This window comes from Gorilla gorilla, chromosome 12 (assembly GCF_029281585.2).
Source record: "Gorilla gorilla gorilla isolate KB3781 chromosome 12, NHGRI_mGorGor1-v2.1_pri, whole genome shotgun sequence".
In the NCBI taxonomy this organism is placed as follows: domain Eukaryota; kingdom Metazoa; phylum Chordata; class Mammalia; order Primates; family Hominidae; genus Gorilla; species Gorilla gorilla.
The window spans coordinates 109,639,683-109,711,522 of NC_073236.2; the positions used below are offsets into that span (position 1 = coordinate 109,639,683).

The 71,840-nt window shown below is 46.5% G+C and overlaps 1 protein-coding gene across 1 annotated transcript; it reads right to left on the reverse strand.

The window, feature by feature from the left end:
• Positions 1-6,354: 6,354 nt before the first annotated feature.
• LBH (LBH regulator of WNT signaling pathway) lies at positions 6,355-35,140 on the reverse strand. The gene is made up of 3 exons (XM_004029055.5): positions 34,615-35,140; positions 31,871-31,973; positions 6,355-8,938 (listed from the first exon to the last, which is right to left on the reverse strand). The coding sequence occupies exons 1-3, from the start codon at positions 34,638-34,640 to the stop codon at positions 8,750-8,752; spliced, it is 318 nt and encodes a 105-aa protein (XP_004029104.1). The 5' UTR covers positions 34,641-35,140; the 3' UTR covers positions 6,355-8,749.
• Between the last annotated feature and the right edge of the window lie 36,700 nt (positions 35,141-71,840).

Sequence of the window (71,840 nt, forward strand, 5' to 3'; positions counted from 1 at the left end):
AGTGACAAACATGCAGTGAGGTTTTCCTGTGTAGCTTCCGCCTCCTTCCCCATGCGCAGTTCCTCCCTCCTCCAGGGCTCGGCAGCGATTTGAAGGCTACCCAGAGCCTAATCCTGGCCTTGGAGGAGACCAAGGACATAGTGGCCTTCCCAGGCTTGTCCCCTACACACTGACCACACAGTCTCCACCCTTGGGTGTGCCAGCCCCATTTCCTCTGCAGAGAGATGTATTAAGCTACTTTTTCTAGTTGCCTCTCTCCCACTGCCATGACTCTACTAAGTAAAAGTACTGCTTTCTAGAAAGCCAGATTCCCCAGATCAGTGGCTCTCAAACTGTTTTGACTGTGACCCACAGAAAGAAAAATATTTTTTTCGTGACCAAGTACACACATTCATCCACATGTAGGGATGAAACAAAAAAAAATTCAGGGAATAACATTTATTCTTCCTATATCTGCTGTACTCTGATTTTTCCTCTTCTATTGTCGTCTTTTCTATTTGTTTTCTTTCTTTTTTAAAAAATTCTGGTTGCAGCCCACAAATGGATTACTTTCACAACCCCATAATGAGTCATGATTTAGCTTGAAAAATACTGTGCCAGATAACTTTCCAGAATGATTTCTCTTTTCCAAATGGAGGAAGGGCACTAGAGTTTATTGAGTCCCTGTGAATTAGGCACTGTCCTGGTTTTGAGTGATATCCATCTTATTGAAAAGGAGACTGAGGCTCAGGCAGGCTGAGCCCATTTTCTTCTAGCATAGAAGTGGAGGATCAGGGATTCCAGAGGTGTGCTGCTACAGGCTTGCACTGGCTCCCATCTCATCCAGTCCCACAAAATCAGCCATGGTGGGAGCATTTACACCATGGAAATTGGCAAACACTATGAATCAGGGCCTTTTTTTTTTTTTTTTTTAAATCTCAGAGGGCTGGTTGTTACACATTTACCAGCACACCATTTGTTCTAAATATACTGTTTTCCAAAGTCAGTATATTTTGAAGTCCTCTGACCTCAGCTTCCTCATCTGTAAAGTAACATTAAAAATGTCCATTTTGTAGGAAAAATTTATACTCATTGAGCCCATTCTGGTAAGTATGGGGGAACAGTGACTGGAAGGAAACCAAAATGCAAATAACTGATATGTTACCATGATGGGATTTGAAAGATGAAGTCCCTAAATTTCACCATCTTTTATAATTTCCATCATTGCTAAATGTACTTTGTGCTAAATATACTTTTCATTATATATACGAAAACCCACACTTTGCAAGAAGTGTGATGAGAATTAGAAGAAATGGAGGTAAACCAGTGCTCTGTAATTGGCAGCCGCCAATAATAGAAAAGTGTGAATTCACAGTTTTCTGACTGAAAACGGCAAAGGAAATATTGCAAATGAATTGCATGTCAAAGTAGGACCTTCTATCCAGGTAAACAGAGAGAAGGGAGTAGTCTAATGAATATTCTGATTCCAAGACTATACTGATGATCATATCACACACAAATCACTAATTTTTGAAATTCTAGAAGAAGGGATCTATAGCCTCAAATTTATCTAGTCCTAGGTCAGTCATGGCTCCCTCCGTCTGAGAGATACCTCTAGCTAGTGGCACCAAGAGAAGACTGATCCTTAGGAAGCTGTGGGCTCCAACTGCTGGATGGTGGCCTTAGCCTGACTGCAACCCCTTCCATTCATTCCCTCATCCCTGTTCTCTGAGGCCATGCGGGAAAAGTCTATCATCATCATTATCACAGTTGTGATGATAAAGTCTGCATTTGCTTCCTATTGTAGCTGTTAGCAAATTACCACAAACCTAGTGGTTTACAACAAATTTATTATCTTACAGTTCTGGAGGTCAGAAGTCCAAAATAGCTGTCACTAGGATAAAATCAAAGTGTTGGCAGGACTCCATTCCTCTGGAGGCTCTAGGGGGAATCATGGCCTTGCCTTTTGCTGTTTCTAGAGGTGCCTGCATTCCTTGACTGGCAGGCAGCCTCTTTCTCTGTCTTCAAAGCCAGCAGCATTTCATCTTCACATCTCTCTGACTCACTCTCCTGCCCCCCTCTTTCATTATGGGCACCTTTGTGATTAGATTGGGCTCAAATATAATCCAGGATCTCCCCAAGCCAAGGTCAGCTGATTGGCAAACTTCATTCCCCTTTGCCATGTAACATTACATATTCACAGTTCCTCAGATGAGGACATGGACATCTGTGGGGGTGGAAGACATTATTCTGTCTACCACAATGGCTAACATTTCTTTTCTTTTTTTTTTTTTTTTTGAGATGGAGTCTCGCTCTGTCGCCCAGGCTGGAGTGCAGTGGCGTGATCTCGGCTCATTGCAAGCTCTGCCTCCCGGGTTCTCGCCATTCTCCTGCCTCAGCCTCCCGAGTAGCTGGGACTACAGGCACCTGCCACCGCACCCGGCTAATTTTTTGTATTTTTAGTAGAGACGGGGTTTCACCGTGTTAGCCAGGATGGTCTCGATCTTCTGACCTCATGATCCGCCCACCTCGGCCTCCCAAAGTGCTGAGATTATAGGCGTGAGGAACTGCGCGCAGCCAACATTTCTTTTTCTTTTCTTTTTTCTTTTTTTTTTGAGATGGAGTTTCATTCTTGTTGCCCAGGCTGGAGTGCAATGACACGATCTTGGCTCACCACAACCTCCGCCTCCCGGGTTCAAGTGATTCTCCTGCCTCAGCCTCCCGAGTAGCTGGGATTACAGGCATGCACCATCACACCTGGCTAATTTTGTATTTTTAGTAGAGATGGGGTTTCTCCGTGTTGGTCAGGCTGGTCTGGAACTCCTGACCTCAGGTGATCCGCCCGGCTTGGCCTCTCAAAGTGCTGGGATTAGAGACTTGAGCCATCGCGGCCGGCCTCACAATGGTTAACATTTCTTGAGCACTTATTATGCATCTAGCAAAGTTCCAAGCATGTTACTTGTAATATGCATTTAGGTGTCGCCACAACCCTATGAATTAGGTACTCGTTTTACAAATGAGGAAAGTGAGGCATAGAAAAGAAAAGTAACTTGCTCAAGGTCACACAACTAGTAAGAGGAAGGGCTCAGCTACAGATCCAGGGGTCTGATCTCGGAGCCAATGCTCTTAGCGACAATCACCCTTCAGTAATTTAAGGACAGATGTACAGACTGAATTCTACCTAATCTAACCCTCCTCTGATGATCCAGAAGCGCTTTCCGGATGTGACAGTGCCTCAGGTCCCTCAACATCGATTGCCGTAGGCCACCAGTTGGGCAACTTTAAATGGGCTGACCAATGGATTTCAGGGGCTGGGATGCCTGGTGAGCCAGTGTCCTTCCCTGAAGGCTTCTCACAGTGGGCACCAGTGATTCTGAAACTCACCTTCATGAGGACCCATGAGGCACTGCTCTGTGGTGTTTGCTCTCAGCTTTCTCTTTTTCTCTACTGCAGACATACTAGCTTCATAGACATTCCTCAAAAAGATGGAGACAATCTCTACCCCAGGGCCTTTGCACTTGCTGTCTCCTCACCTAGAATCTCTTCCCAGTCTAGCCAAAGCTCAACTGTCATTTCAAAGAGGTTTCTGCCCAAGGATCCTCTCTTTAAAGAGGAGTCAGGCAGAGGTATAGACCCTCCCTGATGAGAGACCTCCCTCTCTTCCCTCTCCAATCTTTGGTGGGCAGAGGCATTACAGTTCCCTTCTCCTTGCCTTTCCCCTCTCAAGGTGATGAAGAAAAGGAGGCAGACAGAAGGAGTTGAATCTTGTCTTCATTTTGAAGCTACCTTTGTATCTGATGTCCACAAAGGACCCAAAGCAAAAAGCAGGAGAGAGAAGGCAGAGTTAGTTCCTTAGCGACTAGGCCCTCAAAAGAGAGACAGAAAATATCCTGACTTGTGGAACACCTACTGGGTGCTCAATCTGCACACCCCTATGCGGGAGTTATTAGTCTTATATCCATTTTACAGACAAGAACACTGAGGATCCTAGACATTAACAAAATGGCCCCACAGCACCTATGGAGGGGCTGCACAGGACTCGAATGCAAGTCAGCTCGAATAACACAGCAAAGTCAGCCAGGTGCCACCCAATCCTTCTCCTTCAGGGAAGAGGAGGCAACTTGGGGTGAAGCAGGAGGGTATTGAAGCAACTGGCTAACCATGAAAAAGAATAACGAAACTTTTTTCCAAACAAATAATGATTTTGTTTAAAAGTCACATGGAGACAGTGGGAGACAGAAGTGAAGACTCATCTTTCATCACCAGGGGCTATTTTCCTATGGATATCTAATTGTTCCAGTACCACTTGTTGAAAAGACTTCCCTTCCTCCACTGAGCTGCCTTGGCACCTTTATCAAAAATCTGTCAACCACACATCTGTGGGTCTATTTCTGGACTCTATTCTGTTCCACTGATCTATTTGTCAATCTTGATGCCAACACCACACTATTTTGATGACTGTAGCTTTGTATTAAGTTTTTGAAACTGAGAACTGAGAGTCCTCCAACTTTAGTTTCCTTTTTCAAAGTTGTTTTGGCTAGTCTGGGTTCTTTCCATTTCCGTATGAGTTTCAGAATTAGATCATCAATGTCTACAAAACAGCTTGCTGAGGTTTTGATTGTGTTGAGTCTATAGATCAATTTGGAGAGAACTGACATTTTAACATCGAGTCTTCAGATCCATGAACATGGTAGAGCTTTCATTTATGTAGGGATTCTTCGATTTCTCTCAGCAGTGTTTTGCAGTTTTCATTGTTTTGGAGGTTTTGCATATTTTGCATCAGAGTTACTCCTAAATAGTTTATATTTTTTGATGTTAATGTAAATTGCATTTTAAATGTCAATGTTATTTTTCTTTTTGAGTTCTGGGATACATGTGCAGAATGTGCAGGTCTGTTACATAGGTATGCATGTGCCATGGTGGTTTGCTGCACCTGTCAACCCGCCATCTAGGTTTTAAGCCCTGCATGCATTAGGTATTTGTCCTAATGCTCTCCTTCCCCTTACCCCTCACCCTCCGACAGGCCCCAGTGTGTGATGTTCCCCTCTCTGTGTCCATGTGTTCTTTGTTCAACTCCCACTTATGAGTGAGAACATGCAGTGTTTTTTTTGTCGTTGTTACCAACATATAGAAGTGCAGTCATTTTGAATATTGAGCTTTGATCCTGCAACCATGTTAGACTCATTTATTAGTTCTAGTAGCTTTTTTGTGTAGATTTCATAGGATTTCCTACACAGATGATGTCAATGCAAATAAAGACAGTTTTCTGCAGGGGTGTGTTCAAGGAGGCTGCATTCTAATAAATTTCTCTTCAGGCTGCTGGAGAAAAATAAAGGGGCAATCTATATGAGGAGGGTAAAGTCCTGCCAGTTATCCTTGGGGCAGCAGATCCATAGATCTAGTTGTTTCACTAAGGCTAGTGTTAAAATGGGTCATTATTCTGTAAATCCTGGCAGACACCTTCAGCACAAACCACTGGATTCTCTACACTTACCAAGGTTAAGAAACCCGGAAGAGGGCTGGGTGAAGGCAAAAATGGCCTTGGGTTAGAAAAATGCCCCCAAATCCCTTCTACAAACCGCCATTCTCTCACTCTGACCTCCACAAAGCCTCCTTCCTGGTCTCTAGGCTTTTCATCTTGCCCCCTCCAATCCCATCTCCATTGAGCCAGGTTGTGTTAAAATGTGAAACAGACCATGCTAGGTCCTTCCCTTAGAATAAAATCCAAACTCCTAGCCAGGACTGAGTAGCCCTCTTGCATGCTTTCCTCTTCTATCACCCCACCCCACCTGCCAAGCCCTTGCCAAGCTGTTCTCCCTGTTGGAATCATTTTCCAATGCCCCCAACTCCCCTCTGCTCCCTGCCACCTAGTACCTGACTAACTTCTCCTTGTCACTGCTTCCAAAGACCTTCCTGACCCTCCCAACTGATGTTCACACTCAGGGCATCCCGGTTTGATCCTGCCTTGCACTCACCATATTCGTCATTTAATTTTTCACTAAGGCAGTGCCATGAGAACCAGGGCCATTGCCATTTGTGACCTTGACCTCTTACCAATGCCTGCCAAGCAGTAGGTGCTCAGTAAATGCTTTGCATGATAGCCTGAGCTTGCCACATGCCCACCCACTCACCCTCCAGCCCCTGTGAATGACCTTCCGATATGTCTTGGGTTTTTCTTCCTTTAGAAGGGTAGTTCACACTTTGGCTGTGGGTTAAATCTCCCCAGTGAATTCTCCCCAGACAAGCCATCAGGTGAGCTACATAAGGAGCCTCTCTTGGGACTCCCCCAACTCAGCCTCCTGCAGGACTTCATCTTGCTCCTGAGCTCACTCCATTCCAACGGAACAGGAAGGGAAAAAGGAAACCAGACCAGAGTGGAAAGCATTTTCAAACTTTATTTACAACTGTCACAGTGACAAAAAGTAGTTTGGAAAAAAAAAAAATGCTAGTTTCTCCCTGAGCCTCAAAAAAGAACAGATAGAAGTTACAGGAGGTTCATCTCACAACAGGCATTTTTACTGAAATACTAGGAATTTTTTCAATACAATCAGTTAGAAATACACACAAATTACTTGAAAAGAAAAAAGGAGGCCAGATAGGAGCTCAGCCACTTGTCCAAGAGCAGCTGGGTCCCCCCAGCAGGCTCCACCGCTGAGGGTCCTGACATTAGCTGTCAGCCCCTGGCCTGCTCAGACTGCAAACGGTCATACAAAGTGGTCTAGGGACCAGCAAAAATAATAAACCACCCCCATAAACAGACACATACACAAAGTAGATTTGTTACGCAGTTTACAAGCATGTTCCCATCACACAGCAAGACCAGGACAGGTGATTCAGGGTAGCAGATAAGGAAAGACACCAAAACACAGGAATTGAAAAGGCAAGACCCCCGTCCACAAGGGGAGGCGAGGGAATGAGAGTATGGATGAACCACTCTCTGCAGCCAAAACAGAACGAAGCGGGGAGCAAGAGAGAGGAAAGCCCCTCTCGGTGCAGGCTGCCGGCCTCTCCCACTTCTGCGAGGAGTTGGAAGAAGTTATTGCCATTGATGTGTGTCACACAGGCAGACAACAGAGGGAGGAAGCAAGGGGTGCCAGCGACCATCGGCTTCCCAGAACGGAATCCCGCGGACTGCTGTGTCCACAGCGCACCCTCGTCCTCCTGCCCCGGCATCCCCAGAGCCACAATGACCTTGAGGTATTAAATACAGCTATATACACACGTCCAGAACTGAGGGTCAACCTGGACTGACTGGAGACCTGAGGGGACATGCTGCGTGCCTTGGTTGGCCGAGTTTAGCTCAAGGAAGGCTCTGAGTCCACCTCTTGGCCACACGGTACTGCTCTCGGGTGGACTGAAGCATTTGTCCTGCAACCTGCTGCTTCAGATGGCTCTTAGCTACAATAAGAAATCCTAAGTCCAAAGGCCAACTTTCTCATACAACTGGTGCCCTTGCAGGAAGCAGTGGGAGGTGGGGAAGGATGAGGACCACTGTTGAGTAAGGACAGTGGAGGTCCCTTGCCATGCCTCCCTTCTGCCCTTGTCCAGGAACAACATGGGGAGAAGCCAGGGATCTCATGACATCCTTTAGTCTCAAACTCGATCCCAAGGTTGCCACGACAGCCTTGTCCCCACCATGCAAGTCACCTCCCCAACAAGACACAGAAAAAGCCACGTCTGCTCTCCACTAGGCTCCCACAAGAAAAACAGACCAAGAGCCCCCATGGGGCGTGAGTACTGCAGCTGGGCAGACTGGTGGGAATCCATAGCTGAGCTGGGGACCCATGTACCCATGGCTGCTGTGGCTGGGGCAGGGAAGGTGGCGGTGAGGAGAAGGAAGGGCCAGCCTGGAAGACCACGCCCACTCCATCTCGGGAGCAAGTGTTGGAAGGGCAGCAGTTAAGGGAGAGACCTTCATGCTGAGTGTCCACCCTGGGGCTACCAACAAGGGCAGGAAGTGCTCTCACTACTCCTAAAAGGTGCTGGGAAGCAAAATGGATATATCAGGGAGAAAAGCTGAAAAGCACTGCCTCTTAAAAACCGATCACATTGGCTATGTGAGCCTACCACAGCTAGGAGCAGAGAGGCCATGGAGAGGAATGGGGTGACCTTTCCTTTCCTGCACATCACCTCCAGCTGGCTTTTCAGGCAGCCAGTTGCTCCTGCTCTCCTTTACTCTCCTCCCTGTCATATAGACCAACACACCTGAAATGAAAGCAAAGGGTGGGGTGGGTGAAACTGGAGAGAGAGATGAAGACTTTGTTTTCTGATGTCCCAGCAGCCAGAGTGAATGTCTGCTGAGCGCATCCTGGCTGCAGTTCTCTGATCAATGTTTTCTTATTTTTTCTTTTGTCTCATGTTTGTTTTCTTACCCCAAATGTTCCTTGCTTGCTTTGCACATGCCCCACCTCCCACCCACCAAGACCCACTGGAATCCCACCACTGCCTCTACTAGGCTGCCTGAGTTCAGATAATGATCTCAAAAACAGCACTCGCTCCCCCCACCCCCTAACCCCCTGGCTCTAAGCAGCTTCCTTTCTCAGAGGGCCTTGCAAATTGTCAGAGGGCTCCACTGCTCGGCAAATTTCAAAAAAAAAAAAAGACAAGAAAAGAAAAGAAAACCAACTCGGTGATCTGCAGGTGCAAAACAGAAGCCTCGTTTGACATTTTCAGAACAATTGCGGCTCACTCTCTTCTTCCGTCATGATGGGAAAAACACAGTTCAGGAACAGATGCTGGCTGGTATGACCCATGGGAGTCCACAGGGACTCTACTGCTCTTTATTTTCTTTCGCTGTCTCTTCGCAGTTATCTTGCTCATCCTCCTGGACCAGGAACTCCTCAGGGGGCCACCGGAGCTCCCCGCTCTCCACCTCCCCTTCTGTGGGTTCCACCACTATGGAGGGCAGACGGTCCTTCAGTTTGCAGCAGCGGTCAAAATCTGACGGGTCTGGGAAGATCTGAAAGAAAAGCAGAGCAGGTGCCTGGTCACGTAGATATTTGAAAAGAGAAATTCCATTCCTTCTTTGCACATCCATGTGGCATACTGGGTGCATGCCATAGGCCAGGGACTGTGCTTTGCACTCGGGAGGCTGTGGAGTATATAAGGTGGGAGCCATGGGAGAATATTCTGGGGCAACATAGGAAACTGTCCCTCAGTCAGACTTCCATTCCAATCCTGAAGCTGAAAGTTTGGGGGCAGTGCCACTGAGTTTAAAGGTTGATGTGACTCTGTTTGGACTCTGTATTTTATTTTCAGATAAAATAATCCCAAATCATGTTATCCACAGTAAGTCTGGTCTCTCTCTGCAGGAAGTATTTTACTCCAGCAGTACAAAGAATACAACAGTTGCCACAGCATTATTAAGTACCTCCCGGAATAATTATTGGCACTAAGTGAGCAGGTTACCAGGTGCTATAGATATATCACTTCCAACTCACACAGTCATGCTGAAAAATAGGTGTTGCTAATGCTAGCTTAAAGAATCTCAGGCTTGGGAGAGTAGGTGGTCCAAGACCAGACAGCCTAGAAATGAGTGAGGGATGGGATGAGATTGAAAACTGGGTCTGGGCTGGGCCTGGTGGCTCACACCTCTAATCCCAGTGCTTTGGGATGCTGAGGCGGGTGGATCACGAGGTCAGGAGATCGAGACCATCCTGGCTAACATGGTGAAACCCCTCATATGGTGAACTACTAAAAATACAAAAAAAATTAGCCGGGCATGGTGGTGGGCGCCTGTATTCCCAGCTACTCGGGAGGCTGAGGCAGGAAAATGGTATGAACCTGGGAGGCGGAGCTTGCGGTGAGCCGAGATCACGCCACTGGACTCCAGTCTGGGCGACAGAGTGAGACTCCATCTCGAAAACAAAAAAAAAACCACAAAAACTGGGTATGTTTGATTCCCCTGCCCCAATACCAGCTTGTCCCTCAAGCAGATGGGTCCTGATCCCATTGCAAATGTAAAGTCAAAGCCAAATCCTGATGAACGGCATGGTCCCCAGTCACAGGCGGGCTGGGAACAAAATCCAACGATCCTTTTTCACCTGTGAACAATTCCTGGCTTCTTGCCAGCTCTACACCTGAAGGAGTCTACTTCTTTTTCCAGAGTCCCGTCAGCCAGGCTTTGTTTTTTAATGCCTACTTTGTGTCCTGCCCAGAGCTGGCAGAAACTCCAAACCCAGCTATAAAATCAGGGCCAAATCTGGCTCTGCAGATTCCCTCTGCATACACTGCCCTGTGACTACAGCTGACCCAATTCTTGGCCCAGCAGTTTAAGTACTTAATCCGCTGGGCTGCTGGTCCCTGCCATTCACAGCCCTCAGTGACACACCCCAGAGCTAGAGAGAGGAGCCTCTGTCTGGGATGCTGGGCTCCCAGAATCAGGCACTTGGCACCTTCATAGCCATCTCTTCCCACCTCTCCATTTCGTAGATGAGCAAATCAAGGCCCCAGAGGGGTAAGGAGACCTGCCTAAGGTCACACAGCTTGTTCATAGCACAAGAAAGGAAAGCAAAACTTTGAGTGGGTGGAGACACATTTGAAGAGATCTGGGCGGCTGCCTGCTCCTGCCTGCACCTCGATCCGGATGGGGACAGGCCCACGGCAGCAGACAGGAGTCACCCATTACCAGGACATAGAAGAAAGGCCCTTTTACAAACTCAGGCCTTCCCAACTTCTGTGGTGCTCTGAGGATACCTGGTCTTATTGCAACCCAACCCCATGCAGTGCTGCCCCAGCCAAGTCACACTCTCACCACATCACAGGCCACGTGGGGCTTCCAGGAATCACAGGCCTCAGTGAAGCCTTCCCAATCCCTGCAAACGAGTGATTATTAACCATTTATCCAATAAGACCTATTGCTGGGGATTAAGCCTTAAGCCAGCTGCACAACCAGGCATCATTAAAGACTTAACGAGGCTCATAAAAGGTATCATAATGGCAGCCAGGAGGAAAACAAGTCCAGGGAGGGGATGGGCCAGTGTGGGTCACGGAGGCAGAGGGACACGGACCCCGACTCTGGGCTTTGTCTTCCTGACCAGGCCGGCCCAGAAGTTCTGCCCTCGGACGGTGCTGTGCCTGGACGTGCATGTGCCAAGCGAGGAGCCGCCACGTGGGCTTTTTGGGTGCGTCCTCATTTCTTGGGTGGGGCCAGAGCCCCCCATGGGCTGTGAGGACACAAGGCGCCCTCCAAGCATGAGCTCTGAGAGTGGGTGAGAGGGACCCCGATGGAGGGAAGCCCACTACAGGTCACGAAGCTCTTTCAGATGTCAGCTCGTTCAGGGCTCACTGCCACTCTAGGAATAGTAAGACCCGGGACTCTGCGGGTCACATGGCAGAGCCAGGATTCAAACCTACATCTGCTGTTTTCAGTGCCTGAGCCTTCTGGAAAATGGATTAGGCTGCTGCTGGGTCTCCACCCCATTTCACAGATGGAAAACTGAGCAGGGAGGGAGAGTAAGACTCTGGGCCTTCACTGCCCAGGCAGCTGTGAGGGCCCCAGCCCAGGAGGTGAGCTTCCCAGTCCCAATGCTTGTTTTAAACCTTCAGGATCCAAGACAGCACCATAAGCTGTCAAGAGGAGAGGGGGACCTGCCCTGTGAAGAGCCTGGCCCTGCCTCCACCCTCTGACCTCACTGCCAGGATTGTGCCTACCTGTGCCAGGGCCACATTGTCAGGGCTGGGAGAGTGAAAACCCAGTTCTAACTATGACAGCCTAAGCCAAGGAAAAGCAAAAGGCATGACAAGCAGGGCAGGGCCAGCAAAAGGAGGAGGGGGGGAGGGGGAGGAGGAGGAGGAAGAGAGGAGGAAGAGGAGGAAGAGGATGAGAGGCGTGGGAAGCACTGGATTTCATTTCAAGCTGGAAACAGGTCTTTCATTAAAATAAGGAAAAAAATCTGATGATGATGATGGATGAAATTTTTGCTGAGCAGAATCTCAAACCTCACAAGAATTCTAGTTACCACCCCCCAACTTATCCACAGTTTTGCTTTTCTTGGTTTCAGTTACCCACAGTCAACTGCAATCCCAAGATAGGTAGGTACAGTACAATAAGATATTGTGAGAGAGAGACCACATTCACATAGTTTTTGTTGCAGTATGGTGTTATAATTGTTCTATTTTATTGTTAGCTATCATTGTTAATCTCACATTGAGTCTAATTTATAAATTAACCTTTATCACAGGTATGGATGTATAGGATAAAACATAGCATATGTGGGTTTGGTATTATCTGTGGTTTCAGGCAACCACTGTGTGTCCTGAAACGTATCCCTCCAGAGATAACGGGGACTACTGTAACCCTATTTTGTGGATAAGAAACCTGAAGCACAGAGACGGTATGTGACTTGCTCAAAGCCACGCACCTAGGAAGCAGCTGAACTGGGATCCAAACTCAGACCTGTAGGACTTCAAATGAAGCGTTCACTTGATAACATGGGTTAAGCCACACAACCCAGGTGCTCACTATGTCCTTGACCACCATTGTATAACTCCGGTCAAGTCCTCTCAACCCCAAACACCTCAGTTTCTCCTTTTGAGACATGAGGTGACCTTCTTGTCTCACTAGATGGGTACAAGTTCTTGGCAAATATAAAGATGATAAAATACTTTGAGGACATAAGCAAAATTGAAACTATAATGTCCTCTTTGGAGCAGTTTCAAAAGAACTACAGTAAGTATCCAATCTCCAAGCAAGAGGGAGTCATATGAACACAGTAATTAAAATAATTCCAAACAGCGCCATTCATACCAGGAGCTCCACAATTAAGTCTTTTAAGACCTTGGAAGAGGTCTGAGAATTGAACTTCTGATACTGCTTAGCTGCCAGAGGACTTTGCTCCCTGAATTGCTCGAAGCAAGCACTGTTTAAAAATTTTTTTTTGTTTGTTTACAAAGCCTATTAATTGTATTTTTAAAAATTACTATAATAATCAAACCCTTCCATCAGAGATCTTATTTTATTATCAGATTATACCCATTTGGGCCTCAAAATTGTAGCTCTCTCCAAACACGAAAAGTACCCAGAACCAACAGCTTCTGGTTTCCTTACAGACAGACAGAAAGCCTTGCAAAGTGCTGCTGAGTAATTTGCCAGCACAATCTTATCTCTGACAGCTGCTTCAGAGGCTGACCCCAAGGAGGTCAACATTTTTCCACTAAGTCATGCTTTTTAATCATCTAGGCAGCAGAAAAATGAGAGGTTGCAACTGCAATTTGACGGGTGGGGAAGGCAGTGGAAAAAAGGACTTGAGTCAGACTTGCCAAGCACATGACAGGTAGGGGTTGAGGCGGCAGGCCAGCCCGGCATGCTGCCTGCCTGCAGGAACTGGCAGGGAGTAAAGAACTGCCCCTGTTCCCAAAAGAAACTGCTTCTGGTTAAACCTCTTTCCCCAAAGTGCTCCTTCTCTCTGTACTACAGAAAGGCAAAAACAAACACAAATCATTTTCCCTTCTCTCTGCAGCTCTCAGAGGCATTTCTCACCCTCAGCCCAGGGTAGGGCAGGCCTAGAAGAATCCACCCCCAGCTGTGATTCTCCCAGCCCTACACCTTCCTCCCTCTGCCAGCCCTGGACTCCACATCCAGCAGCCACATTGGGCTGCCAAAGCCGATGGCTGAAATGAATCGAATGGACACCAAGTGTGTTAGTCCATTCTCATGCTGCTATGAAGAAATCCCCAAGACTGGGTAATTTATAAAGGAAAGAGGTTTTTTTTTTTTTTTGAGATGGAGTCTCGCTCTGTCACCCAGGCTGGAGTGCAGTGGCACGATCTCTGCTCACTGCAAGCTCTGCCTCCTGGGTTCACGCCATTCTCCTGCCTCAGCCTCCTGAGTAGCTTCGGCTACAGGCGCCCGCCACCACGCCCAGCTAATTTTTTGTAGTTTTAGTAGAGAAGAGGTTTCACCATGTTAGCCAGTATGGTCTCAATCTCCTGACCTCATGATCCACCCGCCTTGGCCTCCCAAAGTGCTGGGATTACAGGCGTGAGCCACTGCACCTGGCCTAAAGGAAAGAGGTTTAATTGCCTCACAGTTCCACATGGCTAGGAAGGCCTCAGGAAACTTACAATCATGGTGGAAGGGGAAGCAAACACATCCTTCTTCACAAGGTGGCAGGAGAGAGAAGTGCCGAGCAAAGGGAGAAAAGCCCCTTATAAAACCATCTGATCTTATGAGATCTCAATTACTATCATGATGAGAATGGCATGAGAGTAACCGCCCACATGATTCAATTACCTCCTACCAGGTCTCTCCCACGAGACAAGGGGATTATGGGAACTACAATTCAAAGATAAGATCTGGGTGGGGACACGGCCAAGCCATATCACCAAGTTCCATCCTTTGCAAATGGAATGAAGCCTTGACATTTACACACACCATGAATCTCCCAGGTCTTGCATTCTCCACTGTGTAGAAAAGTAAGCACCATTGTTCATCTCAGAAGCTCACCCTCAGGCCCAGGATTCTCTGCTCCAACAGCCTCTGCTGTTGGTCGGCAAACAAACGCCCTGGGCTTCCCTGAAACATCTTGCTGCCTTCATCATCCTCATACTAAATCATCTATCCAACAAAGCAGCCACTCACCACACAGGGCCATTTAAAGTTACATTAAATTGATGTTTATATTATATCACATATAAATTTCTGTTAATAAAAATAAAATAAAAATTTTAGCCACCTTTCTTATTTTTTATTAGTTTTTTTTTTTTTCTTGAGATAGGGTCTTGTTTCGTCACCCAGACTGGAGTGCAATGGCACAATCTCAGCTCACTGTAGCCTCAACCTTCCAGGATCAAGCGATCCTCCCACCTCAGCCTCCCAAAGTGCTGGGATTACAGGCATGAGCCACCGTGCCTGGCCATGGTGACGGTGAATTTTACAGGGGACACCTCTTCGGAGGCATCCTTTGCCTGGTGGCCTCCAGTCCCAACAGGCCGTGGCATTTTGGGAACTCAAATGAATTCACTTGAAAGGTCAAGGGAGCTTCAAGACTTTGTAACAGGAAGAGATGGTCTGTAAGATACTGGAATTTCTGGCTGTATAGATCAGTGCTGTCCAAAAGAATGTTCTGCGTATGGAAATGTTCTCTATCTGCGCTGTCCAATACAGTAGCCACTTGCCATGTGTGACTATGGAGCACTTGAAAGGTGGCTAAAATTGGCCAGGCATGGGTGGCTCATGCCTGTAATCCTAGCACTTTGTGGGGCTGAGGTGGGAGGATGGCCTGAGCCTGGAAGGTTAAGGCTGCAATGAGCAGAGATTGTGCCACTGCACTCCAGCCTGGGTGACGAAACAAGACCCTTTCTCAAAAAAAAAAAAAAAAAAAAAATTCTACTGACAATAAAAAATAAGAATGGTGGCTAAAATGTTATTTTTTATTTAATTTTTATTAATAGAAATTTATATGATATAATATAAATATCAATTTAATGTAACCTTAAATGGCCCTGTGTGGTGAGTGGCTGCCTTGTTGGATTGATGATTTAGTATGCGGACGATGAAGGCAGCAGGATGTTCCTGGGAATCCCAGGGCATTTGTTTGACAGATCAACAGTGGAGGCTGTTGGACCAGAGAATCCTGGGCCTGAGGGTGAGCTTCTGGAGACCAGGAATTCCTCAGCAGGCTTCTTGCTTAGGCATAAAAGTTGCTGGTGAGCCAGTTCCCATTTCACCCGTGGAGGGGAACTGAAAGGCAACACCAGGGCTTCAAAGGCCCCAAATTTGGGGACCGGGCTATCAACTGTCTGCCTCCATGCCAGGTGACCTAAACCTGGCTGCCCCTGGGGTGGGAGACGAGAGAGATGCCTGGCACCTGGCATGGAAAATGTGGGCGCTCCTGGTCAGAGCCACCCTCCCCTGAGTGTGCATCTCTCAGCCATCATCTGACAAACAACCCAAGCTGGCCACAAAGAGGCAGAGGGCTCTGCAAAGAGCCGAGAGATGCTAATAGGGAAAGCGGACACCAGCAGGTAGAGGAGATGAAAGGTGGTTAGCAGGACACAAAGGGCTAATTACCAGCTCTGCAAGCTGAGACCTCAGGAGCCTGGACATCTTGCTCTTTTTTTGCAAGGGTGGAAAGAGGAAAGAGGAAGGCCGGGAGTGGAGAGGGAGGGGAGAGAGCCTGAGATACATAACCAGGCCAGCTCCCTAAGGCACTGTGGACAAAACCACACAGTAAGCTTCTACCCTCTCTTGTTGCAGAGAAGTAAGAACAATCAGCCCAAACCCGCTCAGGAAAATCGCTCTTCCCACAGGCAGACCACAGAGTCCGAAGGATCTGGCTTTTTCCTCGCCTCCCTCTTTTATTATCGCTATGACCCTGGTCACGTCATTTTATCGCCTCTGAGCCTCAGCTGCCTCTGGAGTAAAATGAGAAAATCATTTCCACTTTACGGTATGGTTGGCATGGTCACAGTGCTGTGCCTTGAGAGCCAGCACAGTGCCTGACAGGCTCATCGAAGCGGTGGCCCATTCTCCTCCTCTACTCCTCTATAATTTGGGTCAGTGCTAATGCTGATCTTGCAGGGCTTTGGAGAGAATCAAATACAGGTATGTGTGAACATGCCCTGTAAACTCTACCTTCCTAATGATGGTTCTTACTAGGTAAAGCTGGGGTCCCCCAGCAGCATTTAGAGTGAGGAACCAAGGGGTCAACAGCTGTGGCTTGGGACAGGAGCAAATACGCAGCACTCCTGGGCTTGTGCCCACAAATCCTAGGCCGAGTTCTTAGGAGAAATGGCTGCAACTTCATTCATCACTTCCCTCCCCGTGGCTCTGTTTCCCCAGGGCGTGGGTTAGGGCCGCCAGAATGAAAACCATGCCCTTGTCACCACCCCGCCCCCAACCAGAGGCCTTCCTCTTCTTCTACCTCCTCCTTTCACTTACTCCAGGGGCCTGCCCCTCAGCTTCCCAAAGTCTGGATTTCTTACTTCTCCTGGAGAACAACAATGAATTGCCTTGTGTGTTCCTTCCTTCCTATGATGGGCTGGCTTATAACAATGGGCAGATCTCTACCAGCATCCTGCTCTGCCAAGGGATGAATGAACAAGCAGCAGCTAATTCAAATAAAAAATCCACCTGTTCTTTGCCGCCTAACAATGTGTGAAGGCAAGAAATTCTGTCTTTGAAATACTTGCCTCCTGCTATTTTATTATCATCATTATTATTATTTGCATTTTACTGGCTTTTCCATGTGAAATGTGGCTAATAAGAACAGAAAGAATTGTAGCAAAGGGGCAGCAGGGCTACTAACTAGATGCAGGGAAGGAAGAATATTCTCCAGTCTCTACTCAGAGACTGTCCATCTTTAAGACTCTCATCTTCCTTAAATCTCCCCTGGACTGGGGTTACAGAACATCCACCTCACTCTGTTCTGCCTTGCCCTGGTGCCTCTAATCCTATAGAGGACTTAAGCAAAGATTTGGGGCTTATAACAACTGCTGGACCTCCTTCCTTTGGATCAAAGATGCTTAAGCCTCCAGCCTTGAAACTTAAAAGAAAAGGAAATCCTTTGGATAAACACCATCTTTCATAAACATCTCTCAAACACACACCCATCCTGCGAGTCAGGAGTTCCAAATTCTAATTAATTGCACTAATTTCTACTGCTAACTCTGGGCCCAGTGGAATGAGGAGGCTTTTGGAATGTTAGAGAACTTTTTTCTCTGGGGCAGTGAGAAAAGACTTGTTATCAGGCACAGATGACTTCAAATATCCACGACTTTTTGACTGTATCATCATTACCTTCTGGAAAGAAGACTGGCCCCCTGTCACCTCCAGGCATCTGTGGGTGGCACATCCGTCTCTCTATCCTCCCCTCCACTAGTACTACCCAATGTCCCATGGTCACACCTCTCTCAGCTGCCATTTCTAACTATCCCTGCATTCTTTTTTTGGAAACACAAATCTTGAATATTTAGCCTGTCCCATTGCCTTCCATTTCTTGTTTGGGTTCCCTTCCTAACCCCCACCACGTAGCTTCCAAAAACATCCCTGGGTGGAAACAAATCTCGAAGGCCTTCCTTACAGCCCTGCCCCACGGCCTTTACTCCACTTTCATTCCGTCTCTACCCATTCTGCAGTGCACTACCAGGACAACTCACTTTGTCCTCCACAAAAAACTTTTTTGCCCCATGCAAGAAGTTTTCCTTGATAGTAGCTCCCATAAAAGAAGCTTGGAGATTTTAGTTGATCACAACTGCAGCATTGAGGCTAACAACTGAAGCAAATAGGGCTATATTCCTAGAGGTATATGCCTTTCAATGAAACCATCTACACTAACAGAGAGCTGATGGACCTGCTACCCTCTCATCAGGCATATTCTATGTAGCCTAGGGCAGCCATTCTCCAAGCTCAACTGCCAAGATCCTTTCAGTGAGGGAGCCTCCACGGAAGTAACATATTTTCATAGTAATACTAAGATGTCGTTTGCCTTTTTCAGTGTTAACACTTGCACTAAGGGTATAGAAAGCAACAGTGGAAGAAACTGCTGGCACCTTGGTGAGAATTAATGTAGTGGCAGCAAACCATACTTGGCATCATCAATTGTTCGCCAGCTCACCCTCACGATTAAAACGAAAGCAAGCAAACAAAAAAAATTAATGCCCTTGATGAAGCGGTAAAAAGTAATTTATATTAAATATTGACTCAACCACATGTCACTTATGTATGTGGCACAGTGAAATGGACAGTTAGCCTACAACATTTCTGCTGCTGACGGAAGTACAACAGCTGTCTTGAGGAAAGCAGTCATGTGACAGAGTTGCCAGCTGAACTAGCCGCTCATGCCATGGAGCACCATTCTTACTTGAAAGAATGACCAACAAATTGTAGTTATTCCAACTTGGGTATTTGGCAGGCATTTTCTCAAAAATGGACAAAGTGACAAAGTGAGCCTGTCACTTCAAGGAAAATGACAGTATTTGTCATCAATGATAAAAATAGAGCTTTCAAGTGAAAATTAGAATTTTGAAAAAGTTGTATCAGCCACCATGAGCCTGACAGCTTCCTAATGCTTGAGATCAGTAGAGACATTAAGAAATGTGATTTTATGATATTGTATAATGAAATGAGTCAACATTTTGAAGACCTGCATAACTTGGTGAACCTATATTTTCCAAATGATCAGAACATTACACTAAGCATGGGTAAAAGATGCACTCAAAGTGCAAAATAGACTAATGAATTTTAGTGTACAAAAAGGTCATTGATAAGATGTCAGATATCACATTGCCACTAACATTTAAGAAACTACCACTTGTTGGCTGGGCACAGTGTTTCATGTCTATAATCCCAGCACTTTGGGAGGCTGAGGTGGGAGGACTGCTGGAGGCCAGGATTTCAAGACAAGCCTGGGCAACATAGTGAGACCCCATCTCTACAATTAAAAAAAATAGCCAGGCATGGTGGCACATATCTATAGTCATAGGGACTTGGGGAGGCTGAGGCAGGAGGATCACTTGAGTCCAGGAGTTGGAGGCTGCAGTGAGCTATGACCATGCCACTGCACTCTAGCCTGGGTGACAGAGCAAAACGCTGAAAGAAAGAAAGAAAGGAGGGAGGGAGGGAGGGAGTGAGTGAGGAAGGAAGGAAGGAAGGAAGGAAGGAAAGAAAGAAAGAAAGAACGAAAGAGAAAGAAGGAAGGGAAAAAGAGAGAGAGAGAAAGAAAGAGGAAAAAAACTACTACTTGTTGAGTTTTAGTGAAGTACCAAAGAAACAAATCTGCATAGGCTAGATATCCTTCACTGACTTCAACCAACACATACTGCAACAGATTGACTGGAGAAGCACATGAGAGTCTAGCCTAGTCTTCTATTAAACTAGACTTTAAACAGACATGCAAAAATGTAAAACAATGCCTCTCCTCTCATTAAACATTTTCTGTTTTGGAAAATATATTTTTTACTAAAAACTGTTATTTACATTAACATGTAACGGTTTTGTTACTCTAAATGAATAAGTAAAAATTTTGAAAATTGTTTTAATTTCTGAAACAGTAAATATCAAAAGACATAATCAAAACAAAAGACATAATCATGAACAGAAGCTCTCTGGGTAGTCCTAAATAAGTTTTAGGAGTGTGAAAGGGACCGAGACCAAAAGGTTTGAGAATAGTTGGCCTGGAGAAATAATCCTCAGTAAGATGACTATGGGCCAGGTGCAGTGGCTCACGCCCATAATCCCAGCACTTTAGGAGGTAAGGTGGGCAGATCACTTGAGGTCAAGAGTTTGAGACCAGCCTGGCCAACATGGCAAAACCTCATTTCTACTAAAAATACAAAAATTAGCCAGGCGTGGTGGTGCACGCCTGTGATTCCAGCTACTTGGGAGACTGAGGCATGAGAATCCCTTGAACCCGGGAGGCGGAGGTTGCAGTGAGCTGGGATGGCACCACTGCACTCCAGCCTGGGTGACGGAGTGAGATTGTGTCTCAAGGAAAAAAAAAAAAAAAAAAAAGACTATGTAAGTCAAGGTTGAAAAACAACATATTTTAAAACTGGTAAAGATTTGACGGGAACATAAAAGGTGCCTTCTGATATCTGAAAGGCTGATAGGTAGGGAAAGAACAGGTTTTTGTTTTTGCTCTTGTTTTTTAAACTCCAACGGGCACATCTTAGGATTAGGATGGTGGATTTCATGTCATTATTCAACTTTTAAAAAACACAATAAGGATTAGCTCTCTCACTTATAGACATGGAAATCAGGCCCAAATAGGTGATGTGAGTTGCCTGAGATGACATAGGTAGCAGCAAAGCCAAGATTAGAAACCAGTTATCCAGATTCTTAGTCTGTAATCCCTCTGTGCTGAGAGGTTCTGGACTCTGTGTCACAGTGTCCAAAGAATATCTAGGTGACCTGATGTCAGGCTACTGTAGAGGACATTCCTTATCAAGGTGATAGGACCAAGCTCAAAGCTGCCCTCCCCTCTGAGGAGCTACAGTGCCATCGCTTTGATTCTGAAGAAAGTGTACGTATCCATGGTTTCCGAACTTCTAGTGTAGTCCCCAACAGAATTCTGAACAACTCTGTCTCCTTTCACATGTTCTAAAATCCCTGATATATTATACATATTGACATTTTAAAATAAAATATACATACCACTCTTTTAAATGTACTAAATGGGTCACAGATACCATAAGAATTTGACAGCAACCACGACCTATTAAAAAACTCAAGAACAAGCTCTTAAGTCAAATCTTGTATTCTTACTTTCTCTATGTAAAACTGTATTTCCATTCTACTTCTCCACAGAATTTTTTCTTGATGTAATATATTTTTATGTTTGAAAGTTTTTAGTCATTAGCTTTTCATAATTCTCTACAATAAAAAGATGTATTTATGCATACAAATTGACATTTTAAAAAATGTCCTACTTTAAGGCTTTGTTAATTTACAAATTCTGGATTGGTTTATTGCAGCTATTAGTATATAACTGATCAACAAACATATCACAAATAATTATTAAACACAAAGGTAAATTTTTATTGAGGTTTCTTTTTTTTCTGTTTGTTTGAGACAGGGTCTCACTTTTACCCAGGCTGGAGTGCAGTGGTGCGATCTCAGCTCACTGCAGCCTCCACCTCCTGGGCTCAAGCGATCCTCCCACCCCAGCCCCTCAAGTAGCTGGGACTACAGGTGCACAGCACCACGCCTGGCTAATTTTTTTTGTATTTGTTGTAGAGATGGGGTTTCCCTATGTTGCCCAGGCTGGTCTCAAACTCCTGAGCTCAAGCAATCCGCCCACCTCAGCCTCTCAAAGTGCTGGGATTATAGGTGTGAGCCACGTGTCCAGCCTTAATGAAGGTTTCTTACTGCAATAGTGAGTTGAATTGCGACAGGTTCTCCTCTTGTAAAGGGGGAGAAGGGCAGTTTTGAAAGAAAGGTAGGACAAGGAAGCAGGTGAAGCTAGTCTTCAGGAAATGCAATTTGCAAAAAGCAAGAGAAGAAGGCTTAAGATGTGGAAATGGATTTCCTGAAAACCCTCCCTGACATCATGTCCTTTGGAAAGTGTCCGTGAACTCCAGAGGCAGCTGTCCTCCCATTTTAACATTTTGTTAAAATGTGAAGTAGTATAAGCATTATTAAGAAGTAATTTGGCATACAAATCTCTAACACTCAACTGCCAACGAAAACAGTCAGGAAGGTTCCTGATGCTTCAACTGCCATACCCGAGGGGCACATGACCAAAGAGATACACATTTTGGAGGATCCTAAAAGGATTGTGCTGTGGAATTTCACACTCATGTAAGCTGGTATGTGTCAGCCTTGTGATATCACCTTCATCATTCCTGTTATGTCCACATACATGTCTTAGTTTCCTTTACTCATTTATTTAAAACATACTTGTTTAAAAATCTACCACTACATAAATGGAAAACTAGTCTTACATTTTTCAAGCTGTCTGTATAGCACCTAAATGAACTTTGTAAACCATCAGGAGTATGTGGACCCTGCTAGAGCACTGGCCTGGGCTGTCTATGTGTTGCAAAGCACCTAGACCCTTGGAGAGCTGTTGGGTACGCGGCCCTTCGACACTGGGTCCAAGACTTCCATTATGTTAAGATCTACTTTTAAGAGTCCAGCCCAGGCCAGGCGCAGTGGCTCACGTCTATAATCCCAGCAATTTGGGAGGCCGAGGCAGGTGGATCGCCTGAGGTCAGGAGTTCGAGAACAGCCTGGCCAACATGGAGAAACCTGTCTCCACTAAAAATGCAAAAACTAGCCGGGCATGTAGTGGGTGCCTGTAATCCCAGCTACTGAGGGAACTGAGGCAGGAAAATCACTTGAACCAGGGAGGCAGAGGTTGCAGTGAGCTGAGATTGTGCCACTGCACTCAAGCCCGGGTGACAGAGCAAGATTCCATCTCAAAAAAAAAAAAAAAAAGTCTAGCCCATCCTTAATTCCAGGGAAGGAATATTTCTCAACCATGAGTTATTCATGAGCCAGATCTGGAACCCCAGGAAAGCCAAGTTGGTTCAGAGACAAAGCATGCATCTGGTGAACCTTCTTGGGTCTCCAGAACAATGTAATTTCACTGGTCTTCTTCAAGGTTTACACAATGCTCAATGTCATTAATAGAATAAAGGAGAAAAGCTGAGCAATCGCTGACCTGCGTACATTTTTAATCCACAGAGGGTGTCAGTGTACCTACTATGGGACAAGAATATGATCACCAGCTATTTTGCAATGCTGGCTAAATGTTGCTTAAACATCATCGACTGTTACCATCATGCTTGAAATAAGTAATTAACAAACAATAGGAAGATGTACACTATCTCCTAAACACTTTAAAATAGCCAAATATCTTTCTGACTCTATCCAGAAAGCTCTACCATTATCCCATCTTTATAGATGTTCTACCCTGGAGATTCTATTTGCTAGAGCTTTCAATGCTGGGAGCTTATATTTTGATAAACTCTTTGATCTTTTCTGTTTTTAAGGTAACATATAATCAGAAGGCTTAATGATGTTGAATCTCTTTGAATCAGTAATTCTACTTCCAGGAACTTATTCCAAAGAAACAAATCAGACCTGTGCAGAGATTTCTGTAAAATGATGTTCAGAATAGTGTTCTTTGTAAGAACATAATATGCCACAACCTAAATATTCAGCATTAAGAAATGTTACATAATAGAATTTTACAAAGAAAACCAAATGACAAGAACATAGTCACAATATTACATTAAGTGAAAAAGGGATTCACTACAGCATGTACAGTATGGTCTCAATTTTATTTTTTAAGTGCATAGAAAAATACTGAAAGTAAACATACCAAAATGTTTCAGTGATAGAAATATGGGTGTGGATTTTTTTTCTCTTCACATTTCTCTGTATTTTCCTAAATTTCTATAACGAATAAATATTGGCCGGGCGTGGTGGCTCACACCTGTAATCCCAGCACTTTGGAGGCTGAGGTGGGCAGATCACTTGAGGTCAGGAGTTTGAGACCAGCCTGGCCAACAAGGCAAAACCCCGTCTCTACTAAAAACACAAAAACCAGCCAGGCGTGGTGGCACTTGCCTGTAATCTCAGCTACTTGGGAGGCTGAGGCAGGAGAATCGCTTGAACCCACAAGGCAGAGGTTGCAGTGAGCCAAGATTGCACCACTGTACTCCAGCCTGGGCCACAGAGTGAGACTCTATCTCCAAAAAAAAAAGAATATTACCTTTATAATAATAACATATATGTAACAGTATATATGCATACTCACACTTTTACCTTTTTTCAAGAAATCCTATTCCACAGTCTCTATGCTAAGGAAACAGTATAAAGTATGCACAAAGATTTATAAAAAACTGCATATAACTTTTTATATACATATTTACATATTTATAAGAGAAAATACATGTAACTTAAAAATTTCAACAATTGAATGACAAATTATGTTTTAACTTTATGATATAACATTATACAGTTACTAAAAATGATAGCTTGGAATATTTTTAAGATAAATCATCACAATAGAGTGCTGATGACTTAGATGCTGTTGAGGAAAGCAGCAAAATACAACAATGTGTGATCTTGGCTACATAAAAACGTAAGTGCACAGGAAAAGAAGGCAAAGATGCTAAATTGTTAACCGTTGTGATTTATGCATGGTGAAATTGTGGTGACTGAAAAACAAAAGTTTGAGAAACAAAATAGGCTGGGCGCGGTGGCTCCTGCCTATAATCCTGGCACTTTGGGAGGCTGAGGGGGGAGGATCACTTGAGGTCAGGAATTTGAGACCAGCCTGGCCAACATGGTGAAACCCCGTCTCTACTCATAAAAATACAAAAATTAGCCCGGCATGGTGGCACGCGTTTGTAGTCCCAGCTACTCAAGAGGCTGAGGCAGGAGAATCCCTTGAACCTGGGAGGCGGAGGTTGCAGTGAGCTGAGATCGCACCATTGCACTTCAGCCTGGGCAACAAGAGCAAAATACCATCTCAAAAAAAAGAAAGAAAGAAAGAAAGAAAATAAAAATAAAAATTCCATAATGAGCATATGTTTCTTTTAAAATTGGAAAAGTAAGCATAAAAATAATAAAATACATATTTTATCAATAAAAATATGAAATTGCCAACAAAGAGGGAAAGGGAAGGAAAAATTTCCTATAATTAAAACACTAATCTAAAACAACCACTTATTAACCCCCATCTGCCCTTACAGTTGTGTGTGTGAATGTGTGTGTGTTAGTGGATGTGCGCTGGCACCACTGCCTATGTCCATGGGGATAAGTGGCTGACCTTAAGGCCACCTACTAAATTAGGGCTTGTATGCAGGGCTACATCTAATGAAAATGTTTAGGAATTTGGGAAAGCCAAGGATACCTCTTAAATCCAGTTTGAACAAGTGCTTTAAGCTCTCCTAAGAAAAGGTGGAAGATGAGTTCAAGGTATATTTTAAATTCTGTTTGGGAACCACCAAATCAAGTTAGGAGAAAGTCAGGCTTAGACACCAGCTGTATCTGTACTAAAATTTAGGAGTGCCCTCTTTGCTTAGACCAATTCCATTTTATCTGAGAAATCCAGAATTTTCCCTCCCATTGGTTCAAATAAAATTCCTGGCTGAGAGGCAAGAAGTGGATGAGTTTCAGCTAAACGCTTGGGGTCTCTTCTACACAGTTTACCTAAAATAAGCTACTGCCGGTGCGAGGCAATTAAGTCCACCGGAGAGGGGGCTCCCAAAGTTTCCTTGAGGTGAAAATGCTAGCTTGACTATAGTTTGGAGAAACTTTGGGCAAATTGAAATTGTTTTTCAAGATGGATCTGTGTAATAAGGGGCCCTCCCTCAGCCCAGGAAGGAAGCAGAGGATTTGATGTGCTGATAACGACGTCTTCCTGAGCTGCGCTTGAGGACAAGGGAAGGGCAGGTGGCGAGGTGAGAGGCAGTCAGAGGCAGCACAGAAGCTACTAGACTGGGAAGGAATGAAGCCCCCAGCAAGTCTACGCCCTGTGTGAATGAGGGCCTGTCTTCATATCCTCTGAGGATTACTTCAGGACTCAGGCCTGCAAGATCATTTCAGGACATTCACTAGACACCCAGGAATAGCTCTTGGCTACAGTCACAACATTCGCCACCCAAACTCATCCCTTTCCCTAACAGTACCATCCTTTCTATCCAACGTGGGAGACTGGGCCTACTTAGAGAAAATGCTGATCCTATAAAAATTGGCTTCATGAGACTGCCAAGATAAAAGGATTCTCAGTGCAGGACGGGGAGAGAGGAAGGGCCAATCCATCATCTAGGCTCATTAAGCAACTATTTGTAGGACACTGTGCCCAGCGTCTTAGAAACAAAGAGCAGTCTAAGACACAGCCCCTGGCTCAGCAGAGAGATGAACACATAACCTCTTGGAGAGAGAGGCATCAGGCCCAACACAGGACCCTTGAGAGGAGGCCGGGATGTATGGCCCTAGTATGCAACATGTTGGCTGGGAAAGTGAAGAAAGCTTGTTCTCTCCCTGACCAGGCTACAGACTCACTGTTGTGACCAGGGGGCTTATGGGGCCCAGGAGGAAATCCCCATGGGAATAATTCCAGCCCTCTGCAGGGTAGTGTAGGAGGGAAGGTGCTGGATCCTCATACAGAGTAGATTTGCTCTGAACAAGGTGAACAATGACTCACATAGAGGCAGAATGTGCAGACACGGGCCCAGTGCCACTCAGAGAAACACATTATTTGTGCTTTTGAGACCCGTGGCCCTAACTGCCTTTTCTACATCCCATTCCTGTGATTTTTGTCAAGGAGAGAGGCGGGTGGGGGGAGTAGGGATAGGAGAAAAGAAAGTTGTTGCAATCCCAGGAACACGTGTCCGCGGCTGGATGCCTCCTGCCAAATGTTTTGGAATTTTAGCTCTATGTCTCTCCAGGGACTACTGAGGCCTTTTAAGTCTGACATTGTGAAAGATGTTTCCTGGTGACCATGGGACTTGCGTGCAGCTGCTCAGCAGCGCCTCCCAAACTCTTGAGGACATGTGGGGTACTACAGCTGGGAGTAAGCAATGAGACAGGGGTAATGAGGAGGAGGCAGATAGAGTGGATGCGTTATGCCCAGAATGGCCTCGTGAGCTGTGGGGGACAGAGGCCACAGACCAGAAACCTTCCTAAGGGCTTAACCCGTCACCTGTTTCCACACACGCATTCCACCCAGGTGGAACCGGCAGAGTGAAGCCAGGCTCAGGAGGTCTCCATCAAGAGAGGCTCAGCAGAGATGTGAGCAAAGAGAAGGGGTTTCCAAGTTACCGCCTAACTTCGGTGATGAAACAAACTGAGCCTGTTCTTTGAGAGATGAGCTGCTGCTTCTGACAAGGAGTGGGAAGGGCCAAAGTGGAGAGACCCCGTCTCTACTAAAAATACAAAAAATTAGCTGGGTGTGGTGGCACACTCCTGTAGTCCCAGCTACTCAGGAGGCTGAAGCAGGAGAATCGCTTGAACCCGAGAAGTGGAGGTTGCAGTGAGGAGATCGCGCCACTGCACTCCAGCCTGGGCGACACAGCGAGACTCCATCTCAAAAAAAAAAAAAAAAAAAAAAAAGAGTGGGGAGGAGTGAGAGAAAGAAGGGGCTATTTGGGACCTGAAGATAAAGGGGCAAGAGATCTTGTGCCAGGAAAGGCTGGTCGTCCACCCACAATGGTCCTTCAGACCACCCCTCAATGCAGGGCCATAGCTGAGGCTCTCCAACTGCACAAGGCAAATACTAAGGCTGAGGCAAGAGAAGTCAGCCCGCTAGCCTGCTCTTCCCTACCACAGAAAGCACTAGGACATCACTCCCTCCCACCTGGGGAATGAAGGGGAAGATGCAGGAAGCTCTCAGCGCTGTTTATCAAAGGGAATGTGTGGCGCACACAAGCACTGTGGTGTGTGAAGAAATCGCTCCTCCTGGCTTCCTCCCTCCCAGAGCATCCTCCCTCGCTTGCCTGACTGACAGATGGATGTCAAATGGTGGGGACATGACCAAGAATAAAAGCAGAAAGAATACAAGGGGCACCCAGGAAGGGACGTGTGCTGATTAGAGAAATTTAAAGAGCCTGGGGAAGGATGATGTGTTCAGACCTTGGTCCAGGTGCTTTAGAAGGAAGTTTTAAATGAAAACCAAGGAGCCACATCTGTATCTAGACCTTAGCTGGGGTGATGAAACTGTAGACGCCTCGGCTGCTGTGCTGAGGAAGTTAGAGTAGCAAGGCCAGGGTCCCAGTGCCCTTGGGTGGAGGCAGTGTCGGTGCCCACAGGCAAACTCCCAAGACCCTTCCCCAGACAGAGCCCAGGCCAAGTCGGGCATAGCATCGAAGGAGACCCAGCTGCAGAGGCATTCCCTAACACCATATTTTTAGAGTCCCTGGAGCCAAAGAAGCAGCCGCTGACTTGCTTCCTTGAATTAGGGTAAGGAAGAAGGCACTGGGCAGCAGAAATTCCTGTTCCACAGGCTGGATGGAGGTGGGGAGGGAGCTGCTGCCATCAGGGACATCAACATCCTGCTGGAGACCCTCCCACTCAGCTGGCGAGCTGGCCGCCACCCACAGCCTGCCTGCCCAAAATGTACTCAGACTTTCTAGTAACCATTTACTCACCCACCCCACAGGGTGTCACAATTCATGTTAAGTGAATGTGCACACGTGGATTTCCCTTACTGAACTGCCTCTCCAAATGAATGTTACTACAAAACAAGGCACTGGCTCACAACACAGCCCTAACTGCCCCAGGACCAGTAGCTGGGGCTTCCTTGAATCTTTCAGGGGATTAAAAGGGCATCTATCTGAAACCTTGGTAGGCATGAGCGTGAGCAGGCCCTTTCCAGAAGCTAAGGCAGAAGAGAAGGTGACCAGCTTTAGAATCAGGAGACTCAACTTCATGGAAACAACCACCGCCCACTTTTAGCACTTAGGCACCTTGGGTGGGGGCAGGGTACAAAGATGAAGATAAGTCCTCCCTTGCCTTCAAGGACCTGGGCAAAGAGAAGGTAAAACAGGACTCGTATCCTCGAAGCAGCGCGGCATCATTGGTAAGTAGAAAATGCCACAGGCGTTAAAAGAAATGTCACAGCTGGTACAGAGAAATCAGGAAAGCTTCATTCTCGGTAGATCTGCAAGGCGGTGAAGTGACTGACAAAGTCCAATGTGCCATTTACTTGATGACTTTCTTTCAAGGTCAAATCACAAGCCTGAGATCCTATTTCATCTGTCAAGTCTGGATTGATGTCTCCTTCCCACTCTCAGTTCCTTAGAAAAGCAGGTCTCAGTAAAAGCCACGTACTATTATTATCCTTAGGAGGAACGCCAAGAACAGAGCTCTGAGATCCCCTGCCCCCAGGCCTGAGCCGAGCCTGAGCATGCAAAGGGAAGGGGCTCCAGCCAAGTGCCAGTCCCAGCCAATCTCCAGAGCTCTGGTGGGAATGTGTCTAATTGGACAGCACTAGCTTTGAGTGGGCCCGGAGAATATCTGTCACACCGCAATGGTCAGACCAGCTCACTGCACAGCCCTGCCCCTGGCATAAACAGGGGCAAGCCCAGGGGTATCTGAAGGTGCAAGAACATTACCTTAGAGACGGAACTGCCCTCTCAAAGTCCTAATTTTCTTTCAGAGCCCAGCCCCAGTCTGCCCTCCCTCCGATTCTGTCGGCTGGATTTCATTGTTGCTGTCGATGCCTGGACTCACTGTAGCTTCTGTATGTCCCCCACCTGGACTGACTGCACCACCTGTGTTCCAGATGTTTATGTAGATGCTGGGTTCTTACAAGGGCCCTGGACCCTGAGCACAGAGGCCAGCACAGCAGGTTGCACAGGGAAAGTGCCCCTAAATGTTGCTTGGTTAAATACTACAATCTCCCTTTCCTCTTCACCAGGCAACCAAGAGACCTTTCTGAAATCAGAAAAGCTGTGAAAAATTGTGACCAGAGTGCTCTGAAGTTCCAAGTAAGATATTTTGGAACTGGGGAGTGGTCCCCACCAAGGTAGCAGAAACAGATTTCCTGGGAGGGGGCTCTGAGAACTGGGCCCTCAGTCCAGCACCACAAGGGAAGATGTGCGGATCCTTTGCTCAGGCAGTGCTGAGATGTGTCAGGCACCCAGAGGTGATTTTATTTTCCTACTGCCCTTGCAGCCCCAGGTTGGCCTTCCTCCCCCAGCTCCTTCCTCCCTCACCACCTGCCCTGAGTCTCAGGTCCAGCAGAATGGCCTGAAGGACTCGAAGTATTGAGAAAACGGCCCTATAGGGCCTGGCCCTTTATCCTGGGATGTATTTAAAAGGAAAATATGAAAAGCACACACAAGATGAACAGATGACTGCATTTGGAAAGGTTCTGTGATGGAAATCTAAAACCCAGAACCGAAAGAGAACCTCACCTGTAACCACAAAGAGATTCATTCTGACTCAGGGGCTTGGAAACTGCTATCCAAAACCCCCTGGCTGGTAGGCCAGGAAACTTCTACCCCTCCCACCAGGTTGGGGGGCCCTCAATTGTCTTCCTCAGACCCACTCTGGGGAAGGAGGGTAGAAAAGTCAAACGTAGGAAAGAGAGTTCCCCCTTGCTCCACACATCCCCTTCAAGCTAATGGCTACTTATTTCAAGACAGGCCTGCCAATATAGACAACACAAAGGGGCCTCCTTAGCCTCCCAAGCATGTTTGAAGTTAAGTGACCCTGCCTGAGCTTTTAGCTTGGTTCTGTCTGATTACTTTCCCTCCATGGCACCCACCCTGGCTCCCTGGCTTTCTATTTGATTTTTTTTCTTTTTTAATTTACAAAATAAATGTCCCTGGAACAGTTCTAAGAAATGACCAGCCAGAGTCAACCTAGACCCTAGCGGAACCAAGCCATGGTGTGGACACACAATACATCAGAAGAACAAGGCTCTGGGGTTAGACAGACCCAAGTCACTGACTCAGGCTGAGCCATTTCCTCATCTGTGAACAGGGTGAGGATCCCCGCCTGGGAGCTGTGGTAAGATGTGAGCAAGGCAGCGTCTGTAGAGTGCTTGGCGTGCAGTGGGCATACCTTCATGTCTGTAGCACGGACCCATGGACCCATCACACTCCCTTTCGACTTCCCTGGGCTGGCCATCCTACACAACTTCCCTGGCCCCAAGGTCTTCCTTAAGAAGAGACTCCTCCCTCCCCCCAGTTTAACGACATAGGAACTCTCCTCCAAAACCCCAAACCAGCTCACAGCCCAGAGGGAACTGCAGGTGCTCCATTGCTCCCACCCCCAACCCAGGGGCAGTAGAGAGGCAGCAGGGCAAGCCAGAGAGAGGGCTGGGGTAAGAGTCCAGAGGGCTCACTCTGGTCCCTTTTTGTGATCCTTGTGCATTTTGGATCCACCAGACAGGATGATCTCCAAGCAAGATCCCAGCAATAGCATCCCTGAGCTAGCCTCCCTCTGGGGAAAATATCTTCCTCTCTAAGTGGTTTGAATGTTAACTCTGAATCAACAGGTCAATAATCAACCCAAGGAAGAAAGCAGCATTGGACATGGCTATCCCCACCAGACCACCCTTCTGCAGAAGCCCCCGACAGCAATGCTTCTACTACCCCAGGCATGGCTGGGATGGAAAGTTCTGGTCTCAATCGACTAAACAAATCATTTCCTCCTTTGCTGCAGTGAATGGCAAAGTTCACAGAGCCAGTAGGGTCAATTCATCACAATGGCTAATGCTTGCTGAGCCCTTATCTGTCCCAGACACTAGGAATGCTTCCTACACATCCACTTGTCATGGTGAATCTTTACCGCAATCTTAGGAGATAAGGACGATTGTTGCCCCATTTTACAGATGAAGAAACTGAGGCTTACTGGCATTAGGGGACTCTGCCACAGTCCCACAGCTCTTACATGTGGCACTGGGATGCAAAACCAAGTCTGTCCTCACCCCCAGCAAAAACCACTAGGCTCTAGAGAGTCAGAGGGGAGCCAGGACTTACTCACCTGGTAGGAAAGGCCATCCTTGCGGGGGCTGAGGCCGATCTCCTCCATGGGCTGGGTGTTCATCATCACCTCAGTCATCTCGGCCGATCTCAGATAGTCGGGGCTGCCAAGAAACCCAGACCAAAAGTCAACAAACACACGCGCTTTCACATTCCTAACTCTTCATGCATTCACTGCTGTGGGATCAGGGGACTGTCTGGAGACAGGAAGAGAGGTGTTCAAAACAGAACTTGCAGCAAAACAAGCTCACACCCTGAGGAAGCGCCTTGCAAGCCCACAGCCCCAGGGCTCAGCCGCAACAGACAAAGCCCATTGTCTGCAGACCTCTCTGGCAAACCTCTTCCCTCCTCTCCTGTACTCTAGTCCCACTGGCACAGAGGGACCCTGAATGTTTCTTTAAATGACAGAACCAGAGAAACCAAAACAGTAGGTAGCTGAGTCCATCTGTCCATATTAAAACCACTTCAACCACGTCTCCCTTCACCTCTCCAACTAAGAATAAAAATAATCCTCACATGAACTTTCCAAAGGGGAACTCTATATATTATTATTACACAATAACAATAACAGGTCAACTGGAGGGAAACAAAGTCCAATCATACAGCTTTCCTAAATTTCTGTCTCTCTGGTGCTCCTTTTGGCAAAATGTTCCACTTAAAGCCCCAAGGGGTCAGCTCTTCTGCAAGTTTCACATCTGCCATCCATCCCCTTTCTCTAGCCCCAGACACAGCAGCTGCATGCTCACAGCTTGAAAAACATCCCCTGGATTAAAAGCCTTAAGGATACCCGACTCTGATTGCAAAGGAAATTTCCAGAGGGGCCAAGCTGGCCCACCAATGGCTGACATGTGAAAGTGCCTTGTACTCTCTAAGCAGGATACGAATATTCCCTTATCCTTGCACAAGCTCTGGGCACATACAGGATCCTGTGCACATAATGCTGAACATAAGCACCAAATACAGGTACCTGCTACACAGCACCCAATGCTTTCCACCATCGTGCCTGTGCACATGGTTTAAAACAAAAATATGGGGAAGGCTTTTGAGGGACAGTATCTAAGGAAACAGGGGTACCAGATTCCTCTTCAATTGTATGGTTACTACATAGATAAGAAATGACACTGGATTTAGAAACAGAAGCAATAGGTTCTAGGCTCTGCCCCTCAAGAGCTGTGTGATCTTGAACAGGTCCTGTAACTTCTCTGAGCCGCAAGTGTCCTGTTTGTCTGTTACTCTGATGGTAATAGTGCATACCTCACAGTTAGGTTAAGGGCTAATGTCTGCACAAAAGCATTGCAAGCTGCAAGTGCTAATCGATGAAATAATCTTAAACCTTAATTTCTCATAATATTCCTAATGGGTCCAAACACCCACCTTGGCAAATTTTGAGCAGCCAAAGGCACAAAGCCTCCAACAGCCTTCAAAGCTTCACCTATAATAAGGCACCTAGCTGCTCACACACCACGGGAGAGGCAAGGGAGGGGCACCCACAAGAAGGGTACACAAGCCTCGGGGTGGGGGAACTTGAACTGTTGAGAGAGGGAAGTTCAGTCCCCTCTCTAAACACTGCCAGGCTGGGACGGATGGGGGCAGGGAGACTAAGAGAAGATGCGGGGCTTTGAGGCAAGTTTAGGTTCGGGAGCTGGGCCCTGCAAAGGCAGTTTCCTCCCGGGTCTTGGAAAGGCTGCTGGCAACCTCCAAAGAAAGGAGCCAGAAGAGCGCACGCAGGGTGAAGAGTCTGACGTAGGGGCGGCTCTTCCTCGCTCAGGGCTGTGGCGCCGGCCCGAAAAGTTGAAGCGAGAAGCATGAACTTTCCGCTTCTTGGGCCAGGCCGGACCCCGCCGAGGCTTGCGCCGGTTTTCCCTTCGCTCAGCGCCTGCCGGAGACTCGGGGCCGAGCTCCCCACGTCCGCACCTGAGAGCGCGCTCCGGGGCTGCCGGCGCTCGCCCCCGGCCGCTTCTCCTCTAACCCAGAGCAGGAAGGAAGAAACTGCCAGCAAGGAAGTCCCAGCAGTCAGGGGCCTGCCTCTCTCTGCATCCCTCCCGGCTCCGATCCCCAGTCCGGGGCAAACCTCCGACGCCCCGCGCCCGGCCCGGGCTCCTTCCCCTTCAGCACGGCGAAGGCGGCTCCTCCCAGTCCCGGCCCCCACCAATGTGCGTCGGTTTCTAGGGGCGATGGAGAGGGCAGGGGTTGAGAGGCTGCAGCGTGTGCCCTGCTGCTTGTGGCTTTAGTGGGGTTACGTGTGGGGAGAGCGTTTCCCGCCCCCCACCCCCCCGGAGCTCTGCAAACCCTGCGGCAGCACCAGCTCGGCCCCGCTGCAGCCGGCCTCGACGTTGAGACTTGCATGCAAACAAAAAGAAAAAGAGGAGGGGCCCGGGAAGAGCAGGAGCCCCCCTGCGCCAAGTGGGGCGCGAGCCTCCTGCAGCTCTCCGCATAGGGGGGGTTTCATTGGGGGGGATTCACACGTGACCCCTGGCTCCCCCGCCAACCAATACAAACCCTCCGGCCGTCCCTTAGGTGAGGGCTCCGAGTTCACGTCCTTTGTCTGGATGTTCTCAGCACCCCCTCCCCCCACCCCCACCTTTGCAACCTTGACGTTGACTCCTGCACGGGCTCGGGCGGCGGGTTAGCGCTGAGCGCCCGCGCCGCCGGCTGCCCTCGCACCCGGAGCCGGCACGAAGCAGGCGCCCGGGCCCGCAGCCACCGCCGCGAGACGGACGCCCGCCGCAGGCGCAGGGTACTCACCAGTGAATGGGGAAATATATAGACATGAAGTCCTAGGGCAGGCTGACACACGCCCCTGTGATTTAAAAACGGTCCCTGCGTCCCGAGTGAGGATGACACGGGCGCAGACGGGCACGGCAGGCGGCCGAGTGCGGACACCGGGCGCTCGCCGTCCGCCTTCCCAGGACAGCCCCACGGCTAGCGACGTCGGCAAGGTGGACACAACTCCCCACTCTCCACTGAGCTCTCAGCCCCACAAAGAGCCCGGGAAGCCGTATTTATAAGGGCGGGGGCGGGGCTTGGCCCCGAGAGGCCCCGCCCTCCCTCGCCCACTCCTGGAATAACGTCACCAAAATCATGAATGGCTTCAGCGCTCGCAGCTCTGGCGGGCGGCGGCTCGGGGGCGCGCTCGGCTCTGCTCCCGGGGCAGTGGTTCGCTGCGGCTGCGAGCCCGGCCCCCTCCCGCCGCTCTCCCACGCGCACACGCGCTTACTCGCACCGGCCCGGACTCCGCGTCCGCGCCGCTTCCCGCTCACAGCCCCCTCCGCGCACACCCCGAACTCCAGCGTGGCGGAGGTGGGCGCAAGGAGGGCGCGGGGGCCGCTCCGGACATGACAGCTCGGCGGCTGCTCTGCGCCGGGGTAGGGCGCCCGCCACTCCTCCACCCCAGCCGCCCGGCGCCAGCGCCCTCCTTCCCATCCACTGGCTGTCCCCAGCCCACCTCGGGACCCCTCTGAAGCGTTTGTTCCCCAGACTAGGCCTCCCTCTGGAATCCTCGCCCGCAGCCTTGCGATCAGCGAGGGGAAACAAGAGCATGGTTAAAGAAGAAGCGGTGGGAAGGTGGGAGAGACGCGGAGTCGGGGGACCGAGGGCCCACGGGGCGCGTTGGCTTGCGAAGGGCTGGTCTGCAGCCCTGAGTTCCGTGGAAGGTTTTATTTGTGGGAGCAAGGGTGTGGTGTCGTCCTGGGTAGGATTTTTCCATTGGAGACACACATACGCACGGTCTGCAGCGCGGGCAGGTGTGGGCGGGCGGTGTGCACGCCGCCCCCCATCCTTGACTCCCACGTCTTCTCCGAGGAGTCGCTCATGACAGCAGAAACAAAGAGCTTTAGCCGAACGCCTCCCACACTGCCCAGGAATTGCAGCTCTGGGCGTCTGTCCAGGCAGTCAAAGCTGCGCAGCCCCCCAGAGCCACATGATGGGAGTCTCACTCGGGTCCCAGCGCTGCCCCTCTGTGGCCTCCGCTTCAATTACGCCTGTAAAATGGCTTTAGAACCCTCACCTACCTGTGTATAGGGGCTGAGGAAAGGGGGCGTGGGGAGATCAAAAACTAAGCAAAATTAAATTGGCTTTGAAGTTAATCAGCTTTTTAAAAGAAAGGCAGTGAGTGTATTGAATCCGTATATATGTGCTTGAAAGTGGAAACGCATAGCTTATCTCAGGCAAAAGGATGACAGAATTAATGGCGAAGGTTCGACAGGGGTAGGACCCTGAAGGAAGCCGTGAGAGAAGACCCTCATAATTTTCATCAGTCCCCGCAAAACCAGCCCAAACAAAAATTATAAGAATTGATGAGAATAATTTATTTAAAAATAACTGGGCTATTTTCAATCACTTATATGCTTATATGTACAACCTGAGTTAAAATAGTGTGCTTCCTATGAAAACACAGCTTCATGACAAGCCCCTGGCTGCCCCCTCCAACCAGAGAAATTCCCCCACCTCCCAAGCTAAACGCATTCTCTTCCTCTGGGGGTGTTGCCTGATGGAGCGGCTAAACGGGAGATGCTGCAGGGATGGGGTTATTGTTGATGTCCTGCACAGAGGGTGGGGAAGCTTCTCAGTGTCACTAGCCAGGTGTAGCACATTGTCATCTAGGCAGCCACAGGAGACGCCACTGCTTGGAGAGCTAGTTTCCAGGCTGAGACTTCCAGGCACTCAGAGGAAAATGTCTGGGCTAGACCCCGGGTGGGCAGGATGAAGCCTTCTGCCACTTCTTCCCAGTAGCAATCTCTGGTGAGGCTGGGATCAAAGACTGTTGCGCCACTTTTACACATAACAGACACACTTTATGTGTTTGTGATTATTGCCATGTGAAGCTTTCAAAACTGAGAAAGCTATTTCCCTCCCTCCCCATTTTCCCAAATATCTAAATGTCAAAATGGCCTCATTTTGGAGAAGAGGGTGGGGAGTAAGGCCTCCACCAGCTGTTATCTGGCCTCTGGAAAAATCCTCTACATTGGAGTGCATTGAGGGAATTACCTGAGGCCTACTCTTTGGGAAACTTATTAATGCCCATTTTAGCTAAAGTTCATCTCTGTCAGTAAGTTAAAGAAGAAATAAGCCTGGGGTTGTGATCCCCAGTCTGCATTTTCTGTTTCTCCTCTGGAATCACAGTGACACATCCATTCATTTGAAAATATGGGAGGTGGCCGGGTACGGTGGCTCACGTCTGGTAATCCCAGCACTTTGGGAGGCTGAGGCAGGTGGATCACCTGAGGTCAGGAGCTCAAGACCAATCTGACCAACATGGTGAAACCCCGTCACTACTAAAAATACAAAAATTAGCTGGGCGTGGTAGTGGGTGCCTATAATCCCAGCTACTTGGGAGTCTGAGGCAGGAGAATCGCTTGAACCTGGGAGGCAGAGGTTGCAGTAGGCCGAAATTGTGCACTCCAGCCTGGGCGACAAAAGTGTGACTCCGTCTCAAAAAAATAAAATAAAATAAAATAAAATAAAATATGGGAGGCGTGGTGCTAAGTTTTGATGCAACCATAACTAGCATGCCGTTTCTCAATTATACTACTCTACATGATGCCTTGCAGGTTTTTTTTTTTTTTTTTGAAGCATTTCATTGTCTTGGCTTTCAAAAGAATGTGATAAGGTTAACATAGCACAACTTATGGTCCTCAGTTCACAGATATGTAAACTGAGGCCGAAATAAATTAGGAGGCTTGCCAAAGATCACACAGCCGGAAAGTGGTTGAGCTGGGCCTGGAACTCAGAGGTTGTAGGCATACTCAGCTTCCTCTTCTGTTAACATAGCTCTGGCTGACTGCCTTTCCTTCATATCTCTAAAGATACAGAGTATTTCAACATGCACACTGACCATTTCTTCCCAATATCCTATGAGATAGGTTTCTGTCCCTACTGCCTTTGAATAAATGAAGAAACAGAAACACAAGCGAATGAAGTTACTTAGAGCCCCAGAACCTTAGAGCTGAACGAGACCTTCCAAATCACCTTGTCCCAGTCTCCTCGTTTTACAGGTGAGAAGACACCTAAGAGATTAAATGGCATGTCCAAGGTCGCCAGGCTATTAAGTGGTATAGATGGAACCTAACGCAGGTCTTCAGACTGCTGGTCAGATGTTCTTTCCACTTTAACACTGCGTCTTGCACTGCATTTGTCAAGAAGTCAGCAGCAAAGGTCAAACACAACGTCTGGACTCTGTAAACCACCACAGTCCATCACCAACATTTATTGAACATCTACTAGATGCAGATCAGTGAACTAATTACCCAGTCAGAGCCTCTGCACTCCCTCCCTTCTCCCGTCTTTGTCTTTGGAGACTAAAGAGTTGAATTGCAATTCTGCTTCAATAGAATCCAGGTGTAATCAGAATTGCCTTGCTTTATGACATTACATACATCCATTTTGCCAGCACCTTCTCTTACCTACCTAAAATACAAATTAAAAAAAAAATAAAGATAATGAACTTAAGGTATTATTAGAGTTATCTCAGCTGCAAGGGACAGGTAGCGAGTTCATTCATCTAGTTAAAAAAAAAAAAGTCTCCATATAAATTCATTTAGCAGCCGGGTGCAGTGGGTCATACCTGTAATCCCAGCACTTCAGGGGCTGAGGCAGAAGGATTGCTTGAGCTCAGGAGTTTGAGACCAGCCTGGGCAACACGGTGAAAACCTGACTCTACAAAAACTAAAAAATTAGTCGGGCATGGCAGCACACACTTGTAGTCCCAGCTTCTCAGGAGGCTGAGGTGGGAGGATCGCTTGAGCCCCCAGAGGCGGAGGTTGTAGTGAGCCATGATCACGTCACTGCACTCCAGCCTGGGCAACAGAGCAAGACCCTGTCTCAAAGAAAAAGATCATTAAGCAACACATTCCCACTTCTTATCTCCCTCTGGCTTGCAAAAAGACAGTATTGCATTTATTTTGCCCAATGATGGTGAAGCTGGTATTTTGGTTACTAATAAAGGACTTTACAAAGTAGCTATTTGACCCTGGGGAGGAAAATAGAAGAAGGGAAGGGGCAACACTTGCTGAGATACCCTGGTATTTCTTACTACACTTATGCCTGACAACAATCTTAGACAGAGGCAGTATTGCCCCCACTTCATAGACAAAGAAACAGAAGCTCTGATAAGTTAACTACCTTGGCCATGGCCACATGGCTCTCAAATGGCTGAACCAAAATGTGACTCTGGGCAGGGTGCGGTGGCTCATGCCTATAATCCCAGCAGTTTGGGAGGCCTAGGCGGGCAGATCACTTGAGGTCAGGAGTTCGAGACCAGCCTGGCCAACATGGTAAAACGCCACCTCTACTAAAAATACAGAAATTAGCCGGGCGTTGTAGTGGGTGTCTGTAACCCCAACTACTTGGGAGGCTGAGAGGCAGGAGAATCACTTGAACCCAGGAGACGGAGGTTGCAGTGAGCCGAGATCGTGCCACTACATTCCAGCCTGGGGGACAGAGTGAGATTCCATCTAAAAAAAAAAAAAAAAAACCCAAAATGTGACTCTGAGGCTTGCTGTTTCCAGAGCTGATGTTTTCCCCACCATACCACACTTACCATGCCTCTGTGGTTTTGTTTGTTTTCACAACTACACTATGAACTGAATACAAAACCTCTGGTTCTAATAGCAAAGACCACTGGGATCCATCCAGAAGGGCAGGGCTGGCAGGATAAACAATTTTCTCTCCCTGGGAATCTGGGAGCTTCTTAAAGATATCAGTCAAAGGCTTGGGGTTAAAAAAAAAAAGTGAGTAGGAGAAGGGAAGTTTCTAGCCAATTTTTCGGTGAAACTCATTTGCGTACATAAGAAATCTAAAAGGCAAGAATGTGTGTGGGTTGAAGTGAGAATGAAATGAGATAATGTTATGAAAACACTTGGTAAATTGGAAAGCACTGAGCAGACGTAGGGCTTGTTTTTAAGGTATTTGAGAAAAAGAGGGGGTTTGCAGAGCTGATTTCATCTGCTTCAGTTTTTTACTTATTGCCATCACAAACTGCCCCATTTTCCTCCTGGAGTCCCTTGACTGACATGTCTAGCTTTTAGGGAGCAGACATTAGAGGCAAGTAGCGACGCTCTGCCTGGTGGCCACTCTTGGGGTCACAGAGTCCAAGCATCTTCTCTCGCCGCCATGAGTTCCTCTGTCTTTGGTGCCTCCCAGGAAGTGTCCGGCTGGGTACTGGCCACGCAGAGAATGAATGAGGCCCGAGAATGTGAACCTCCTATCTTGGTCATCAGTGAATTAGCAGTCAACAACACAAAGCAACCCGAACCCACCAGACAAAATCCTCCAGCCTTTGACTTACTTTGCTGTAAGTCCTCAGGCAAGTGGGTTGACCTCTCTGGGTCTCAGACATGGAAAGCAATAAAAGCAGGCAATAGAAGTCTCTCTTTTAGGCCTCAAGGTCTAGTAAGGCTGAGATAAGTTGCTTCTATAAAGGGTCAAGAGAAAAGTGTTTTACATCCTTACCACTGGGGCTCTGCAGCCCACCCTAAAGCCAGCGGTCCCTCTTCCCGTGCGGCAGCGCAGGAGGCGCCTTCATCTTTCAGTCCAGAATCCTCTCATTGCCCCCAAAAGAAGCCTGAGATCTGGCAGCTCATAAACTCTTGCCTTCCCACATATCAAAGAAATTCAGCCCTGGCTTTTTCTTTATTTCTATCAAGGAGCCTTTGAACCAAAGGGATTTTTCTGACAAAGAAAATTGTATGAAATCTTTAGGGTCCAGGCCCTAAAAGAAAACACTCCAACTGGAATCAGTTCAAGGCTCTCATGTCCAATTAAGGAAATACTCACATTCCTGTCCTAGCCCTGGCTGTATCTTGCTTTCTCTCTTTCCACATCCGCACAGGAATGCACTTCAACAGCCAGAAGAGAGGTTACTATCACCAGGATGCAGATCGTATATCAGAGTCCTCCTTGGGGTAGCCTGATACCTTCCCTGAATTAGACAAACAGCACGGACCACAGCCCAGCATAAACTCCCTTTATACCACTCTGTCCACGTCTCCCACTATTTTACCCACAACTCTGGACCAGAGAAACTCCATCATACCTGGGGCGGCAGGGGAGGGAGGAGGATTTATGAAAAAGAGGGAAACACAACAGTTTCTTGTGAAGAAAAGCACTTTCAGTTTTCTTTTCAAGTACACAGGATGTCTGCTAGCTTCCTCCAGGGGCAGCTGTGTTGTTGCTCTTCCTTGGAGGAGCGAGCTGCGTGTTATGCACCAGACAGCAGCTCCTCCTGAACACTGTGCCAGCTCCCTAACTGTAACCCGAGCTAGCACTTGCTGGTTGGAGCCCCTGGTGTGCTTCACACCCACATGGCGCCCAGCCTCAGGATCAGATAGCTGGGTCCATGTTACACCCTCCTGCCCTCTCAACAACAATTCTAACAGGCATTAGCACCCACTGTGTGCCAGACAGGTGCTGGCATTTCCAAAGAATCGGTTTAGGAGACGTTTAGTTTTCTCCTGTCTCCATAACTCCCTGTAACCATCCCAGATAACCACAGTCTGTGTGATGGTAGTATGCCTGCAAGGTCACTGCAGCTGTAAGACAAATTCCCTAAACTGCATTAGTGATCCCCTCGAAGAATCACAAAACTAAGGCCGGGCACGGTGGCTCACGCCTGTAATCCCAGCACTTTGGGAGGCAGAGGTGGGCGGATCACCTGAGGTCAGGAGTTCGAGATCAGCCTGGCCAACATGGTGAAACCCCATCTCTACTAAAAATACAAAACTTAGCCGGGCATGGTGTTGGGTGCCTGTAATCCCAGCTACTCTGGGAGGCTGAGGCAGGGAGAATCGCTTCAACCCGGGAGGCAGAGGTTGCAGTGAGCTGAGATCGCACCACTGCACTCCAGCCTGGGCAACGGAGCAAAACTCTGCCTCAAAAAAAAAAAAAAAAAAACACAAAACTAAGTAGAACGGTCACACATGCTAGCAAGTGCATTTTGCAGGTAAGTCTCCTAGCCTCTGCCCTTCCTATGCAAATTGCTACCCCTGAGTTTCTTTTTTAAAGAAGTGAGAGTCTGCCTCTGGTGTTGGCAAGGTGTTGGGCACTGGGGTGCCTGGGAACCTAGATGCCACTCCCTCTAATATCATACAATAACTGCTGCAGTAGACTCATGTGAGCATGGGAGGGGATATGATTAGTTCAGTCCTGGGCAAAGGCACTGGGAGAGGGGGGCTGACTGGCAGAAGGGAAGCTCTCAAGGGCAAGGAGTGGGTCTGTTTTGTGTATTACTGTGTCACCACCACCAGAAGAGTGCCTGGAATCTAGCAGGCACTCAGGGAATATCTGTGGAAAGAATGGTAGCAGGAATAGCTAAAGGGAAGGGATGGCAACTGAGCTGGCCTCAAAGGATGGGGAGAAGCTAGAGAAGGGCGATCCTGCCAGCAGAACAACATCAGCAAAGGTGTAGGGGTCAGAAAGCGCCAGGTGTGTCCCAGGACCTAGGGGTGGGCAGCAGCATTATCTATGCTAGACCTTGGGAGAGGCACTCCCGTGACTCCAAGTCTATATGCTGAAGGGAATAACTATTTGTGAGTAAAAGGCCTCATGCTCTGCGGAAGGGACTGTGCACACAATTTCTAGCAGAAAGAAAAGTCTGTTACTTCCATTAGCCGAATCAGTCCAGGTTCCTTCACCTCTATGTTATTCGAGTTAATATCAGCGTTTCTCTTCCAGCCAGGTGGGGCCTCAGCAGAAGTGTTAAGTAGGTCAAATTTCATGTATGTGAAGTTTGTCTTTTGAGACTTCCCCTTTCTAACCCCTCTTGTTTCACACTTCTCTTCAATGCGCCCCAGGCACCCACTGAACTCAGGAAGCCCCACACTCCCTTCATAACAGCCTCCCAAGCTCCAAAACCACTCTTTGCTTTTCCACTGAAACTTCCATCCTGCAGCTCTCTAAGCCAAGGCAGCTGCCAGGCAAGAGAACTTGATCTGACAAATGAATTCACACTATTGTGAGAATGACATGCAGGCAGCACCTCAAAGGCCTCAGTTTCATGGTGGCACTGCAGACAGGGTAAGTGGGTGACAGGAAAGTCTGTGGTCCTGGAGGCAAATTGATGGTTGATGGTAGAAGCCCGGGGGGGAAACCATGTCGTGATGAGAGAGAGAGGGGGAACCACCTGGAAGGGCTGGGGTGGGTGCATCCAGTGGGCACACTATGAGGTGACTTTCCTTGTCCATCACAGTCCTTCTGGAGGGATCTGATTGGAATTCTTGTCCCTAGATCTAATATGATCATAGCACTTGAGCTGTTTAACTCGGAAGAGGGGAAAAAAGATCTGGGCATACCATTTCTTTCCTTCCTCCCTCCCTTCCTTCCTTCCTTCCTTCCTTCCTTCCTTCCTTCCTTCCTTCCTTCCTTCCAAGGGACAGAGCTTTAGACTAAGGGGACCCTGGGCACTCAGCACCCCTGCCCAGGGGTGTAAGTCCTGTGTGAGTCTGAGCAAAAGCCAGGACAAGTAATGACAGCAGAAAGACATTTCCACACGCTTGGTGAGGCCTCGAGGTAGCTTACATGCAGGGTTTCAGAGCCCAGTGAGCAGCCAGTGTGGCACGTTTTGGCCTCAGGCAGAGCCAGTGGCCCTACCGCCCCCAGCTACTGAAGATGGCGGGGCAACTGGCCACCACACCTCCCACCCTCACCAAGGGCCCTGGGTGGGTGAATTCAGAGGCACAGCCAGGTAGGAACCTTGGCTTGCACTCTCCTGAGTGAGTGCCTGCCTTTCTTGTGCATTCTCATCCAGGCCTCCTCTTAGAAAGGAGCACCAGAAAGACAGAAGGTGATGCATCTGAAGCTGTTTTCTGATCTCCTTCTTTAATGTCCATGATATTATTACTGCAAAAAGCTAGAATGTTCTGTGTGTTTGAGTCTTCCCAGGGGTAGGGGGGACCTTCCCCACTCCTAGCCACCTGATTATTTTATCTGGGATGGTTGCAGGTTGTACCAATAAAAGTGCTGACCCACTTGGCTTCCACTTCCACCCTAGAGAGGGCCCCTTCATACACCCTCACCAGCATTAGTCTCATTTTACTGCCTTCATCTCCAGGACCCTAAGCCTCCACAATGCTTAGTAATTTCTCTATTTAAAAAGAAGAAAGTAAATGGATTACACACCAGATATGATGCTGCAGGCATTCTTAATAAGAGAACCACCAGTTCCTTTCACTTATTGGGGCTCAGTTTGTTTCTCTGTAAAATGGGCCTGATATTTCCTGCCCTCTGCTTATGGCGCAGTAAGTATTGTGCAACTGTGACAAGCACTCAGCTTCCTTGACACAAAATTGCAGTAGTAAATTATCCTCTATTGGGCCTACTTGAAGAACAGTAAAAAGAAGGGGTAGGGAAACCCAAATTGATGATTTCATTTTGTTGCTGGTTAACAGGAAAACACAGCAAAGGCAGCAAAGCCCTTTCTTGGTTTCTGAAAAAGAGAGGCCAAGCCTGTTCTCTTAGCAGAGAATGATGCCAAATAGAATGGTTGATATTCCATCCCTCCCTCTTTCCAGCACATTTTGGAGTATTTGTGTGGGGTCTCACCTTGCTGACATCTTGGCTACACGCACACAGCTGTGGCATTTGTGTGGCCTAATGGGGAGGTTATACTAGTCCTCTTTGGACTAGAATGTATGGTGCCCCACCTTCGCAGCCTGCCTTCTGTACACAGGGAAGCGGGCATTTCCTTCAGCATTTTACAGCTATTTGTTCAACAGGAACATTAAGAAACACCTGGGTATCAAGTGCCAGCAAGTTGCCCAGCTCTTCTTTTGTTCTTGAGACCTCCACATGTCCACACAAGCACATTCACTTACATGCCAGGGGCATCTCCTCAGTTGAACGAGTGCTCTGTTTTCTGGGTCTACGCTAGGGAAATAACACTGACCTCAATCCAAACAGAAGCAGAAACTTCTCATCCAATTCACATTGTTTTACCACCTTTTGTTTGTGTTTGGGTATTCCTAACAAGCAGCAACGAACACTTCCCAATGACTTCGGGGAAACAGGTGTGACTCCAATATGTCATTCCTTCCTTCCACAGAGCAGTGACCCATATGGTGGGGAGCGCCAGCGGGAATCACAGTGACAGGACCTGCACCAGGGGTGAGCATCTTATAGTAAGGAGGGAGGGGTCCTCATGGGGTTACTGCAGTAGCCCATGAGGGAGGTGGTGTATGCAAAGATGGAGCTTCAAAACTTAGTAACTGTTCGGATATAGGAGCAGAAGGGAAAGGAACTTGGGAGAGGCTTGGAGATCTTGAGCTTGGGTGGCTGGAAAACTGGCATCATCCGCTGGAAAAACAAAGTCAAGAGGGGGCTGTTTGGGGAGAAGAGGGTCATGTCCCTTTTCCATGTGATGAATGGCCACTGAGTAGCAGCTGTGGCCAGCGGTGCTGTCAGACCATCCACGCTGGTTGTTTCTGTAGCTCTTGGGTCCACGGTGGCTCAGGTGTTTGTTCCAAAGGTCATAGGCCAGGCGAGTCTTTGTGCTTGGGTGCTTGGCCTCTGCTGCAGATTGGGTTCTTCAGAAGCAGATGCCAAGACAGGTTTTGGGACCAACACCTGTGCAAAGAAGAAGGAAGAAGCGGGCTTGGCTAGAAAAAGAAGTCTAACTGAAATGCAGGCTCAACAAATGTTGGCCAATTCTGTGAGGAGCTTTGGAGCTAATATTACCTGTCAGAGTGATCTGCACAGGGACAAAGTGGCTGGGCCTTTATTCCCCTGCTGCACTCAATCCACAGCATGGGCTATCCTGGGAGGGCATGATCTTGGGGGAGGCAGCTTTCTGCAGCTGTGGCAGACTTTGAAGGAACAAACAGCTGGAGGCAGGCTGCTGGTTCCACACCCGCAGCTGGGCAGAAGGCCCTCCGTAGAAGGGGGATCTGGGTGGTACATTTCATGTCTTCCACAGACCCCAACGCTTCCAGCCCTGCTTCATTGCCTCTCTTCAGCTTGCCATGCACTGAAGAGCTCTGCAGCCAGGAGAATCCTCAGGAAAAGGACAGATCAGATGCTAGCTCGTCTGCTCCACTTCGCAGGCGACAGAACTAAGACCCACAGAGAGGAGTTGGCTTTCCGAGGTTCCCACCATCGGTGACTGGTGAACCCAGGACCAGCACTTAGTCCCTCTTTCTCCTCGGCCTCTGCTCGACTGGAGACTACTCTGTGGCCAGAGGTCTCAGTGGGAAGACCATGGGCCTGGCCTGTGCATGGGCTATGTGCTGTGCCTCTGTCTTCAATGACTGCAGCTTTGCTGGAAACCCTAGGGACTTCCCTCCCAAAGCAAAGAGCAAAGCTGGCACAAGACCTGGGGAAAAGCCCAAATTCAGATTCCCAGAGAAGCAGGGCCCCTCGTATTCCCAAAGCAGTTTCTTTGCTCTGATTTTTGTCCTAGGTGTAAGCCAGCTCAGCAGAGGTCATTCTGGAGTCTCCCATAATTGTTCTCGCTGGACCAGGCATTGGCATGGCCAGTAGCCTGCACTGGGATGTCATAGGAACCGTCCCAGGAAACTCCATCCCAGGAAACTCCCTATGGTGTACGGTAGGGCTGTTGTTGGGGATGCTCTTGGTGGCCTTCCACTGTGTCTTCCAATTCTTTCTCATGAGGCCCCATGGGGAGCCTCAGCATCAGGAATAGATGTGCTTCTCTGCAGCAGCTGCCTGGTTTTTCTTATCATGGGTGCAGTGCTGTACGTGCATTTCTTTAACTTTTGCTTTGTGGGTTGGGAAGTCAGAGTTTGATTTGAAAGTGTACAGGACCTTACAGCAATAAGGTAGCAGCCACACTGGGCTTTGTCCTCTGTTATCTATTATTTTTCCTTTCCCTCTATATTCTATTTTTTAAACTTTGTTCTATTTTATGTGGTTTTTGTAAACTCGAATACTTTCTGTAAAGATGTAAAATGTAAAGAACAAAATTACGTATGTCTTCTTTGGAGGCCTTCAGTTTGTCTTGGGACGTGGCGCTGTATTTTCTTCTGTGCAACAACTTTCCAGGGACGGAGTTGCTGTGGACTTCCAGGAGGGCCCAAATCTGGCCTCCCCACGCTGCAGTACAAATCATGGCTGCATCTTGGCACCACTAGGAATGAGGTTGCAATGTTAATGGGGCCCTGGAGCAGACTGACTTGTTGAGTGGTCACCAAAATTCAGGTCTTCCAAGTTTTCAGACTCTCCAAGGGAGAGTCTCACATTGTCCTCACTTTTTCCTGATTATAATGAGTGGCCAGGGACAGCCAGTGGGGCCGCCTCACTCCTTATGATCCAGACATGACTCAAGTTTCTACCTGAAAGCTGCCTGGGTTTTGCAAGGACACACCACCATTCTTCAAGGTATTTAAATACCTCCAGGTGGGTCAGTCTGGTTATATTTGCCTTCACTTTGATGTTTCCACGAGCTGGGGCTTTTTTGTTTTTGTTGCTTTCCTGGAGTCCTGAATGGCCCTTACGAGGCATTCTTTCCAAGCTGACACATCAAAGCAACTCCTCCTGGTATCAAGAACTTTCTCCAACTGCATGTCCTAGGGGCGAACACATCAGCACCAGAGGGATCTGAAAAACCAGTCTTGTCCACCTTTAGGAGCTACTCTCTCTTTTGAAGAGAGGACCTCCTAGGCCAAACGTAGATAACCAGGATTTCTGAATTCCTGAGCTTGGCCCTGACAATGTACGGACGAAATTACTCATTTCCAGGTGCCAAGAGGGCTGATCACCACAAGCAGACAACACCCATCTCTACCACAGGCGTTTATTATCTTTTGTCTTTGGGTTATTTCAGATCACTGTGAAAGGAGGGAAGGTAGCAATGAAATCTTTTGGAAATTACACATATAATGCATGAATTAACCTCTCTTAGCTTCAATTTCCTTGCCAGCCAAGGAGGGGGTGGGGATAATAACACCCACCTTGCAGAGTTGGTGTGAAGAGTTACAAGAGATGATAGCAAACATCTGGTACAACACCTGCAGCCTGCATCAGTGCTCCTTAATCAGTAACTATTTTGACCGTGTAAAATGCATACAGTCATCTGAGCATTAAGACTTTGCAAATTCAGAGAGCGGTCCACAGACCAGCACCCTTGGCATCACCAGCCGCTTGTTAGAAATGCAATTTTCTCAGCCATCCCAACCTGCTGAATCAGAACCTGCATTTTAATGGCATTCCCCAGGTGACCTAGTAACGCACTACAGTTTGAGAACCCTTGATTTAAGGGACAGGAATTTTACCTTTGAATTTGGCGGTGATGGCATTTCTCTTGGCAACAAACAGACAGTTAGTGAGTCCATCAATCAAGTTAAGGCAATATTTACCTAACACAGCGTGCTCCTGGGCCCGAGGCTCACCTTGCTCACCTGCTCTGCTCACCTGCCTCCCGCGGTCACCTGCTCAGTGGCCAAGACTCCGGGGAGATTGCAGGCTCCTTGTTTACCAGGCAAGCACAGATAAGGTTTCTCACAGCCCCACCTGAGCTCCTGTGCCAAGGTAAACTTGCTGTCCAGAATGGCTCCCTGACTGGAAAATGTGTCAGTCTATTTATTTCTCACTCCCACTGGAAAAAAGGTGGGGTGGGGGAGTGACTGGTCATGATGTCATTCTTTCCACGGAACTTCTCAAAGGCATTGCATTTCTCGGTGACTTCCAGGCGCTGCCTGTGTGTCTGCACAGTACGGAGAACAACTGGCCAAGAACAGAGTTTCTCTTCCTTCTCCCACCATGCTGCCCCTCCTCCACCTCCTGCTGGGCCTTTTATTCCCTGTGGGCCTTGCAGGCAGCCCTAAAAAGGAACCTGGAAGCCATGAGGTGTGGGAAAGTTTTCTTGACATTTCTCCCAGAGGTGAACTGCAGAGAAGTGGGAAAAAGGGTGAAGTGATCTTTCTAAAAGCCATACAAAGAATCAACGGCAGTTGCATTCATCAAAATTCTTGCTTACATTTCTCTGGAGAAAAGCTACGATTTTCTCATTGGGTTTCTGTCTCCCCAGATTGATGGGGAATGCTAGCAGACAGCACTGGAGGAAATCTGGGCTCACCCAGAAATCTGGGCTTAATCAATGATTTCTGCCATTCATCCTTTTTACCAGGAGGCTCCTACAGCTCCACATTGCTTCCATCCCAAGTCAGAGGCACTTTCTGAAAACACAAAAGTTAATAAATTAAGAGAGGGGCCTTGCGCAGGCCAGTACAGAGAATTTTCGTGAACGAAGAAATAGAAAGCCAGTCCAATTTAAAAGTATTACAATTTTTTTGATAATATTTCAACATGTAGATAAAATCAGAGACTGATACAGTGAATAGGAGTGGACCCATTTTCCAGCTCTATTCTCCAGGGTAGACTTGTAGTAACAAACAACCCCCAAACCTCAGCGGCTGACAGCACTCATCTCCCTCCCATCCTCCCATCCTCCTAGGGTTGCCTGGGGGTGTCATGCTTGCTCAGGGACTGGGGAGGACAGAAGCTTTGTCTCTGGGCTGCCATGTTGGCCAAAGTTTTTGTGCATTGGCTCAAGAGGCCAGAAACACAAGTCAATTCCAGTCACATTTCATTGGCCAAGGCAAATCTCTAGGCTGCTCCTGATTCAAAATGGGTGAGGACATAGAATCCTACTATGGGCCTGGCAGGCAGAGAGCCAGAAATATTTGGTGGGCAGCGCTAATGATGGCCACATCAGCTTTAGCAAATATTAACACATTGCCTTATTTGCTTCATGTCTTTTTACTTCAAAGAAAGTAAATATCAGCGATACAATTGAGTTCCTCTCTGTACACCTCCCTCATCCCATTTTCTTCCCTCATTTCCCAGAGCTAAGCACTGTTTTGAGATCAGTGTTAATCATCTTCACGCGTGTTTTTATACTTTTACTATTTTTACTACATTTTTTATGTATCACAGACATTGCAAAGGATTATTATGCTGGCTTTTAAATTTTATATAGTGTATAATCATATCTGTAGTATCATTATCTTCTGCAATATTCATTTCTCCCTTAGCATTACAATTGTGAGATTTTTATCTATGCTGACACATACTGTGTTGTATTCCATTGTATAACTCTAATACAATTTAATTATTCTCTTGTGGATGGACATTTAAGTTGTTTCCAGTACTGCAGTGAATATCTTAATACATGTCTTCTTGACTATATGCCTAGGAGTGGAATTTCTGGACATGATCATCTTCAACTTTATTAGTTGTTGCCAAATTGCTCTCTGGAGTACTTGGATCAACTTACAGTTCCACTAGCAGTGAATGAGACTCCATGATTTAACATCTTTCCCAACACTTGGCATTGACATACACTTTTGCTATCTGGTGGGTGTGAATGGTATCTCATTGTTGTTTGGATTTGTATTTCTTTAATAGTGAAAGTAAGCATCTTTTTATATTTTTATTGACCTTCTGGAGTTTTTCTGTGAATTGATAGTTTTGTCCATTTTCCCCCATATGTTGTCTTTTTCTTATTAATTTGAGATATCGCTTTGCATATTGTATTCATTGCAAATATTATCTTCCAGTCTATGGCTTGGTTTTCACTTTGTTCTCATGGCCTTTGTTGTACAAAAGTGAGTTTTAATGTACTAGTCCACATTACCACTTTTAAAATTAAACTTACCACAAGTTTCTATTTTCAGTGTTTTTAAATGAACTCTTCATCTTAAAGTCACAAATAATTTTTCTATGTCTTCATCTTCTATTTTAAAGTTGTGCTTTTTTTTTTAAGTTTTTAAGTTTTAAAGTTGTGCTTTTTTTTTTTTAAGATCACCCAGGAATGATCTGATGTAGAAATCTACTATTTTCCATATGGATAAAGGTTGCTCCTAGCACTCATTTATCAGATAGAATACCCTTTCCCCACTGGTGTGTAACATCATCTCTGCCCCGTCTTCTTTCCAAACATGGGCAGGCCAGTGACTGGGCCCTCTATTCTGCTCCCTTACTTATCCTTGTGCGCAGACTATATTGTCTTCTTTTCTAAATATTTTGATAATAAATCTTGATATCTGGTAGGGCAAGTTCTTCCACCTTGTACTTTTTCAAAATTGTTTCTCAGTTATTCTTGGCCCTTTGTGCTTCCAAGGGAATTTTGAGATCAGATTGTCTAGTTCAGAACAAAGCAGAACAAAACCAAACACAATCCAAACCCAACCAAAAAAAAAAAAAAAAAAAAAAAAAAAAGCTGTGTTAGACTTCAGCTGAAATTGTATAATTGATTTGGGAACAATTGACATCTTTATGATTTTACATCTTCCTTTTTATTTGTTTCCTTTTATCTGGCGTGTTCTCTTGCTTTCCAAGCCCTCCATAAGATCCTGAATTTCGTCCTCTTCTTCCCTCTCTAACTCTTCTTCCTTTGACCCAAACATGACTGACTTTCTATTTCCTGTTTTGGCTTCAGTATCTTTCCTTACTATACCATCCATCTCTTTCAAAAGTCTCCTAATTCTTTTAACTCTTTTCAGATGTGCAAAAGGTGAAGCCCAGACGCATGTCATAATGATAGGAGGGGAAGGGAGTTCTGGCAGCCTCCTGTGAGGAGATAGGAAGGCGTAATTCCACATGGGGGGTGCACAATAATCTCTCTGAGCTTCAGGATGTAGTATGTGCAGTGGTTAACAGCCCAGCCTGCTTGGTTTGAATTCCAGCTCTATCGTTTACCAACTCTGATCTTGGGTAAATTATATAACCTCAGCATGCCTCAGTTTTCCCTTCTGTAATGCAGGGATGAAAATGTTAATTCTCTCATTGCGTAATTGTGGAAAATAAATGAGCTAAAGTATGTAAAGTACTGGCCGGGCACGGTGGCTCACACCTGTAATTCCAGCACTTTGGGAGGCTGAGGCAGGTGAATCACAAGGTCTGGAGCTCGAGACCAGCCTGGCCAACATGGTAAAACCCCGTCTCTACTAAAAATTCAAAAAATTAGTCAGGCATGGTGGGGAGTGCCTGTAATCCCAGCTACTCGGGAGGCTGAGGCAAGAGAATCGCTTGAACCCGGGAGGCACAGGTTGCAGTGAGCCGAGATCGTGCCACTGTACTCCAGCCCAGGCGACAGTGTGAGACTGTGTCTCAAAAAAAAAAAAAAAAAAAGTTCGTAAAGTACTTGGGACAATGCCTGGCACATTGTAGGTGTCTCATATGTGTTAACTATGATTGTCATTACTGAGATACCTAAGGCACACTGGAAATATGGTTAGTTTGAATGTTCAACTTAGATAATGTCAGAGTAGCTCACTAATCTCAACGCCACAAATAGAACTTGCTGGTTAGCGTTGTATCTTCTCATTAAGCAGAAGGGCACCATGGTATGGTGGATGATTTAATCATTAGTGATCCCCAATGGTGCTAGTTTAGCTCAACTGTGTTGTAAATTTCACAGAATCAATGAATTCAGGGTTGGATGGTGGCCAAGATAATCTAATCCAATTTCCTAACTCATGTGTAAAACCTCTTCCAATAAAGCTTCTATAGAAAAGGCAGATTTTTATGAGAGAAGATCAGAAAGGCAGGAATAGTGAAAGAACATCAGACCTATTGAAAAATGAAATCGAAGAGATGGTAGAAAATAGCATGAATCAATAATGGTTCAAAGGTTGCTGAGAGTAACCATTAAGAGAGACTGAAAGTGAGGGGGTGTTTCTGGAGAGCTAATAGCCTACATCCAGGAGAGAGAGACTTATCCAGGAAAAAGTCAGTGCCTGGGAAGCTAGGGAGTATTTCTTGAGATTCTACATGACTGCCTAAGTGGGCCATTTGAGGGGCTTGGAACATATCTCTCCCGCCTCCCTGCCACCAGGCTGCCAGGGAACGGTGCCCGCTTCGGGTTAAGACTTTGGATGCCCCTATTGAAAGGAAATATATATATAACGTACGAGCAGTAAGACTCCCACAGGGAGGGGTCTGCTCAAGGGGCTGCAGCCCCAGTAGAGGTCATGCGCCTGGGTGTGACGCAGCACAGTCATGAAGCTGGGCTCCCGCCCGGGCTCCACAGCACCTCTTACTCCAGCCCTGTGGCCACCTCCACCTCTCCATTCTCTTAGTTCATTCATTCGTTTAGCACACGGTGGGTACTGATGCCCCAGGAGTACAAAGACAAAACAGCACTCTACCCCTGCCTTTCATGGTGTGGTAGAAGGAAGCCATACCCAAACAGATAAGGGCAAGGAAGCTGACCTTCTCAGAGCAGGTGGATAGTGTACTGGTTAGGAGGGCTGAATTTGGAACCAGAAGGGGGAAGCAAATAGTGAAGGGAGGCTATATTTGGAGGTAAGATGACTGAGAATTTTTTAGAAATAAAGAAAATACAAAACTTAGATTGAAAAATAAGCCAAGTGTTAAACAAGACAAATACAAAAAGGAACTCTCACCTAGATACATGGTAGTGAAACTTAAGAACATTAATGACAAAGAGAACATTCTCAAAACATGTATAAAGAAAAACTAGATCAATGAAAAGAGAAAAAGAATTAGAATGACAAAAAAACCTCGATAACAAAACCGGATACAAGAAGACAATGACGTTGGCTGGGCATGATGGCTCATACCTGTAATTCCAGCACTTTGGGAGGCCAAGGTGGGAGGACTGCTTGAGCCTAGGACTTTGAGACCAGCCTAGGGAACATAGCGTGACCTCATCTCTACTGAAAAAAAAAAAGAAGAAGAAGAAAAAGACAACAAAGTAATATTTTAAAGTGTTGATGGGAAAGAACTTCAACAAACTATCATTTAAATAAAAGTAAAATAATAATAGTATCAGGTATATAAGGCTTCAGATGGCTTATTCCTAAATCCCTTTGGAAACATTCTTGAAGCTAATTTTTCAATAGAGAAATCTGGAAAAAAGGAAAATATATACATAAGTTCAGAAATGTGAGAAATAGTGTTTATCAACAACAAGACATTGACCAAGCTGGTTTTTTGAAAAGGTTAACAAAATATATAAATGTCTGATGAGCCTGGTGGAGAAAAAAAAGAGAAGATAAAACCATGCATTAAATGCTGAAAGCCACAGGCTATGAAAAGTTTGAGACTAATACTATTATGAAGAATTATAATTTGGAGGCCTACTAAAATTGATACAATTCTGAAAAAATATAAAATTCCAAGACTGGAACAGAATAAATAACAAACTGTTTTGTCAAGTATTCAATTAAGAATTACAATATAATCAAAAACCTTTCTGAAAAGCCCTAGGCTCAGATGGTTTTACAGATAAGCTCTACCCACTTTTAAGGATGAGATAGGGCTGGGTGTGGTAGCTCACACCTGTAATCCCAGCACTTTGGAAGGCCAAGGTGGGTGGATCACAAGATCAGGAGTTCAAGACCAGCCTGGCCAACATAGTGAAACCCTGTCTCTACTAAAAATACAAAAATTAGCTGGGTGTAGTGGCCCATGCCTGTAATCCCAGCTACTCAGGAGGCTGAGGCAGGAGAATCACTTGAACCCCGCAGGCGGAGGTTGTAATGAGCTGAGATTATGTCATTGCACTCCAGCCTGGGTGACAGAGTGAGACTCTTCTCAGAAAAAAAAAAAAAAAAAGATAGATAATCTCTTGACATACATAAATTACCCCAGCAAATAGAAATGAGTTCCTCCTTTGCTATAAGACTGCTCTAATCTTTATTACAAAGTCAGAGGAGGATGGCAAAACACACACACACAAAACTATAAGGCTATTTCATATTTGAAAATTCAGAATAAAATATAAGTTGATGGTATCCAATAGTGTATTCATTTATTTATAGCCTAATGTATTTTAATAACAAACATACAGGAATTGCACAGAAGACAGACGACATTAAAAATATGTATCTGTGGCCGAGTGCGGAGGCTCACGCCTGTAATCCCAGCTACTCGTGAGGCTGAGGCAGGAGAATCACTTGAACCCGGGAGTTAGAAGATGCAGATCACGCCATTGCACTCCAGCCTGGGCAACAACAGCAAAACTCTGTCTCAAAAAAAAAAAAAAAAAAAAAAAAGTACTTGCATGTAGGGCTCAGAAAAGTATAGTGAGTGGGTGGAATCTACTGTATGGTAAAAATGCTGCAAATACCATTTAGTCAATAAGACATTTATTTGTTATAAAAAATATTCAAGTGCTGACATTGTCCAGAAAAATTTAACAGGTTTATTTATAATTGTTATAAAGGTGAACTGCTAAAACTTATGCACTGAAACATTCTTTCTTGAATGCTTTATGTGCCCACATTTATATTAAAAATTCACATGAAAATGGAAAAGCTGCTGCTGTGGTTTGGATATGGCTTGTTTGTCCCCACCTGATGATATGCTGAATTTTTTTTTTTTTTTTTTTTTTTTTGAGACGGAGTCTCGCTCTGTCGCCCAGGCTGGAGTGCAGTGGCACGATCTTGGCTCACTGCAACCTCTGCCTCCCGGGTTCACGCCATTTTCCTGCCTCAGCCTCCCAAGCAGCTGGGACTATAGGTGCCTGCCACCACACCCGGCTAATTTTTTGTATTTTTAGTAGAGACGGAGTTTCACCATGTTAGCCAGGATGGTCTCGATCTCCTGACCTCGTGATCCGCCCACCTCGGCCTCCCAAAGTGCTGGGATTACAGGCGTGAGCCACCACGCCTGGCCATGTTTAAATTTAATTTCCAGTGTGGCCATGTTAGGAGGTGGCGCTTAGTGGGAGGTGTTTGGATCCTGGGGGCAGATGCCTCATGTATAGATTAATCCCCTCCCTGGGCATGGGGGTGCGGTGGGGATGAGTGAGTTCTCACCTTATTAGTTTCTGCAGAGCTGGTTGTTAGATCCAGGTCCCCACAAACTCTTGTTTCCTCTCACCTTGTCATCTCTGCACATGCTGGCTCCCCTTGCCTTCCCCCATACAGGGAAGCCGCAGGACGCCCTCACCAGATGCCCCGTCTTGAACTTTCCAGCCATCAGAATAGTGAGCCAATTAAACCTTTTTTCTTTATAAATTACCCGGCCCCAGGCATTCCTTTATAGCAGCCCAACATGGACTAAGACAATTGCCAATACCTGATGTTTCTGTCCTATTTTTCCACATGCAATCATATATTTAGGTACCTTTTGATCCCTTGGGGGGATAATCTAATGGTCAGAACTACCAATAACAGAAAGAAGATTTTTTTTTTTTTTTTGAGAATGAAATGTTCCCCCATCATAACAGATTCTTAAGCATGCCCTCCATATATCTGGAGTGCGGGCTGGATATATTTTGGCATAATTGTTACATGTTTGGCACCGCTAGCACACAGGTTGGTGTCTTCAAAAAGGCCAAGCAGATAGGCCTCACTTCCCGCAAAACACCAATAGCTGTGTTCTGGAAGCACGATCTGTTTTGAAGTTCTGAGCAATTTCTCGCACCAGACTCTGGAAGGAGAGTTTGCGAATCTGAAGCTCAGTGAACTTCTGAAAATGTCCAAGTTTGTGCATTGTCACAGTGGCAGGCCTGAAAGCATGAGGTTCTCCACCCCTCCGGGAGAGGGTGCCCTCCTGCCAGCGGCTTTTGTAGCAGTTGCTTCCTGGGTGCTTTGCCGGTTTATGGGCAGTCAACTCTGTAGGAGCCATGCACGGCATGAGGCTTCCTCACTTACCCCTCCTCCTCGGGCTGGAGCTAGAGAGCTGGAGGTGGCGCTGGCATCAGAGAGCCGCCACGGCGGGACAGCAGCGACTGTGGATACAGTTCTGCGATGGTGTAGTTAAAAAGTTACAACCAAGTAAAGCTTATTCCAAAACACAGAAAAGTTTAATGTGAGGGAAAAAATGAAAGTAATTTTCACCATTAACGGACTAAAAGAGAAACATTTTATGATTCATCTCAGGAAATTTTAATAAAGCATTTGATAAATCTAAACAACTTTGGATTTTAAAGACATTACTCACAAAACTAGAAGAAATATATATTTTCTCAACTCAGTGAAGGCTATTTATTAAATATTCAAGGCAAATACAGTACATAGGCAATTCATCCTTGCTATCAAAGGTGTCTGCTATCAGCATAGTCCTAGAGGTTTGGCCAAAGCAATAAAACTAGAAAAATAAAGAAGGACCATAAAGGTAGATGGATATTTCAGGGTTATGCTAAGAATCAGAGTAGGCCAGGTACAGTGGCTCACACCTGTAATCCCAGTACTTTGGAGGCCAAGGCAGGATTGTTTGAGCCCAGGAGTTTGAGACCAGCCTGGGAAACATACTGAGACTCTGTCTCTACAAAAAAATTTTAAAAATTAGCCAGGCATAGTGGCACATGCTTGTAGTCCCAGCTACTCAGGAGGCTGAAGTAGGAGGATTGCTTGAGCGTGGGAGATCGAGGCTGCAGTGAGCTGTGACTGTGCCACTGCACTCTAGCCTGACAGAGTGAGACTTCGTCTCAAAAATAAATAAGATCCAGAAATAGCTAAGCCATTTTTAATAGAGAGAGAGAGGAAGAAGAAGAGAGGAGAGAAGAGAGGAGAGGAGAGGAGAGGAGAGGGACAGGGCGGGGCAGAGCGGAGAGGAGAGGAGAGAAGAGGGACAGAGCGGGGCAGAGCGGAGAGGAGAGGAGAGGAGAGGAGAGAGACAGGTGACCTTACCACAAAGCCATGGTAGTAAAGGATGTGGTATTGGTACAGAAACAAGCAAATCATACAGAACAAACTAAAGGGCTCAAAAATATAAAACCCATTTTTAAATATGAAAACTTGACTTATGATAGAGGTAGCACCCAAAACAGTAAGAAAAACATGAACTTGGGGACTTGGTGATGGGCTCTAACTAGCTCACTCTATGGAGAAAAATAAAGCTGTATCTCAACCTTATATCATAGTCAACTTTATATCATATTCTCAACTCCAGATGGAAATGTGGAATATCTTTGTGACCTCAGGGTGGGAAAACACAAGCCATATTTCTCTTTAGTGAAATTTACAGATAGCTAAGTGACGGTTGGGGAGAATATATTTGCAAACAAGAGATGTACACCTAGATTATACAGAGAGCTCTTGCAAACCAACAGGAAAAAGAGAACAATATGTGGGGGAATGGGAACACAAACTGGAAATGATAGGAAAATGAAATAAAACAAGAGAAGGCCTTTGCACAGCTTGACAATGACAATGTACTGTAAATTGAGAAGGGAAACAGATGCAGAGAAAGGGTCATGGGCTGGAAAATAGCAGATTGACTCCTGGAGTCTTGGATTGCTGATATTCCAATCTTGTGCATGTTCCAGAGTTTTCTTGCTGCCTCTAGGTCCTGGAGGCATCCTCCTGGGGGAAGCCTCTTCTTCAGATGCACCCTGCTGTCGATACATCCTGCCTGAAAGGAGCCTTTGCAGCAGTCCTCACTGGCTCCCTTCTGCTTTCTTAGACTTTGCTCTCAATGGTTTTACTGCACTAACTTCCAGACCTCTACGGACTTGGAAAGGATGTAAGCGGCTAGAATGGCAGGCTTCTGCTCCCTGCTGGCCACTCATGAGCATTACCCTGACAGCTAATCCAGCCATCAAATTCCACCAAATCTGTTTCTTCTTTGAGATCATTTTCTTTCCTGAAGATACATATTCTAAGGATTTTTTTCAGCTCTTACTGTATCTGAACAAAATAAAAATTATGATATTATACTATAAACATCAGACTACAAATCAAGAAACCTGGACTTGAAGCACGTGTCTTTTGTGGGATATTGGGCAAATCTTTCAGCTTCTTTATGCATCTTTCCTTATTTGTAAAGTATGTATAATATAATTCTACACATTTTTGAGGGATAGGGTGTATTTGAGAGTGTCACAGAGCTGGGACCGAGGAAATTCCCAGTTAATATTCATTGATATTCATGGCTTTGCAGTGTTGTCACTGTCATTATTCCTCTGCTTATAGGAGACCTGAATTCAGTTCACATATTTCAAAGAACTGTAGAATTGAAAGGTTTTTAAAGGCAGTCACAAAGTGGTTTCAAGAGGTTCCTTATAAGGCACATTAAAAGTAGCCAACACCCTTTCCATTGCTTAAATACTCCTGCCCCAAAACCTTACAAAAGGCCTCTGGTGGAAAATTCATTATCTCAAAAAGCAGCCCATTCCCTCGTTGGTCAGCTGTGCCTGGGAGCAAGCTCCCTCTCCCTAGTAGGAGAGAACTCCACTTGACAACACCTGCTGAGCCCCAGAATTGAGGTGAAGGGGCAGGTTTGGGTCATATGCTATTTTCTGCCAAAATTCATTGGCTTTACTCATCCGTGGATTCATTTGGACTGGGGACTGCATGATTTTGCATTTATTAAAATATCTCATTCATGAATTCCCCAACACTGGAGTTTCTCTGGGAGAAACAGTCTCCTACCTTACCATGCAAGTGTTCTTGCACACCCTCTTGGCCACTCATGCTCAGTATGAAGTCCCGCCCAGCTGATTGACACCTGCAAGGTAATTGCGGGGCAGGTAAGCCAGGCTGGCATAAAGACTTAGTGAAGGGACCAGCGTAGTGGCTCACATCTGTAATCCCAGCACTTTGGGAGGCCGAGGTGGGCAGGTTGCTTGAGGTCAGGAGTTCAAGACCGGCCTGGCCCACGTGGCAAAACCCCATCTCTACTAAAAATACAAAAATTAGCCGGGTGTGGTAGCAGGTGCCTGTAATCCCAGCTTCTTGGGAGGCTGAGGCAGGAGAATTGCTTGAACCCGGGAGCCAGAGGTTGCAGTGAGCCGAGATCACACCACTGCACTGCAGCCTGGGCGACAGAGCAAAACCTTGTTTCAAATAAGTAAGTAAGTAAATAAATAAATAAATAAATAAATAAATATATAAGTGAAGGGACCAGCTGAGGGCATCTGGCAGGAAGAGCACAAAAAGCAGGCAGCTGGAGTGCATGCAGACAGGGAGGAGGAGGCTGACTTTAGCTACCTGACACTTTTGGTGGAGGAGCTGCTGAAAATCATTTCACAATTGAGCCTTTGCCACTTGAGGGCCAGGTTTTGCATTCCTACATTAAGAAATCGCCCAGCCTGGAAGGCTCCATCTCTCAGCTGCTCACGGCCCTGCCCATTCTCTCCAGAGCTCAAATCTGAGAGCTGAGGGCCTGCCCTGCACTCATTGTGTTCCTGTTTAATCCATGTTCTGTACCCTCTGGAGGAAGTGAGAGGAAGAGCAATGATGGGGGAGATATGGGCAGGTTCCCCCACTCCCTCCTCTCCTTTTATTTGTATTTATAGAGGCAACATTTCCCTGTTTCACCATTTGTGGGGCCTCTAGATAGAATTAATTCTGCTTTTTAAAATCTCCCCTGCTAGACTGTGCGTACCCTGAAGGCAGAAGCTGCGGCTGATCTGCTCATATCTCAGGAGCCCACATAGTGCCCGGCATATGACAAGCACTCAAAAATGCGTGTGGAATTTAAATGTATAGCAAGGCATCGGAATGGTTTCAAGTTAGCAACTTGACATCATTTAGTCAAGTGGTATTGAAACCTGAGTGTACATTAGAATCATTTTCAGAGCTTTTAAAAAATATTAGCGCCTGAGTCCCTCCTCAGGCCAATTAGGTCTGAATCCCTGAGAGTCACTTTTTGATGGTTAAAGACCCAGAAAGGGCTCATCGCTTATGGCATGATGTAGTGAATCATTTTAGAAAATGGACATTGCTTTCTAATACACAATATTTATCCATCTTATTATGTTTGAGTTATCATAGAATGCATTTTCTTTAAGTTGTGTCCACATGCGCAAAACACATAGAAAAATTTTTATAAAAGTAACTGGGAGGTGGGAGGCCGGGTGTGGTGGCTCACATCTGTAATCCCAGCACTTTGGGAGGCTGAGGCGGGTGGATCACTTGAGGTCAGGAGTTCGAGACCAACCTGGCCAAAGTGGCAAAACCCCATCTCTACTAAAAAATACAAAAATTAGCCTGACATGGTGACACACACCTGTAGTCCCAGCTCCTTAGGAGGTTGAGGCAGGAGAATCACTTGAATCCAGGAGGTTGCAGTGAGCCAAGATAACATTACTACACTATAGCCTGGGCGACAGAATGAGACTCTGACTCAAAAAAAAAAAAAAAAAAAAAAAGCAACTGGGACCTATGGAAAGAAAAAGGTAATTTTCACTGGGTATACAGAGGCTTGCCCATTCATGGGATGGAAAAAGGTTCAGCATAATATCATAATAGTTGAGCCAAATGCTATTTAAAAGAAATGAATAAGTCAAAGGGGATAGAATGTGGTGAGAGAAGAAAGCCCCCCAACACCGCCACCAACTCCCCACCCCTCACCCGAGTGTCCTCTTGTGATCCCTTCTTTGGAAATGTATATATATCTGAAAGTTCTTCTGTTTAAATGATCAAAAGTGATAAAAATCTAAATGTGGGTTTTAATTTGATTAAAGTGTCTGCTGAGAGATTCTCGCTTGGCTGGCTTCTTGCCTGTTAAGACTCAACTGCATGAAGATAGCAGGGAGCATTTACAGATTGCAGGATTCAGGACTGGGGCAAGGTGGAGGCGAGGAAGAAACTCAGCACCTGTTCCTCTAAGCATGGTTCTGGGCTGGCAGCATGGACCTTGCCTGGGAGTGCATTAGACCTACTGAATCTGAATTTGCATTGTATTAATAACAAGACTCCTGAATGATTTACAGACACACTAAAGGTTAACATTACTGCCTTAAAGAGTGCCCACCCCAGCCTCTGCCTGGTCATTGCCATGAGCTTTCCATAGAGAAGGCTAGAGCTTTTCTTTTGCATTCCAGTAGCCAGTATGTAGCTCTTCCAATATTTTCAAAACCTTTCTGAGCCCTTTCTGACCTTTTCTCTTTATAGGGAAAAGAAAAAAAATTAAAAAGGAATGAAATAGCTGTCATCACTGATTTGAGGCCCCCAAGGGAGAGAGGAAGAGATCAAAAGTCAACATCTGTGATTCTGCAAATAGAAAATGAAATGATTCCCAGGCAGCCTGGGAAGCAGCTCTAGGTTGCTGGGCTGGTCCTCCATGGTCCCATTGGAGGTGACTGTGCTCAATCCAGAGCCTTTAAAGGGAACCCCATGGCTGATGGGCATGGGGAGGCAGGAGTGCCCAGCCCTACTCCCAGGGAAAAGCAACATGTGCATGGCAAGGCCTGGGACCAGAGGAGTAAGGCTCATGGAACCCTTCTGCTCACTGGAGACCTTTATGAAGGAACAGAGCAGGATGAAATATCACCTGGATGTAGGGCACTTTGCACGGGTAAAATTCCAGTTACCTTCCCACTCCCTGTCTCTGAGATGGAGACTTGTCCTTCTTCCATCTGGGGACTGAGTCCACCTGGGATGCACATAATAGTTCAGAGCCCTGAGCCTTCTTGCTGTGTTACTGGCAAGTTGTTTTTCAGAGAGAAAAGCTAGAGTGTGGCAGAGAAATCAAGCAGCCAGTGTGGTGGGCATGATGGAGGAGAGGGGGATTCGTTCCAGAGATGGAGGTCTCCCACAAACCCCTGTATCCTCAACCTCACTGGGTTTTCCCGTCAGGGCTCCCAGAAGAGGCAACAGAAGCAAAAGGGGTGGATGTTACAGCTGGTGTTCAAGAGTCCTCCTGTGGGTCAAGTGCGGCACTAGGTCTTTTGCAAGCATTCCCCCTGCCACTCCTAACTAGAACCCTGCAGGGTAGGCAACTGCTCATTTTACAGAATAGGAAGCTGAAGCTCAGAGGCAATGAGTACCATTCCCAAGTTCAAAGAAGTAATAAGAGTCAGGGCTTGTAGAAAATCTAAGGTCAGTGATCTTTTCCTTGCCATACCATACCTGCCTCTGCATCCAGGGATTAAAAAGCACCCAATTCGAGTCTCCATTTTTTCTTTTCTTTTTCTTTCTTTCTTTCTTTTTTTTTTTTTGAGCTGGAATTTTGCTCTGTCGCTCAGGCTGGAGTGCAATGGTACAATCACAGCTCACTGCAACCTCCACCTCGCAGGTTCAAGCAATTCTCCTGCCTCAGCCTCCCAGGTAGCTGGGATTACAAGCGCCCGCCACCATGCCTGGCTAATTTTTGGTATTTTTAGTAGAGACGGGGTTTTACCATGTTAGCTAGGCTTGTCTCAAACTCCTGACCTCAGGTGATCCACCTGCCTCAGCCTCCCAAAGTGCTGGGATTACAAGCATGAGCTACTGTGCCTAGCCAAGTCTCAGTTTTTGAATTAATTAGTCCCAAAACCTTAAGCAAATCCCATCGTTTACTGTGGCGTTGGTTTGTTTATTTTTTTGAATGAGAATATTAATAAGCCTTCTTTGTATTGTAAAGTGCCTGGCACACAGCAAATCGCCAATGGATTCTAGTTTTCTTCCTTCTTCCTTTTCAAATGAAGGGACTGGCCTTGGTACTGAGGCGTAAGTCATGAAGGTTTAAGATCGTATCACTGGCCCTCAAGTAGACTGACCATTCTCAGGCCAGGATTAAGATGCAGGGAGCCAAGGGCACCTTCAGCAGAGCTCCTGAGTCAATCAGTGGCCACGTAGTTTTGTTCTCCACACCCAAGTGCAATTCCTCATCGGCTTCCTTGGCTCTCAGCTCTGTATACCCTTCTCCTCCATTTAGCCCAAGGACCTCCAAGGAGACAGGCTCACCTTGGCCCCGATGCAGTTTACTTTTCTCTGCTCTGAATTCTAGCCAAGAGTGAAAATCAAATGTACCAGCCTTGGGAACATCAGTTCCTCAGCCCCCTGGCAGCATTCCCAGCCTGGAGGGACATGAAACCCCTAAGAGGAGCGTGTTCCGGGAGCCGGGACAAGAATGGTCCCTGGACTCCGCCATGTCTTCTCCAGCCTGCATCTCCTCTCTCCAGCCAGGAGAACACACCTCAAGAGTGGTCACAGAGGGTCTGAGCAATTTGGTAGAGAGGGGCCCTGGGTTAGGGTTCCCTGGCGTCCAGAACTGAATGTCTGGACTTTTGTTTCACTGAGCATTTCTTTCCCAACCTAGTACCAGTAAAACAAAAGCAGACCTGTTCCTGGCTTAAACATCAGGAGTAGAGATAAACATTGTCTTCCTTTAGATATTCTTCCCAAGATGTTTGGATTGTAGTTCCTTTTATGGATAAAACTTTAAATGCTGGTGCTCTTTAACCCAGCAATTCCATCTTCCTGAGGACAGATTCAAGGATCTGAACAAAGATGTACACAGACGTTCATGACATTGCCACTTATAATAATAAAAAATTGAAGACAGAATAATGTCCAACAATTGGGAAGCAGTTAAATAAATTATGATATATCTTTATGATGGGCAATTATACCCATTAGAGTGATGTTTTCCAAGAATTTTAGTAGCTGGGAATATATAAGAATCTTGTGAAGAGAAAAGTGGGATTCGGAACTACATAAACTAATTATATAATACACGTGTGTATAATATATACACCCATGTAGAATAATATGATATGCATATGTATACATTTATAATATATAAATAATATATAATGGAAAAATATGTGAAAGAAAAAAACATAAATATTAACAGTCCCTATCTGTGGATTATTTAATTATAGTTTTATTTGTTTCCTTATTTAATCTTTTCTATATTTTCCATGTTTTCTTGTCAGAATTTAAAAATATACTTGATAGGGGAGAAATGTTTGTTTGAATAAAAGGGACACCCTTAAACTCCATCAATCAGTACCCATCATGAAGGGTACAGGTGACTCCATGAATGTGCAGAAAGAATTTTGAAAAGAACACTAAGAGCCCAGGATATCAGGCAGACGTAAAATCTAGCTTTTAGTGTCTCCCCCATATCAGTTTTGGTTGCATAACAAAATCATGTGACTAAGAACAACAATAATTTATTCAGTTCCTGATTCTGGGCTAAGCTTGGCTGTTGTTGCCTGGACACACTCACATGTCTGGGGCCTCAGCCAGGGTGATCTGGGGCCTCTCTCCATGTAGTATCTTTTCTTTTAGGCTTGTCCCATGTGGCAAAACTAGATTTTAAGAGAGAACTGAAGCTATAAGGTCCCTTGAGGCCTAGGCTCAGAACTGGTGAGCTGTCACTTGCATGGCATTCCAAAGCAAGTCACAGGCCAGCCCAGACTCAAGGGGTGAGAAATAGACTCCGCCTTTTGATGGGAGAAGCTTAGGGTACTTCGACCTTGTTGGCAGATTACAATATTCTTGTTCAGTGAAACTCCATTTCCATGAAAATAGCTCTTGATAAGATGAAAGTTTTTAAAAAACGTAATGTCAAATCTTGAAATCATCTGTGGTAACTTATACCTAAATAGTATTAGTCTGTGGTTGTCACCTTTTCTTTTTTTAACCAAGCAGGGCCTAGTCCATTAGTGCTGATGGATTTGTTACATGAGTTAAAGTGGTGTGTATATAAAATATTTGTAATAGTGCCTGGCAAATACTAATCACTATCAAAATATTAGTTATCATTATTGTTAATGTTGATTTTTATACATAATCTGTGGTGAACTCAAATTCTAAATGGAGTTTGGGATAGAGAGGGGCTATTTCTGCTGCCTGTAAGAAGTGCATCCCTGGCCGGGAATGGTGGCTGATGCCTGTAATCCCAGCACTTTGGGAGGCCAAGGTGGGCAGATCATGAGGTCAGGAGTTTGAGACCAGCCTGGCCAACACAGTGAAACCCCGTCTCTACTAAAAATACAAAAAATTAGCTGGGCATAATGGTGGGCACCTGTAATCCCAGCTACTTGGGAGGCTGAGGCAGGAGAATTGCTTGAACACAGGAAGTGGAGGTTGCAGTGAGCCAAGATTGTGCCATTGCACTCCAGCCCGGGTGACAGTGCAAGACTCTGTCTCAAAAAAAAAAAAAGAAAAAAAAAAAGAAGTACATTCCAATAACCCCTGCTCTCAGCCACGTTTGGAGACGCTCAGATGTCTATATGTATTCTTGGCTCCATTCCCTTCCCGCAGGGACCAGGTTTTTGCTGGGAATACAAGTCTATCCTCAAAGAGATTTGTGTCTATAGCAAGACAGCCCTCCACCTGGAGCCCTGGACTTTTACCCACACCAGCAAACACTTGCATCATTTGCTGCTAGCCCTAAAGGCAGGGAAAGACATGAGCAGTGGAACTGAAGGGGCCAGGGAGACCTCCAACCGTGCTGTACACCTGTGTGAGCTTGGCCACATTCCTATGGGAGAGGCTATCCTTACGTGAGTTTGGTGCCTATGTACATCACTTTAACCAAAAATACTAAGGAATTTTCAGAATTCCCTTTCTTGTACTGTTCTAGGCTAGGGTTGGCCCTAAGAGGAGTTCATGAGATTTGGAAGTGGAAGTGAAATAGCAGCCAATCCTATGCTCTGAAGGTTGATGTGGGCTCAAGCACACAATTGCTGGTCTCCTGGCCACCTTGTGAGTGTGAAACAGCAGCTGAGTCCACAGCCCTTATTGGTCTTGCTGAATCTTCTGCTTCTCCAAATCCTGGGCCAGCTTGTGCAGCTCTGTGGGGCACCAATGAATCCTGCAGGTCACTTGCATCACTGAAAGAGAGTGAGACAAATGCGAGTTCCAGTTTGTCCTCCAGGGTCCCAGTTTGTCTTCATGGGTTCTAATCTAGTCTTGCTCTCCTCCTCTTCACACTCATCTCTCCTTTCCAACTGCTGGCTCTGCTGACTTAGGACCAACACTGGACATGGCAACAGCTGCATTGGGTAGACTGTTGAATCAGCTCCCACAATTATGTAAGGTCTAATTCCCCCAAATGTCTTCATTCTATATCACTCATAGTGGCTCTTCCTTTTCGATCAAACCCCAGTGGATATATTGAGGGGCTCAGTGACACACAATGACACATAGTGTCAGGCTTTGATCCTAAGACACTCTACAAACCCATCCTCCCTCCATGATAGCGCCACCATGTCCTCCTCTTTTTAATCTTTGGCTAACTTATTCTACCATAAAACTGGCCCAGTTTCTGTAGCAAACCAATAGGTTGGAGAAAAATTGGAGTGAAGAATAGGAGAGGGTGGACTGCTAGGTTATAAGAAAATTAAGAGACAGAATCACCAAATGCAATGTGTAGACCTGATTCAGGTCCTAATTAGAGTAAACCATCTCTAAAGCGACATTTTTGAGATAAATGGAAAACTTAATTAGAGTGTAGATACGAGATAATATTAAGGAATTCCTGCTAATTTTGGTAGGTGTGACAACGACATTGGGGCTCTGTAGGAAAAGTTCTCATTTTTCAGATGCATACTGAAATGACACAGTGCTTAGTGCTTTTTTCTTTTCAGCAAAGAAAAAAAAGGATAAATGAAGTGTCTTAAGTCTGTTTGGGCTGCTATAACCAAATAGCGTAGACTAGGTGGCTTTTGAACAACAGAAATCCATTTCACACTGTTCTGGGGGCTGAGAAGTCCAAGATGAAGGTGCTGGCCAACTTGGTGTCTGATGAGGGCCTGCTTCTTAGTTCATAAATGGTGCCTTCTGGCTGTGTCCTCACATTTTGGAATGGGAAGGCAGCTCTCTGGGGCCTCCATTAAAAGTTTCCAGTCTGCTAATATCAACCCAATAGAATGGTATTAAGAGGTGGGGCCTTTGGAAGGTAAGATTAGGAGATTATCACCTCCCAAAGGCCCCACCTCCTAGTACCATCAAACTGATGATTAGGTTTCAATGTGTGATTTTTGGAGCAACACAAACATTCAGACCATAGCAGGAAGAAAATCTGGATCCCCTTTGATAATTGTTGAATCTAGGTGATGGATAATGGAGGTTCTTTTGTGACTCAGTCGATTCTTGTGTTTAAATCAGGCAATTCTCACAGTGCTGCTCTCTCTGGCACATGGTGGGGTTTGGGTGTAAGTTGTTAATCATCTCAGTTGATTCCCTGCCCGAGAACAGAGTAGGGAAATAGGAAACCCTGGTGTTCAGGATGACTTTTCCCAGCAGCATATTGCTTTATGTCTCCTTTTTCTGAATGTTTTCTTCAGGAAATTGGTCAGAGGAATTTGGTTAATGGTGTGTCTCCTGCCTAAGGCCTCTGAATTTATTCAGAGGATGCAGTCAGCAGGCACCATCTATGAATCAAGAAATAGGCCCTCATCAGACACCAACTCTGCCAGCACCTTGATCGTGGACTTTCCAGACCCCAGAACTGTGAGAAATAGATTTCTGTTGTTCAAAAACCACTCATTTATTATCTTACAATTCTGGAGGTCAGAAGTCTGAAATAGGCCTTACAGGGTAAAATTAAAGTGTCGGCAGGGCTGTTTCTTGCTGAAGACTCATGTTGCCTGGGTGCCCCCATGAAGAGGAGACTGAATGTACTGCTCCTGGCTAAGTTGTTAAGGATTCACGTGCAGGATTTTCTGGGGTCCATATAGAGCTGTGGTCTCCACTCCCTTCACCTCAAGAGCAGCAGCTGCTCAAAGAGTCTCAATGTACAAATTCAAATTTTGTGGGTTTAAATGTGTAAAGACCTAGATTTCTGCAGATCAAGAGTCTGTGACCTCTAGACCTATAGTAGAGAATGGTTAGGGCCATTACAATGAGGTGGTTCCCAGGGCCAGGACTATGAGGGGCTCTTACTCAGAACTCCATGCCAACAAACGGCTCCATTCCACTCCTGGCCACCTCCCTCTCCAACACTAAATTAACAAATATTTATTGAATGTATATACTGGAAGTGACCTTAGATAAATAGTAAACCTTTTTCTTTTTTTTTTTTTTGAGACAGAGTTTCATTCTGTTGCCCAGGCTGGAGTGCAGTGGCACGATCGTGGCTCACTGCAACCTTCACCTCCTGAGTTCAAGCAATTCTCGTGCTTCAGTTTCCTGAGTAGCTGGAACTACAGACATGCACCATCATACCTGGCTAATTTTTTGTATTTTTAGTAGAGACAGGGTTTCACCATGTTGGCAAGGCTGGTCTTGAACTCCTGACCTCAAGTGATCCTCCTGCCTTGACCTCCCAAAGTGCTGGGATTACAGGTGTGAGCCACCATGCCTGGCCATAAACTTTTATCTGAAGATGTGGAAACTGGGGTCTAGAGAGGTTTGGCAGCCTGCCCAAAGCCACTCTGGTGGAAATTTGCCATTTTAGTCAGCTGCCATCTGAATACCTTCCTATCTGGGGGATTTCTGAGATAACCCAGAGACAGGGTCCCTGCTGCACCTTGGAAACTGGAAACTGTGTTCTCACCCCTGGCACCTACTGTGTGGGCACTTGCCATGTGAGGTCAGTCCAGACCTCCCACCTGAGTCTTGAGGGGACGAGATGAAGGTGTGAAGTGAGGTGGGATCTGGCAGCAGTTGCACATGTCCCAGGGAGGAGTGCCCACCGAGGCAGTGGCAAGTGTCCAGTAGGGGCAGCGTCCTGAGCAGGCCACTCCTGGGGCAGGGCTCTGCTGTGTCTCCCTGCCTGAGCCAGTTTCTCCAGCCTCCCCGACAGTACTCAGCTGCTTGGAGCTTTCTGTATTAATTTCCTGATACTGCTCTCCCAAATTTCCACAAACTCAGTGACTTAAAACAACATATATTTATTGTCTTACAATTCTGGAGGTCAGAATTCTGAAATAGGTCTTACAGAGTAAAATTAAGGTGTTGGCAGGACTGGTTCTTGCTGAAGTCTCTAGGGCGAAACCCATTTCCTTGCCTTTTCCATCTTAAAGGGGTTGTCTGCATTCTGTGACTCAGGGTCCCTTCCTCCATTTTCTTTTCTTTTTTTTCTGATGGAGTTTTGCTCTTGTTGCCCAGGCTGGAGTGGAGTGCAATGGCGCAATGTCAGCTCACCGCAACCTCTGCCTCCTGGGTTCAAGCAATGTTCCTGCCTCAGCCTCCCGAGTAGCTGGGATTACAAGCATATGCCACCACACCTGGCTAATTTTTGTAATTTTAGTAGAGACAGGATTTTGTCATGTTGGCCAGGCTGGTCTCGAACTCCTGACCTCAGGTGATCCACCCACCTTGGCCTCCCAGAGTGCCGGGATTACAGGCGTGAGCCACTGCACCTGGCCTCCTTCCTCCATTTTCAAAGCCAGCAGTGCAGCATCTTCAAGTCTCTCTGACCTCCGCTTCTGACGATGTCACAAGTCTTTCTCTGACTCTGACCTTCCTGCCTCCCTCTTCTAAGGACCTTTGTAATTATATCAGACCTAACCAGATAATTCAGGATAATACCACCATCTCAAGATCCTTAATGCAATTACATCTGCAAAGTCCCTTTTGGTAACATAACACATTCACAGGTTCCAGGCACTAGGACTTGGATATCTGTGGGGGGACATTATTCAGCTGATGACACCCTCCAGAATTTCCTTATTCTATTTAAGAAAACCAAGAATGGTTTCAACTTTTTACAGCAGAAACCCTTGACTAGCACAGTCAAAAACTCATAAGTGTGAGTGCAAGGATGGAATCTGCTTTCTTTGAAGAAAACAGAAGCCGCAGCGATTGCGCTTGACATTGAGCAGTCTTTCCCAGTATGGTGCAGCCCTGTTTGGCTCCCTTCGCCATGAATCTCTCCACCCAGCAAGGGGTTTTTGCTTGCTCAGTGTGTAACCACAGAACAGGCACGTGATCAGGGTTTCTGGAAAGCAGATATGAGAAACATGAAGGAAAACATTAAAAAAAAAAAAAAAGTTCACACCCTCCAAGTCAAGAATTCCCCTTTCAGGAATCTATCCTAGAAAACAGAGAGGCTGGGCATGGTGGCTCACACCTGTAATCCCAGCACTTTGGGAGGCCGAGGTGGGTGGATCACCTGAGGTCAGGAGTTTGAGACCAGCCTGACCAACATGGAGAAACCCCGTCTCTACTAAAAATACAAAATTAGCTGGGCATGGTGGCGCATGCCTGTAGTCCAAGCTACTCTGGAGGCTAAGGCAGGAGAATTGCTTGAACCTGGAGGTTGCAGTGAGCTGAGATCGCGCTATTGCACTCCAGCCTGGGCAACGAGAGTGAAATTCTGTCTCAAAAAAAAAAAAAAAAAAAAAAGAGAGAAAAAAAGAAAATAGAGAATAAGAATGCACCATCACACACCCTGCTGTTGATATCACCAAGGCCAGGGCCCTAGAGGCTGCCAGAGGCAGGTTCTCCCCACCACAACCAGGGAGGTGGGCCTGCTCCAGCCAAGGGTCAGCGCTTGTCCTGTGTGTCAGAGCACTTTAGAGGAAAAACCAAGTTACCCCAGGAATGGAGGGCGGATTGGATGGGTGCAGGTGCACAAGAACCCAGGGTAACGTGGCTGAAGCCTCAGACCTTGGAAAGGAAGGAAAGGAGAAAGGCAGCTCTAGCGGTGGTTCCTATTTTCTCTCTCTCTCTCTCTCTCTCTCTCTCTGGGTCTCTCTCCAGCCATCTGCTCTGTTCTCCACCCCATCACAGGCTTCCTCTATTTCTCAGGCTAATACAACCCAGCATAGCTGTCCAGCCCTCGAGGCTACCTGACCTTCTATCTCAGGTCTGCACAAACTGGCCAGTTTCTCCTCTGTCTCTTATTCTGGCTCAGTAGTTGAAGTCAAGCCTCAGTATCTGTGGATCAGCTCGTGGTTGGCCCCCAGTCGCTGGCTGTGGCCTGGGCAGGCAGGGTAGGTGGCCTGCTGCTCGCTGATGGGGGAATTGCCCTCCAAGTGTGGTCTGTGGAGAGGGCAGCAACATTACTAGAGGTGCTTGCTATAAACTGGGATTTCAGCACCCCCCTTACCTCCCTTCAGACCTACAGAATCAGACCCTCTGCAGGGTGAGGTTTGGGAACCTGGATTTAAATAATCTCCCCAAGTGGTTCCTGTGCATGACAAAATTTGAGAAGCCCAGAGAGTAGAGTGGTCTTCCCGACTACTTGTGTTCAAATCTGTACTGTCTCTGGCACTAGCACTCTTTGGGCAAGGGACTTGTCTCTTGCCTTTTTTCTATCACCAGACAGAGTTGAGGGCCATGGCCTACGCTGCTTCCCCTGGAAAGCAGATTCCATCCTTGTACAAACACTTACGAGTTTTTGACTGTGCTATATGAAGGCTTGACTCCCACACTGGCTGCCTACCTTCAAGCCATCATCCCCCTTGGTGTCTGGCCCAGTGGCTGCCAGTGGCTGTCTGG

Coding starts and splice junctions, on each gene's coding strand:
- LBH (XM_004029055.5), bottom strand. CDS start 34,640: ATGTCTATATATTTCCCCATTCACTG. Junction 31,974..34,614: donor ATATATTTCCCCATTCACTG/GTGAGTACCCTG, acceptor GTTTCTTGGCAG/CCCCGACTATCTGAGATCGG. Junction 8,939..31,870: donor AGGATGGCCTTTCCTACCAG/GTGAGTAAGTCC, acceptor CTTTTCTTTCAG/ATCTTCCCAGACCCGTCAGA.